Source organism: Toxotes jaculatrix, chromosome 9, assembly GCF_017976425.1.
Source record: "Toxotes jaculatrix isolate fToxJac2 chromosome 9, fToxJac2.pri, whole genome shotgun sequence".
NCBI lineage: Eukaryota > Metazoa > Chordata > Actinopteri > Toxotidae > Toxotes > Toxotes jaculatrix.
The window spans coordinates 12,296,366-12,352,412 of NC_054402.1; the positions used below are offsets into that span (position 1 = coordinate 12,296,366).

The 56,047-nt window shown below is 40.9% G+C and overlaps 3 protein-coding genes across 6 annotated transcripts; all 3 read right to left on the bottom strand.

Annotated features, from left to right (window-relative positions):
• Positions 1-11,550: 11,550 nt before the first annotated feature.
• On the bottom strand, positions 11,551-21,266 carry scn3b (sodium channel, voltage-gated, type III, beta). Of its 4 annotated transcripts, XM_041045511.1 has the most exons (6): positions 21,128-21,266; positions 20,524-20,766; positions 18,872-19,041; positions 18,531-18,759; positions 15,170-15,308; positions 12,691-13,347 (listed from the first exon to the last, which is right to left on the bottom strand). In XM_041045511.1, the coding sequence occupies exons 2-6, from the start codon at positions 20,576-20,578 to the stop codon at positions 13,284-13,286; spliced, it is 657 nt and encodes a 218-aa protein (XP_040901445.1). In that variant the 5' UTR covers positions 20,579-20,766; positions 21,128-21,266; the 3' UTR covers positions 12,691-13,283. The 4 variants fall into 4 exon arrangements, with proteins under 4 accessions (XP_040901446.1, XP_040901445.1, XP_040901447.1 ...); XM_041045512.1 differs by lacking the exon at positions 12,691-13,347 and adding an exon at positions 11,551-12,584 and having other exon boundaries at positions 20,524-21,266; XM_041045513.1 differs by lacking the exon at positions 20,524-20,766.
• A 6,649-nt stretch (positions 21,267-27,915) lies between these two features.
• LOC121187372 lies at positions 27,916-38,981 on the bottom strand. The gene is made up of 22 exons (XM_041046579.1): positions 38,841-38,981; positions 38,456-38,624; positions 37,930-38,038; positions 36,970-37,106; positions 36,641-36,766; positions 36,066-36,245; positions 35,183-35,407; positions 34,989-35,066; positions 34,300-34,512; positions 34,031-34,176; positions 33,330-33,457; positions 33,002-33,146; positions 32,008-32,140; positions 31,750-31,914; positions 31,513-31,639; positions 31,204-31,415; positions 30,951-31,113; positions 30,693-30,781; positions 29,747-29,907; positions 29,515-29,629; positions 28,436-28,582; positions 27,916-28,334 (listed from the first exon to the last, which is right to left on the bottom strand). Exons 1-22 carry the CDS (start codon positions 38,979-38,981, stop codon positions 27,916-27,918), a joined length of 3,528 nt encoding a protein of 1,175 aa, XP_040902513.1.
• Positions 38,982-48,078: 9,097 nt separating this feature from the next.
• On the bottom strand, positions 48,079-53,384 carry LOC121187373 (multiple epidermal growth factor-like domains protein 6). Its single transcript, XM_041046580.1, has 12 exons — positions 53,361-53,384; positions 52,780-52,900; positions 52,288-52,438; positions 51,960-52,099; positions 51,598-51,744; positions 51,103-51,231; positions 50,539-50,694; positions 49,334-49,450; positions 49,073-49,234; positions 48,691-48,909; positions 48,208-48,378; positions 48,079-48,137 (listed from the first exon to the last, which is right to left on the bottom strand). Exons 2-12 carry the CDS (start codon positions 52,889-52,891, stop codon positions 48,079-48,081), a joined length of 1,563 nt encoding a protein of 520 aa, XP_040902514.1. The 5' UTR covers positions 52,892-52,900; positions 53,361-53,384.
• Positions 53,385-56,047: the final 2,663 nt, after the last annotated feature.

The following is a 56,047-nucleotide window of genomic DNA, read 5'->3' on the forward strand; positions in this document are numbered from 1 at the left end:
AGTTTAATGTTGCACAGAAGTCAGCACAGTCCATTGGGAGAACTCAGAGAGGGAGTCCATCAAGAGCTGTTCTACTTGTTATTTGCTTGTGTCAGAAAATTCCTTTTTCACCATGAACCTGTATGTGCATGTGTGGATGCAGCTTGTATGTTAATGAGTCTTTAGTGTCCTTTCTGATTGGAGCGCAAAAGCATTCAACAGCCACAGCTCTGCTGCTGCCATGTGAATGCTGTGAGGCAGGAGAGGATGTGGAAAGGATGCAGAAAGTGGATTCAAAGAGATAGGAGGAGAAGAGAAAGGGCGAGATAAGAAGATGGGGTGGGCATGAGGCCAAGGAAGGAATGAAAAAGAGACACATATGGAGGCTGGGGGGAGGCCATGAATAATATGAAATGACACCACAGAGGAAAGATCTGAAGTACCCTGCTGTCTCAAAAGCTACAGGGAACACAGTTAAAAAAATGCTTTGAATTTGTACATGCATTTTTATTCAAGCATTAATTCAATTGTAATCAAGTACCATGACACTCCACAGGGGTTTCATACCATAAGCATAATGCCTCCAAACACCAGTTCTTTTTTGTGTAAACAAACTTTGTGTTTTGTATTTTTGCAGCAGGTTCAATGAGTGGATCTGGGCAACCAATGCCTTTGAAATATTTAGTGATGCAGTCTTTAAAGGGAGATGTACAGTACAGAGCACTGCAGCCTCACAGGTTTGCAGGGCACAGCAGGATTTGGAGCGTTTGTGGCATTGCCTTCTCTCTCTGTTCCTCTGTGATAGTGCCAGTTGATTGGCATGTGTGCAAGCGTGTGTTTATGTGTGTTTGTAAGTGTGTTCATATATGTTTGTGTGTTGAGCGTGTGCGGTATGTGTGTGTACACTGGTTTGTATCTGGTGGAATGACTGGTGACAGAAGTCCTCACTAGTTAATGTGTTATTGACTGTCACTCAGTGAGACCTTCACAACCATCACAATCAATTAATGTCTTATCATATGGCCAAGAAGTGGGCAGAAGTGTCTCTGTGTGGGTTGATTTCAAGGGCAATGTAGATATGAGTACGGTAATCCACTCACACAGTTTATTATGGTTACTGATAAGCACACTGAGGAAAAAAAAAGACAATCCTCAAGGTGGAACAAAATAAATACCGTTGGAGAAATAACCGTTCACATCTATAATTTTATATACAAAACATGTCTTCAGATAAGGGACAGACTTGGAGAAAAATAAGGACCCATTTCATATTCAGAGAAAAAAAAACAATCATTTAAGGACACTGAAACAGCATTATACTGTAGGTAGTATCTACCTTCCATAATTACTGCCCATTATAGCTCTATCCTTCTCTGTTGATGCCAAATAAAAATACCAAGTACTGCAGAGCACAACTTCTCCAACTAATGAGTTCAGATGTTGTGGGGGTGCCGGCTAAGTTTAAAGTTACATTCAATTAGACTGAAAGTGTCCGTGTTAGTGATATGGCTCTTGCTTTCTAAATCCTGCTCCGAAGTTATTTAAAATATCTGTGCAAGGAGAGATGATTATAAAGTACTTTGAGGTATTTTCAGTATGACGTCTTACTTGTCTGAAAAGTGACCTTTTTGACAAGGGCTGCTTTCATGAAAATAAGATCTAGATAATTGCTGAGTACAAAGAGATTATGCATTTTAAAAGGTCAGTTGCTTTTTTCTCCTATGCCAGCATGAAGTTGATTAATTTACTTTGGTTTAGTTTAGGCCATCAACATAAACAAGGAACAGAAATGCTATATTCCGGGATCAGACTATGTGATATCAAGCGTTGGGCTTTGGAATAAAAATGAGCACAAGGTGCAAAAATTACTCATCTTGTCAAGTGGAATCTGTCATTGTGTAAGAAAACTAACACAGCACCTGGACACCTCTCGAGATCCTGACCCAGACCAGTGTGTGTCTGTATGTTTTTTTGCTACATCACTTGCCAAGTTTGACAGTTTCATGACAGTGAATCAAAGGAGAAAAGAACACTCTTCATGCACAGCAGTAAAGATGGTGAAGAATAAAAGCTCTCTTACACTGTGTGATTTTGGGCTGTCCCAGAGAAAAGTTTGTCAGTCTAGGAGTAAACATGGTAAAATCTTTTGTCATCAGTCACAAATAATGGTCACATATCAAACAGTGTGACAAGTCCACTGAGGGGCAATTCAAAGCCTCTGCGACCAAAGAGGTTGCATCAAAATTCTGACAGTGTCAGAAAATTGGGACCAAAGTTCCACAGCGTGACTGCTGCTCTGACTCAAATCTGTCATATGTCATTCAGTAAGACATAGAAGTATGTGAACTACACAAGCAAGAAACATATTTACCTCAAACTCACATTGCAAAATCAACATTACATATTGTCTTCTTTTCCTTTGCTGAAACCAGTTTGGTCAACACAGACGGATGCAAGTTGATGACGTGATCTCAGTGTTCATTTTTTTTAAATTTACATATTTAATTCATAATGCCAGCTGTTGAATGGCTCCACTTCAGCAGCTTGAATTACGTGTTAGATGCTTTGCTCATAGGCACATGGACATTTGTTGCTTGGCGACCAGAGAATGATAAGCATCACCTTACCCCCCCCTCCCCTCCCCCGATTCCTCTCAAGCATCAGTGATTTTGAACTCATCCACAGCTTCTCTGTTGCTCAAGCTTTTTCTCCAATATTAAGGCTTCCACCGACCCTCACTGTTGATTCTGCAGAGCTGTTAGCAATCAAACTGGTCTATTAAGAGCTCGGCTGACCAGCCTTGTGCTTTCACACGAAGCTTTACCTGCTTTATTCAAGCTGTTCCTCCTTGTATACCTGAAAACCTTAGGGATCTGCTTTTTATATTCATCTTTGTACTGTTTCTGGCATTTATCAATTTCAAGCTTCCCACAGTTTCCAGTGTCATTTTTCAGTTTGGCATTAGTATGTATTTGCACAAAGTAGGGAAAGATAAATATCCCCGGAAGCAGTTAATTTTCCATGCTGATGATGTTTAACCACCATATCTGAAAAATAGATAAGTCAGGGGATGTGAAAATGTTTCAAGTGTGTCATTGAAAATTATTTGTTAGGAGTCACATTGAGAGGTCTGCTGAGGGTGAAAGCTTCGCGTGTGGCTTTAAAAGAGCAGCAGCCAGAGAATTTTTCCCCCCTTCACGGTATAAATTTATAGAGAAATAAAGTGCAAAAAGACCAATAGCTAATTTACTTTGAAATCAAGGATGGTAATAAATGTGCAAACAGACACAGTGTTAGAGGAAAGTGCAGTGTTGTCTATCACATTACTACTGAAGAGCAAGAAATCACTGCTGCACAACTGTAGCGTTCCCACAGAGTGTGTTTTTTTGAAAGGTATGTATTAAGTTCAGTGACATGTGTATGCTTCTTCATTTCTGCTTTGAAATAAATCTTAGTGTATCCTCTGGCTTTCCCAGTGAAGAGAGAAAAGTACACAGAATAATTCATTATATGACTAGAGAGACTAATATATTCAGCTTGCTGGTTACGACAAGATTGGAACAAGAAAAGCTCCCGCATAATTCGCTTTTTTCCCAGGAAATTAATTACTGCAGGACAAATACGTGTCATGCAGTGTGTGTGTGTTTCCATCACCTTCAATTAAGACAGCCTTTTACAAGGAATCCATTTTGTTTGAAGAAAAATTAACCTGAAACCAGAAATACAACTACCATACCTGTCTTGTTTATACTCCTTGTTTATGCTCCTATTCTCTCTCTCCGTATAGATCAGTCACAGTCACTGAACAGAGAAAGACTTATCTGTGCCATTAAGAGACCTTCTTGGAAATGAACTGCTCTTTTAGAATAAAAACAAAACCTAAGACGCAAGCAGTTTTTGCACGGATTTTGCACGGATTTTAGTCAAGGCTGACTGGATGATCAGTTCTATTCCTTTCATATTCACCAAATAGACGTATATAGAAATAATCACTATGGGTCTTATTTTTTTAACTGTCAAAAAAGACCTAAAAATCAAGAGAAGCAACAGACATGAAACTGCTGCAGCCATGTGTCCCATTAGTCCTAATTTGAAGTCCCTGATCTAAGAAACCACAGTTGACTCTGTAATAATATATGCTAATATATAATATATGCTCACAAAAAAAGGATTTTTTTTTACTATTTCTTCTCATCAACCCTTATGAGTAATTAGTTATGCACACAGACTTTGCTTTCATGTCATTCTCCGTTTCCAGTGAAATTGTAAAATTCTTATTTGCGAGTGTCCACGGGTTAATTGGTTTGGGGACAGCTGCTGAGAAGCAATTTGTCCACTCTTGTCAGAAAAGCCTTGTTTCAGTCAAGGTCTGTTGTAGTATTCAATCACACCTTTTCGTGGCTGGTTTCCACAGTTGCACAGCACGTAACTCGATCCAATTCAACCTAGATCAAATTCACTTGGTTAAGTGATTTTTATGGTGCAGTGTAGGTCAAATTCACTCGGGGAAGTAAATCTGATCTACACTGCTGAGAGGTGCAACTGAAAGGTGCTGTTAGGGAAAATATACTGCATTGAGTGGAAATGGTAATGATACTGTTTGTTGCCTTTTTCTTGATCTTTTATACAAAAATGGGCTCATGGGCCTTTTTTTCTTTTCTTTTTTTCCTCTCTTTTTATTGTTTCTAGATAAATTAACAAAGACAAACCAGAGGTATGCAATACACAAGAAATAAAATCAAATCTTGCAACAACTTTTGGATGCGTAGCCAAGAAATGTTTTCCTTTTTTTGTATGCTTCGAAGATAATGAATTCTAATGACTTTTGGTCCTGACTTTTTCTCCAGCACCACCAAGACGTGCACATTTGTGGAGTGATAAGTCTCAACGACTTTTGATTGGATTGCCATAAAACTGGGTACAGGTTTTGTCCCCCACAGACTGAATTGTAATAACGCTGGTGATCCCTCACTTTTCACTTAGTACACATTGGTACAGAATCCAGAGAGGTAGACTCCAGCCCACAGACAAGCCAAAAACACAAAAACAATGCCCTGAGCTCTCTCTGTATAAAGCGTATCTCCAAACTACCCTTACCAACAAATACAAATGTTCAGTGTCTCTGTTAGCGTGTAGACAGACAGATTCAAACTTCATTCATTTCAGTGTATTTAAAAGATGACAATTCACAAAAGCACCTGACTGGCCACAAATTCACCATGTACTCCACCATACTCAGTGGTAACACAGTGATGATTCTGGAGGAAAGCTACAGCACAGTGCAATAAACAGTGAGTTTACCACCTGAATCTGAGAATGAAAAACAGGTGTCTTGCTAACAACTAAATTCCCACGCTATCCATCACCAAAATATCCTATTTCTGTATCCTGCAGCCCCATTTGATTCCAAGTGATTTTTTTATTTATTTATTTTTTTGTTTGTTTGTTTGGTTTGGATGTTGTCTCAATACAACAAGATGGCTCAATACAAAAAGATGATTCACTGTTACCTATTTCTTCACTACTGATGTAACTTCCTACTTCTCAGTAACAGTTCCTCCTGTTTCCAGGCCTTTGACCCGAGTCGAGGCAGATTAGGTCAGCTGTTCCCCCGGTAGTCAGCTGCTGCAGGGATGTGAAAGGCATACTCCAGTAACTGGCTATGCTGTGTGGTTTTGTTATTGATTCGATGTGTTCATTAGTTGCTGCTCCAAATTATTAGTTAAGTCACAGAGGATGCTCGCATTTATCTCTGCCAGATAAGCTTGAAGGCTTAATCAAAGCAGAGGCCAAGCTGCAAATTATGCAAATAATACAACCTCACACAGGAAATAATCTGGCATTTTAAAAAGATTAAAGTTGTGGATAAAACTTCCTATTTCCTGTGCACTATGTGTTAATTGATCCCAGAGGATTTGCAGAGAGAAGTTTTGACTTTACAGACTTGGGATTTATTGTTGAAAGAAGGGTCTACCACCTTCCATGAGATAGAAGTAGAGAAGAGCAGCTGTTATTTCTCACTGTCTATCTATAACTTTATCCTTCACAAATTGAACCTGCTGGTGTGAGAGGGTATTGGAGAATTTAATTAATTAGATTTTGATCCACAGCAGTTTCAATATAAGTCTCCAGGTTGTGAGACATGATTTATCATTTCTAATGATTGCCCATGATGGAGTCATGCATGTGAGCATGCTTAAGTGAAGAGTGTGTGAGCATTTATAACCACAGGGGTAAAATAACATTTATCAGACATCGTGGGGTTCTGTCTAACTACTAGTGTCAAGAAGGGTATCAGCCAACTGCTGCCTTGGCTGCTGCACAAAAGTAATAAAGCAGAAGGCTTGTCAGAGGTCTGGCAATATTTTAAAACCTTCTCTTTTTCCCTTAACTTTTGACTACACAACATAATTAGAAATCTTCAGAAATCCACAGGGCTAATTTCCCTCTCTTCCACTTTTGTATAATCAGGTTTCACCTCGCAGGAAACAGTGTTGCAGTTAATATAGCAACGTGCAATAAATTTCCATCTACTCGACCAACCAGTTGTTGATTGATTAGATGAAAAACCTGCGTTTCAGGGACAGTTACCTTTGAATTCAGCCAGCCTGCAATGTAATGTTCTGCTTTGTGTCACTTTGTGTGGAGAGCCTCAGGTGTGGCTAAACACAGAGCAGTGATTTAGCACTTCTCTGGCAGCCAGGTGTTCATTTCACTAACAATAGAGCGGCGACGTCATCGTGCTATGGGCCAGCTCCTTCCTCTCATCACAAATTAGAAAACATGGGCCCAGTCACAGCCACGCTTCCGAGTCTGACTTGTAAATGGTCTTTTTATTTAAGGCATCCTCTTTGTCTTGCTAATCAAAGATGCCTCTTGTTTGAAATGCGGGTGAATGAAATGGAGAATGGGATGATGGATTGGAGAGATGGATGGGAGAGAGGAAAGGTTAAGGTATACGGTGAAAGGGTTCCTGTTTAATTCATGGATTCAGTTTTGATTAGGAGTTTTAAAAAGCTGGGATTTTTTTAATCTCCTTTTTTTTTCAGTATCATTCCACAGTAGCAACCCCTGCCATGTGATGACTAACAAACAATGTAAAGCCTGGAGTTCAGTCATTTATTTGGGGACACGCATTACAGATAAAGGAGGCATCCAATAACAGCTACATCACGAGACTAAAGCTATTGAGAAAACAAACATACACCTACGTTCTCTAATGCACACAGTGGGTGAGCAGAGGTCTGGCAGTGCTTAATCCACATGTATGAAACAATGATGATGGCAACGTGGCTGACAGCAACACACTTTCATATGGTTTATTGTTGATTCTACATCTACTTACAGGTCTAATGCATCTGTTGCTGTATCTGAGTTTACAATGGATTTAAGGAAAATCAAATAAACCAAAACACCTTTATTGCAATGATTAAAAAAGAGAGAGAGAGTGATATACCAGATTAGAAAAGGCGTGACAGGTTAGAGGAATAATGCTCCACAAATATCACACATCTGTGTGGAATGACAAGAAGACTAAAGATGTATCCATGTTAAAAATCTGTTGCTAGAGACAGGAGGTGTGGAAGCTGAAATAACCAATAGATCGCTTCACTTAAAAAGAGCTTTGATGGATTACAAGACAGTAAATTAATATTCCTGGGATGATATGGCTTCATTCAGTAGTCAGGAGCAGTTCTCTATTTGTTAAACACCTCTACGTCTTGGCTCTCCTTTGTGGCAATGACACCACAGGGGGATGACAACAACTCTATAATGGCAAGGTTAATATGATTATGCACACACTCAGGAATAATTCACAGGGACTGTGTACATTATCCAAAGTCAGATTATGCTAAACTTAAAGGTCCCTTATTTGACACTTTTCCAATGAAGTTTTGATGTCCATAAGAGGACATGTTTGTGGTTTTAAGTATCAAAAACCATCTCAATATAGTTTTCATATTGGATCTTCACTGCCTATATGTGGAGAGGTTCTACAGATGCACTTCAAAGTTGAACAGGTGCAATTTAACAACTGACAAAGAATAAAAACACTCGAGTGATGCGCTGTGCCAGGAGGTTTCTGTTCCCATGATAAGCATTGACTTTGAGGAATATAGGAGTCAGATGGGGACGGTAAATGTCTAATCAAATATTGAGCAAATAACAGTGTGCTAATGTAGCCAATTAGAATCACAGCCAGGCATTAGTATAATTGTGCTGAGTGTTCACAAGCAAAAATTGTGACCAGAATATTCATTCTCAGAGAGCTGTCTAGAGCTGGCTTGTGAAAAAGTGTGATATATAATAATAGGAAAAAAGGCACTGAGGTCTTGTCTGAGCATGAAGTTAAAGCAGTAGTTAGACTTTTGTACTTAAACACAATGACAGTTTGTAAGGTTATGTATAAATTGAAGCAATAGTTCAATATTTTTGTAAATGATAATTTGTTTTTTGACAAGCATTAGATGCAAAGATTGACACCAATCTCATGTCGCTTTGTTTAGTGAATGCAAGGCTAAAGCCAGCAGGTTAATAGACAGGAATCAGGGGAGACAGCTGGCCTGACTCTGCCTTCAAGTAACTAAATTTGCTTACCAGCATCTGTAAAGGTCACTAATTAACATGTCATCTCATGTCATGTGGATTTTGTTACCTTTGGACATAGCCAGGCTAGCTGTTTCCAGACCTGGAAATGAATGGTAAGCTAATAACCTGCTGACTCTAGCCATATATTTGCTAAACAGAGAAGCACGAAAGCGAGGAAATTCATAAAATGTCAGACTGTTGCTTTAAGAGTGATGTTGAGCATTTCATTAATGCTTGAGGTTTTTTTTTTTATAAAAAAAATCCTATTTAGACTTTGAATAGCTGTCAAATTGATTATTAATGTTTAATGTGATGCATCTGCATTAAACATTTGTGCTTAATCAACATGTGACAACCCTGTTCAATGATCTGTTACTTTTCTAAATTGGTCTACCTTTCAAATAAGCCATATTGTTTTCTCTGTCACATCGTTTGTTTTCAAAAGGTGAGTCTAATTACTGCTGATTTATTATCAACACAGCCTGATCAGAAGAAAACAGTCTGGCTTCAACTCTATCTTTGGTCCGAGAATCTGGATTCCAATTTAATTTATGTCTCCTAAAAGAGAGATTGTTTGCAATCCAAAAATATCTCTCATCTCTCCTTGGCTGAAAGTCTTTAATCAAGCTGAAACTTGCACATTCCAGAAATGAATTAATAAGGTGTGGGCTTTTTTTTTTTGCACGACAAAGTCAACAGCCATCCCCTGTCTAAAAGTATACAGCATGAAATGTGTGAAGATTTGTGGGCTGCCCATGGTTATCTGAGATGAGCTTCCTTGGAAGAAATGATTCAATTTCGGTGCCTCCATTTGAAATGTGTGCATTCGTCTTGAGCTGCTAAAAGAAATGGAAATCGGCAGGCAGGAGAATAACAGTGAAAACACCCTCTTAGCTCCGGCTTGGCCTGGTACAATGCTTTGAAAATTCCCTTTAGACACTTTACCACACAGAGAGAGGAAAAAAAAGATTTCATGGTAAACACTTTACATGGTATCCTAGTTAGAATGCAGAAAACCAAAGAATAATAATTACTCACTTTGTAATTTATCAATATGTTCCCATCTATTATAACTCTTTAATGCCAAAACAGATAGAACTCAGCTGCAGCAAAGTGACTATTGATCAACAGTCAATAAACTGTGTTTCTGGGTGACTGCGATGTCTGGCAGCATACAGCACGCCACATCAATGCACAGGCCACAGCCAAACATTCCTGATCAACCCATCTTCCAAACAGATTTAATCAATAAATCACTAACATTGTCTGAATTTATGAGAAAATATTGCAGTCATCAGCAACAGATCAAATCATTAATTGCTCTCCTTGTCAACCAATTGAGCAACAGCATGATTTTGTATTTCTTGGTGTTAGAGGCTTGCTGGAAAGGTTGACATTCATATCTTGTCTCTGATTGCATGTCAACATTTGATGACATAATATGCTTTACACTAGGGGGAGACAAAGACCCTTCATAGATGGACAAGTTATGTATTCTGCAGATTATATGATAAATGATTTAGGGTCACATTTTATGACGAAAAATAGCTGCAACCTTGTGGTCATCCTTAGGCAACCACTTTAGGCAACATCAAATTTACCTGACTGTTGGTCAACACAGGAGAAAAATGAGCAATGTTGCATGTGCAGACTGTTTTGTCAGTGGGATATTGAGCGAGCAAATCCCTTTCTGTCAGTAGTGACACTTAATGTGATTAGCTATTTCCATTTACAAGCAAAGAAAATTAACTCCAAATAAAAAGCGTTCATAGTCACATCTAGCGTGCGTTCTTGGTGAGACGGGACTTAAAATGCTTACCAGAGCACAGAGGCAGTTGGGGCCTGGTGGTTTAATTGAAACGTATTTTAGTAGAATGTGGGCCATATTACTGGGTTGTATCCTCAGGGAGGAACATTGTAACAATAGAGAGGGAAGAGAGAGAGACACACAGAGAGGCAGTGGAGAGAGAGAGAGAGAGAGAGAGAGAGAGAGAGAGAGAGAGAGAAGAGGGGGAGGGTCCATAATTGCACTTTCACAATGCATCTCAAAGCCATAATGCCATATTGTTGCAGAGTTTATGGGATGTGTTGCACAATCAATAACCAATTTATGTGAACTTGATGGATGGATAAAGGGTGCACTTGTTACGTTACCTATTCTCCATTCAGACAATATACCTGACCTTGATAGGCTTGTGGAGGCATTCCTTCTTTTCCAGGACAGTTTATCACGCCTCTTCTATTCCTCTTGGAGCAAAGCATCCTGGGTGACTGGTGGCTCCTCTTTATTTTGTGCATAGTAAGTAATAAAACGCTCCACATTTTTTTATGGTTGAGCATAAATGAATGTGTCTCAACTGTTGTAGGTAATATCTTTGCCGGGTGGTCTGCCTTGCTACAGGCTTGCCTGGGTTGCTATAACAACAGCTGCTGCTATATCTGTCACTGCTGTGGGTCACGGCTAGCTAAAAGAGCAACATACATCACATCTCTCTCTAACTGCCAGTCTTTTTCGCATCCTCTCTTCTGGTTCCTTCACCTTTTCCTGCCTGTCTTTATGTTCCACAGCCTTTCTGGCCCTGCTTATCTGGACCAGCTCTGATCCCACTGAATAAAACTCTCTGTTATACAGCAATGTGTCTCAGCTCTGTGAGGACTGACAATTAAAATACGGAGTCTGCGTCAAGCAGAAACAAATCGAAAGTCTTTTGTGTTAGCTCCCACTCTGCAGTGTTAATGAGAGCTGGAAACACCAGAAGTGCTTATCGCGGTTGATTTAGAGTCTGCTCCTTTCCTTTCACCACCACCACAGTCACAGATAATAAGGAGGACATAAGACAGAAGCTGCTGAGAGTCAATGCTGCATTTTCCTTTCAACGTCCTGGTAAAAGTCAAAGAGTGGTCTCATTTCATTGTGCAATTTCAACGGCATCTGCACAATTACACAAGTTTTGAGGGGAAAAAAAGGGCTTCAACATGGGCTGTGGAATGCATTGTATTTAATAGTTCAAAAGCAGCTCACTCACACAGGAGATGTCATATCTGTAATAGACAAAAAACAGCGTGGTATGACTGAATCACAAAATATATAAATTTCTACAGTGTTGTACTATAGAAATAGGCACACATTTAGTCTCAATAGCACTGCTACGGTGAAACATCAGCAACAGTCAAAGCCCAAGAATACATTTTAGAGTAACTGTATGCAGTGAGACTTAACCTACTGAATGTACTTTGATGTTGGTGCTGAACATGGATTAAAGATTTACACAGAGGAGAGTATAGGAGAGACCTCTAGATGAATTCCGATAAGCTGAAATAGTATGACAATATGTTTTCTGTGTTTTAAATATTTTCTTTACACTGATGCATATAGCAAAAAACAGGGAGAAATGCACATCCACACAGTATAAAAGCTATGCAATCCATTTTCCTTAAAAAGACATCAAAAAGATATTCGCCAGTACAAATAAAACTGTGACCCAAAGTCTCAGCGTGGTCTACAAAATAGTAATAAAACAAAACAAATTCAACAAGTACTACAGAGTCAGTATAACAGCCTTGACAGCAGTAGGGCAGGTTCTTTCACTGGATCATATCTGTTTATACAGGTTATAAATCACATAGGCTCCACAAACCACAAAGAAAATGTTTATTAACTCTACACACTGGCAGATTCAATTGAAGCATGGCTGGTATTTATTTGATAATAAGTGCAAGACACTGACATTTTTGTTCTTTAACCTGCTGTATTTGTGAAAGCACTTGATTTCAAGATGCCTGGCACAAAGGTATAAAAAAAAAAGATGAGATGAAGAGGAGGAGAATAATTGAGCACTTGGACATTTTTGACTGGCTCTTCACAAGACACAGTCGACACACAGGGGAAGTCAGTTGGCAGGATTCCCATGGCTGTTTGGGAGAAACGATACCTCCATAGCGGCACAGATAAGGTTGTGGAATCTATGCCTGTTTCTGTCACAGGACACTGAAGTCCCATTGTGATTGGTCAATACCTGTAAAGAGCAGGGAACATGTACTCTCTTATTCAACATGGAACAATTTATATGCTAAATAACTTGTGTCATATCTGCAATATTAAACAATATACAAATTCCCCATTATCTAATTCAGTGGTTGTGTCCTTAAGGGTTGTAGTAACTCAAGAGTCCTTCTTCATATACATGCAAATTCCATACATTTTAGAGTACCATGACTTAGTATCATCACTATGGAGAGCATTGCCAGAGAAGACTGTGGATTGAATTATATATATTCTATTCTTTCATGCTCATATTGAACTGTTGCTGTAACTTTTTTATTAAACGTTTAAATCATACCAGTTTTCACATGAGACATCAAGCCTTTCTTACATACTGTATAATTAAAAACTTAATTCAACACTATTTACCCTGCTTCAAACATATTCTAACATTTCTCGTGGCAAATTCTTGATGGTGAGAGAAATTGTGTACTGAATGGAGAGTGAGTACAAATGGAGGACCGAAAATGACAGGAATGAAAGCCCCTTTTGAAGGGAACGAGCAAGAGGAGACACACACGGTGCTGAAGCAACAGGACTCCACTACAGAGTTGCACAGTTATGGCTGATAAAGGTACAAACAATGAGTTGAAAGAGCGAGGGGGATGATTTCACTGGTTGGGATCAGGTTGAGAGAGTCACATATAAAATACCGTGTCAATGACAACCACTTTTATTCGGTAACAGGAGCGGCTGGATTGTCTTTCTGCTCAGAGGGAATGGCTAGGTAGTTTGTCCTGCAGGCAGATTGATAGAAAAACAGAGGAGTGTCTAAGACCTGGTGGTAGAGTGGTAGAGTCCCCTCTACCACCAGGTCTTAGACACACCACTACAGTCTAATGTTGGTTAAAGTTCAACCAGCATTCACTACAGTGCAATATAACTTTTTGGGACAGTGAGGCTTTTGTGACTAAACATTTTCCCCTTGGTGCATTGGTTCATGAATTTATACACCCAGAGGGAATTAATCTTAGTGGAATAAAAGCCATCACTGCAATGTGAGCAGTGGGGAGCTACTGTGCAGGCTGCATATCAGGAAGACAAGACACCCTTATACAGTATTTAACAGCAAACTTTCATATTGTTAAAAACCACAACACCTTAACTAAATATGTACTCTGTTCAGTAGAGCTGCACCAGAACTGTGTAGACAAAGCAAAAATCTTTATAGTTAAGAGAGTTTTGTGACTCTGTCAGCAAAATTCAAGCAAAATTCAAGCAAAATTTGTTCCATCTTTTCCCTCAGAAACAAGACTGATATAATCTGAGCCACTAATGCATCACAAAATGTAAACCTCAAAATGTTCTAGCTGTGGTGCCTATCCTTTAAGCCAGGGTAGCTAAGAAGCCAACCACAAAACAGCTTTTTTGAGTGAGTGTAGTTTCTCACTGTGGGATGTGTTGTCATACAGGTCAATAATGGCTGCAAAGTGGCCACAACCCATTAACTCTTTCAGCTGCAGGAACCGATGTAGTTCACAGAGTTATACACATTCGATCAGTCGATGCTTAACTTCATGTGCCCTCCTGAGCTGTGCATGGATGAATACACTTTACCAAAATGCTGGGGGCAAAGTGGGATGTAACAGCAGCCACAGCCTTTTTTAGCATATTATCGGGAATATGTGTACCAGACAGTGCATGTAAAATACACTTAAATACAATTTAAAAGAATAGCTCCTGAATAAATGCTACCATTGTGAAACTCATACTGTTCAGTTGTTGATTCAGGTGTTAATTAATGAACACTTTTCCTAAACACCTTACTATTGTATTGCAGAATATCTTAAGGTTATTCTGTTATGTTGCATTGTGTCCGCCCCCTTTACAATTACTGTTCTGAAAGCATACAGCACTTTGACTATGACTTTGTGTCACTGCAAGAGTCAGCAATTATCATCTGCAAAAGCACAATAACTCGATCAGCACATGTGCTGCGTGTTATCTGTGATTGTTCTGTTTGGGACATAAATTGCCTGTTCAAAAGTTGTCAACCTGGATCGAATGGCCTAGTCGACACCGTGACAATCCGGTGGGAGCTGACTATAGAGGTGCATTCGGGTCTTTGTCAGCACTGACAAGGTGACGCAAAAAGTCAGTTTCTGATGGAGCTGCAAATCCACCACGGATGTAAAAAGGTTGTTTAGAAAAAAGAGCAGTCAGCAGTGCTTAGAATTATTCAGGCCTGTCAGGCAGTCTAAGTGAAAAGACAGATTACTGTTGCAGGAGGGTTACAAACTGATGCAGTGTAGACTCAATTACCTGTCCGTCTGTCTGTCTGTTTGCCTGCCTGACTTTTTTCTCTCCTCTTTGTTCTGTTCTCTTCTTGTTTGCTTCATAAATCTCCTTTGGCAACGTTTCTGAGATTTTTAAAATTATTATTATGTAATAACCAGAAATTCAGGCATACAGAGGTAAAACTTTCAGTTATTTGGCACACACTGTCTTGCTATGTTTGGTAAAGATATGCATCTGGATGTGTTGACAACAGGTTTGTTTTCGGGGACATAGTGTTTCAATTTGCTGTTTTCTGTACATTTATCTCTGTATGAGACTCACGCTGTGTCCTGCGCCTGCTCATCAGACTTGGAGATCTTCCTGTAGCAGTAGACCATTTCTACAAGCAGCCAGAAGGTCAAGAACACCAGCAGCACATACATCATGATTTCAGAGTAGAGCGCTGTGGTGTCATCACTGGCTGTGGAGCACAAACAGCAAGGGACATGTATTATTCAATATGCATCCTTCCTCTCAATGCTTTTTTTTTTTTTTTTTTTTTTTTTTTTTGGTTTTGTTTTGTTTTGTTTTGTTTTGTAGGGTAGGAGAGACTTAATAATTCACAGGTTTAAGAAAGTATGCTAAGTTTTTGTTCATGTATGTGCAACACTGCTTATCCAGTCAACTCAGTCAAAATAGACAAGGCAACTTTTCTACAGCGTACTTTGTTTTAACCGAATGACGTCCAGCTCAGTATGTACAATACTACACAGCCGAACTTTAAGCAAAGTCATGCTTTCTTTTGTGCATCTGGCTCATAGGTACACTTTTAAAGTGATGTGCAAACTATGTTGCATACAGAACATTACGACCATACCTGTGGTACAATGATAGTAGAGCCTAGAGAGTTAAAGGTGCCCTGTGGAGTTTTCTTGTAAACAAGCAAAAGTTATGCTTACATTCAGTGTTTCTCACCAGAATGCATTGTATGTATCCTCAATTCTAATAAAAATGTTGGATGCATTTCCTTCCTCATAAAACATCTGCAGAGACAATTTATAGAAATAGTTTGTTTACATCCCCCTTTGCTTGTGAACAGTGTTGTTCTTCACTACTCCTTTGGTAATTTTGTTGTTGTGCTAACAGCTGTCGACCAGAAGAATAGCATAAAACTGATAGCGGGATGTGAAGTTCACCAACCATATGCTCGCACACATGCACATCCTTGCCCCTGTGCACGATACAAACACAACACTGGTCCGCATGTAAAAACATTGCTCCATAGTGCTACCAGAGGTCAAAAACTCCACAAAGTACCTTTAAATGTGAAATAAGATGGATATGTGAGGTCACAGTGGTTCTCAGGGCATGACATACATTTTAAACATAGAGATGTGACCACTACATATATATGTACACCAGCATAAGATGGATAACATTAAAACCAATTCATTAAGTTATTTCATTGAATTTAACTTAAAGAATAGGTTTACATTATTTTCAAGTCTGACTTAAATCAATACACAGGTGCTGACTGAAGCAGTTTTTGCTTGCTGTAACCCTTCCTCCTGGTCATACTGTTCATTAAAAGATCCTTTTCCAACACTCTTCCAGTAAAAGTGAAAGGGGGGGGGGGGGGGGGGGGGGTGTCTGAGTTATCTGAAGTTAATACAAGGCTTCAGCATTCTGTGTTTGTCAAATCAAATGGCTGTGTTTCAGTGTTACAACCTTTTTAGTATAAAACTCCCTCTTTGTGTTTCCACAGATGTGTTTCCTCTCTGAGTTGCAGTGGAAGAAAACAAATAGGCAGTTTCACACAAAAAAAAATCAATGTACTTCAGCACATACATAGGACTGTGAATCTTCTGCATTAGAAGGGGACCTCTTAATGGCCAGTAAGAAGAAGAAATGATTACAGTGGGCATAAACTGTTTCAGTGTACATATGACCACCTGACTATTGTTTGAAAACAGAAGAAAAAAAACTCAACCCTCCTTCACTATCTTTCATTTCAGGATTATTATGAGCTACTGTGAACCACTGTGCCAGTGAGGGTGTACCAAATTCCAGAGAGCCTGCTGACCAGACAGTTGACAGCTTTCACTGATTGTGCAGCCTCTGCAAATAGAGCCTATTAGTGTAATACAATCCCTTAGATGGGAAAGCACAGATGTGTTTGTCGTGAGCAAATCCATTCTACTGCTATGGACATCGTTACCGTAACATGACTCCCAAGCTATAATGTACAGTACACTGGTTGTAGGCTTTGTGAAATTTGATAACACTGTTGAATGAGATGTAAACTAGAGGCTTTTAAGTATGTATAAAAACAAATAAATAAATAAAACAGTAGCATAGTTTATAAAATTGTACATAGGATAATCAGAATCAAATTGGCACTTCTTTTTTTCCAAATACAAACCAAACTCTGGGATACAAAAGGCCTATGTTTATGCCACTAACTATATGCCACGTGCAAGCACATATATAGAAAGAAATGGGGAGAGTAAAGTTGTTCCAAATATACATGTTGTATATTCGATCAAGGTGGAAAATGATACATTCAGCAAGCCAAGCATTCAGGAAGCAGAATACATTACCCCTTATAATAGACAGAAAAGTAGTTGGTTTGAATTAACCCCTTCACTGACAACAGAAGAAAGCTTTGATGGACAATAAAGGCAGACAAAATAAAACACATAATTATTCCTCTTCATTGCAGTCACAAAAAAAGGGGAGAGAGGAAAGTGGTGTTGTTAGTGGCAGACTGCCTTCACACTGATGCATCACTTAGTGAAAACAGTGAGCTGGAAATATATAATAAAATGCAAAACCCACTTAAAGCATTCTGATAAACACTTTATGCAACATCACAGGAGGGGCATGTACAGCACAAAGAGAACACTAGGTACGCAGAAGTCAACACAAAGCACAGACAGAGTGTTTCTACCAGAGGGGATTGTAAATTAACCTTTCTAGCATATACTGTGTGCAGCTGTATCACCATCATTATAATCATCATCATCATCATATTTAACATAATAGTTGGGCCACTCCATGTTAAAATGTGCCATACTGCAGTGAAATGATCAGTAATGCTGTCATGCGTCTGCAAAGCAAATTCTTTATACTGAATTAAATCAATCTAAATCTACATAAATCAGTTCTGGTGATACAGTAAAGCAGAAAAAAAGATAGTGTACAGACTAATGCTGGGTAAATATTTTGCAGTTCAACCACTCCTGCTGAGACACTGGCTTTATGCGAGTTTATATTTATATTAAGGCCAAATGCGAACTATCTATGTGCTTTGGGGCTGTAAACATTTCTCTCATTTTTAATTTTTAAAACTTTGATATGAAACAATTTATGTCATGTTATGCAATAGATTATGTCAATTGCAAAAACAGCTTTCAAAAAACAGCTTAAGTGTCAGATTTGAGTTGTGGATCTCTCGGGACAGCTGTCTATTTTTGGTAACGTCACGGAGGCATGCCATTGCCTGAGAAGCACTTAGCAGCAAATACAAGTCTGAGGTCGGAATAACCTTGTGCACAGCTCTGGAATGTCCCCACTAAGCTAATTTACATCATCGGAGAGTCACTGAAAACTTAACTGTACTGATATGGAAGCCAAGCATTTTGGCTAAACCACAGCACAGGGCAGAATAACATGGAAGAAAGTGGAAAACAATTAGCCGCACCTTTCTCTTTCACGGTCAGCGTGATGTTCTTCATGATGGACACAGAGGGAGTGAAGAAGCTAAACTCAAACTCGCGACGCACGTGGCACTCATAGATACCACTGTCGTTATAGGTGACGTTAAGGATTTCAATGGAGACATCTTGTAAGTCCTGGCTCCCATTCCAGGTCACACGGCCCTTAAATGGTCCATCGAGTTCTATTGGAGTCATATTCTCATACTTGTATATCTAGGGTAGAGGAAAAGCCAAGAAGGCATGCATTAAATATATACACAGTATATACTGGTATGAACACACACATACATTTTACATCATGTACAATAACGTTGTAGGAACCTACCTGAGTTTTCTGTGTATCATCGCTTTTTGGCCTGTAGTACCAATTGACAAGTGTCTTTGCTTTGACCTCCTCCCTCTTCAAACAGGAAATGCAGGTCAACATCATGGATTTCCCAAGGACTGCTTCTGTCGCCGATGGGACATCGACACATACTGGCTGGCTCAGGTGGACTGGAGGAGCATGGAAGTGTTACACACATTTAGCTCAGAAGCTAGCCTGATGAAAACTCAAGTTCAACAGTAACAACAAGCAAACTTTGGTTTGTGTAACTTCAGTCTGCTGAAGTTTATCTATGCTCACCTTACGTCTCAGTTTAAGATCTGCAAACAGTATGTAACTTACACAAGTGTGATGCGGAAACTTTGAAACCACTGAAATATGAGACATTGTGTAAATTTGAGAATTCTCATAGGTCTTAACATGTGTTTGGAGTGGAGCTTCAAATGTAACATTTGTTTATCAGTAATAACATTCTGAAAATGTTCAAATATAAACCACTTAGAGCCACAGTTTTCCTTTTTGCATTTTTGAGAGAGCTCTTCAAAACCCGTCTTCGTGAGTGTTTCAACGTGAGAGTGCTTAAAGATGCAGCTATAGTTAATGTCCAGATTTTGCACGGCGATTACATCTTTTTTGGTGGATAAGCACAAACCACATGGTCAGTGATGCCATTTTCAGTGTACAGCCACAGACAATATTATGACAGACAGCTTTTATCAGCACTAATAGACTGGCCCATTCTTTCTCATTGAGGTCTCTCATTGGTTTCTCATTGCTCTCTGTGCATTCAATACAACATTGAGCCAGATGCAAAACTCAGTAAGCGTTAAAAAAGACATAAATTCAATTATACAGCTCCGTGAGCACTGGGGAGACTTGAGTCACAACACTTATAGCAAATCCAAGATCATCCAGGCCGGTAAGCACTAATGATGGCCTCTGCCCATTAGTATCAACTGGAAGAGTGAGGACTAAATGGATGGAGCGTTGAACGCAGGAACTGTGGGTAGTGTAGGAGGAAGACAGCAAAGTGTTGTGGGCAAGCAGGAAGAAGGGGAATTGACTGATAGATACTATAAACGTATTACAAAACATATGACAACTAGAAGACAGAGGAGGGGACAGATTTCTTGTAAAGTGAAGTGAGGCAGTTATCTCAGTGAGCTTGCCACATGGATGTCTTTGTGTGACTGTTACAATGTTGGGTCCAGTGCTCTTATATAACCCAAAGTGCCCCTGGGCAGACAGTGACAACATCGATTCCATCTCATCTTCTTTCGTTTTTTTTTTTTTTTAACTGAGGGTTCATACAAACACATGGAAATAGGGCAGAGAAATGGGGAGATAGAGAGGGAGAGTCAGGGAGGAAATCAGAGAAAGGGAAAAGAAAAGGGAAAAGGCTTAACCTTGGTCTCCTCTGCTCAATGAATCGACTTATTTCGCTTAAATGCTGACACCACTGAGCTGGAGTTGCAGTCCGCAGACGTCAGTGGGACTGCTCTGAAACTGGGTTTTGAGTTCACAGCCAGTTGGAGGATCCACAATCCATTAACAAGTCTCATGATTACTCATCTGTGCATCTGCGTAATGGATTAAGGCATGCAGCATTCACAACCACGACCATTTTTAACATCTTGCACAATTATACTTACCGACAAAAGTCAAAAGTATCAAAGTGTGCAGGTGACCCCTGGCCTGAGTTACCATATTAAGCTGTTTCTGCAGCAGCAGCTGGTGGACAGTGTCCCTCTAACTGCTGCTTTTTGGAGGAACCCTTAAGTTGTCTTCGCAGTAGGCCAGGAGTGGGATAAGAGTTGTTGTTGAAATGACTTCAGAACCACGGACAGCGCCTCTCCTCGGCAGATGAGCGCGCAGGTAACTTCCCCTCCTCGCGACTGAAAATCCAAACCCAACTGTCAGCTAAAATGCATGAACTACAAAGGGTATAAAAGGGTTGTAGAGACGATGCTGTGAAATCTTTACGCTCTCATCTATGAATTTAAGTCTTCCACCAGCCCCTGGCTCGCAAGTCCTCATCTATCTAGAGAGACCTAACTTCATTATTTCCTCCACTCGGTGAAATAAACAAGTCCGTGATGTGTGACAGCTACTGGGGTGATGCAACAGTTCCTTCGCCCACAAAGGCTGTCATTCAGTCCAGATCCATCCAGAAACACAGAAGAAAGAGAGGAAGGGGGGAGAGAAAGGCGAAGAGGAGGAACCTGTGGATTCTCAATAGCCGATTTAGTCACTTACTGTTACGAGCTCTGGAGTCTTGTCCGCACACAAAGAGCAAAAACAACGATAACAATTCGACTATTTCAGCCCTCAAAGAATAACACTATTGATTGCCTAAAGTCTGTTTCCTCCATTAAGGATGACTGATGACATTTCCCAGCCGCGGCTCTCTCTGCCTTTGTTTTTCAGCAGTCACTTAGCACTGGCAGAAGCAGAGGCTTTGATACGCATGCGTGAGTCACTCCTTCCAACACTACAGTGTGCATGACCGTGTTATTGTCATTTGGGTGGGCTTAACCAACTCATCATGCAAGCCTGTTTGCATGTTGCTTTTCTTTTGACTGCGGGCTGATGAGCTTAACAAACAAAACACAGCACGTCTTTACATCCCGTGTACATACAGAAACCCGATGCAAATCAGTTTTATTACAGCTTACTCTATTAAAAAGAACAATGAGACAGAGCTGTCTTTGTCATGTGTTACATAACCTTGTTTAGCAGCTGCTAGCAGAGCTCTTTCTCGGGACAGTTCATTTGTTACACATGAGTACTTGCATTATTTCTACTTCCAAAGACATTGCAGTGTCCAAAAACTAAAAAAACAGATTCAGTGGATATAGTGGCTGAGCTGAAGCCTTTCAGTGTGGCTGCAGGAATAGTGGCATGCAGGTTTGCAAAGTGTATAGACTCTAGGCTACATAATACTAATCCACATCTACATGTATGCAGTCATGAAAGCATAAAAGGGTATTACACATGCAAGAACTCTACGCCTGGATCTAGATTTTTACATCATATGAAAGCAAGCACACACAGTTTTGGCTGACTGCAGCAATGAAGCTGATAAAATACTGTGCAGGACACAACCCATTAATCTAATGAACTTCCTTCCTTAAAAAGACCTGACCTTTTCTGTGACATTCTGTCAATATTTGGGTACAGCCTCTTCCATGCCACGTGAGTGTACTCCAGTAACAACCCCCCCCCCCCTCCTTTATTCCTTTTTCTTTACTAATTTAAGGTATAATGCCCAATTCAAAGGGTGAAGAAGAAAAATGTTAATTAATTCAGCTAAAATGATTCAATGATCCAGGTAGGAAAAAAAGTGAATCCTCATTCCTGTCCATCACACCAACACAGCCTGTGAAAAGAGGACTGAAGTGCCTGCTAAACAGTGTCACAATATCAGATTTTTTTTTTTTCACACTGAAAATGGCAGTGATTTGACTCTCTTGTGAAGGGCGAAAGATGTGATGAGGATGCAGTAAAATGGGCAACAGACTGAATCCACAGGGTACATTTTTCTGTTCTATAGACCTGCAGCACATCCAGTATGAATATCAATAGACATTGTCAAGTATGCTTTCTTGTGGGAAATCTATTACTTGTTCCAATCTGTGTTCCCTTCTGTATGAAAAGGGTTGTGAAAGCACTGTGCTTCTTCATGAACAAATATATTAATGATTATATGTATTATATAATCATTAATATATTTGTTCATGAAGAACAAATATATTAATCATAATTATATACAGAGATACTAACCAAGAGAGATACTGTTTCTATGTTTTGGTCTGCATGTCACAATCTAAATTCTTTTCTCCACATCTCAATTGTTTTTCTCCATCCCAAGTGTTTCTGAGACAACCACCAAGAAATCAGGATTACTCTGATGTTTGATGTTCTGTCAGCTCCGTGAAAAAACAGAGGAAAAAAAAGAGATTAAGATGAACCAGTGATTTGGCATCCTCCAGCCTGGAAGAGCCACATTAATCTCACCGCGACGTCACAGCATTTAATCTTACAGCTACTGGATCTGGGGTAATAAGAGGATTACTCCAGAGGAGAACAGGAATCAAGGCTTTGATAATTTCATAATTATTTTCTTTAAAATTAAAAGACAAATAACTGTTCCTTTCTTATTGGAGTTTTTTTTTATATTTATCTGTAAACATCAAATGAGTTTGGAGGTTAGAGCTGTAAAATGCTGAAAACTGTTGAGAGAGAGAGAATCAACAGGTGCTTAGGGTAATGTTTAGAATTGCTGGTGAGGATTTTAATGTAGAAAGAACAGCAAAGAGACAGCTGAGTGCACTCTTGTGTTGCTGTCAGCATCAGCAGTAGGCTGGCACTGTGAGGAGAAGACTAAATATGGCAGGCCTGGTTGAACCACATCCTGGAGATAAGGAAACCATAGCAACAGTAATGCAGTGCCATGGTGACTACAGGAGGTCTGCTTAGCGACAGCCTGCAGACGCAGGAAGACAACAGGAAGCCTCAAGCACAGCTCTCTATTTTCACAGGTATCCATTGTGTTTGACTTACTTTTTACAAAAAGTAAAGAGTGTCATCGAAAGATAATATGTTTCCACACTTCAAGCACTGCCTGCGTTCAGGTCTAAGGGCTTTCAACACAGGGTGCACACATGTAAGGGATACAGCAAATTTTGAATACATGAGGGTAAACTTCTCCGAAAGACAGTTCCAACTCTTAAAACAGGAGAGCATGAGGTCAGTATGCTGAGTCAGAATGCAGCTTTAAATTAAGCGAGTACATGCTTGTTCATGTGAGTATATGTGTGTGTCCAGGGGCCCTCGGCGGTGTACTGCAAAGAGCAGATTTCTAGGGATTTGGAAGGATTTCAAGATTATAACATGATTACAACAGACAGCCATGGATGAAACATGCAGGAAATTGATGTAAATCCCATGTGTTGCTTGCTAGAAAAAACCCTCAGTGCTACAGCTTAGACAGTGTAAGCAGGACTAAACTCATCTCTCTAAACATCTAGCATCTATGTTCATTCTTGTTCCAACTCAACTGTATGTGTATGTCCTGCATCTGTCCTGATTCACTGTTAAATTACTTTGGATTGTGCAATTATAAAATATATAAATTATGTAGACACAAAATATTACAAGTCTGTTCAGAGATATTTAATTAAAAAAACAAAAGGGTGAGATGTTCAGAGGAATCAGTGTAGGATGTGCTTGCATGCATCTGACTGTTTATTGCGGAAAGATGGAACAAGGGGAAAAAAAGGGACATGTGACAAAACAAAATCAAATGCAACATCACACACACACGCACGCACACACACACAAGCCTACGCATGTGTGTATATATATATATATATATATATATATATATATATATATATATATATATATATATATATATATATATATATATATATATATATATACTCAGACATATACTCACACAAACATCACACAAAGACAGTCTTCCTAAAAATAACCCATGTTTTCATCTAAACAACTAGAGCAAGCATAATGTTGTACCACTGCAGATCACCACATAAACACTTGCACACACATGACTCCAGAGTGGCTCAGCGTGAAGTTATATGATGCTATGCCCCCACTCTGAGGCACACACACAACACACACAGGCCAGATCAGTAGCACATCACAGCTAATCTAATTGATAAGGCATATAATCTCAGGGAGCCACTGAGCCTCTCTGCTCATATGCACACACACACACAAACACACACAGAGCTACAGGGCAATGCCAGATTCAACCCGGGGGACTTGGCACAGACCTCTAAGCTAACACTGATAGTAAGTGAAGACTTGTTCCATCTGACCTTCTGATTTGGCTCACAGCCCCCTGTAGGAATACTCACTTTCTATTATAAGACCCAGAACCCTGTGCGTCAGATAAACCATCAAACCAGAAGAAGGCAGCAGTCGTGGAGCATAGACTTCTCTTCTGGCGCAGATCCAACAGGCTTTAAAGTTTTGTAGCTACTTTTAGTTTTGTTTGGTTGTAGAGAAATCTCACTAAATGAAAAGGGCTTAGGAAAGAAAGGTTAGAGGGCTTACATGTGTGCCAGACAGAGAAAAGGGAGAGAGAACTATTGTAGTTTAACATTAAATATTCATGAAGACATGAGGGTCGTCACCTCTACATAAGGAACAGGTTGTTTGTGAGCAGGAAGCAACACAGAAGCACAAGTGTCACCTTGTGTTCATTCAGCTGAGATTTATTGTCTTAATTAGAATATGGTAATGAACAAAGCCTGTCTTTGAGGCCCATATTAACTCCTGACTACGAAACTATTTGGACAAGATGACAGATTGTGTCACGCCGCAGTTTGTTGCCAGAAATTGTTCCTGTCTGGGATCACAGATAATTAAAAAGAATACAGCTGAATTGCTTTGAAGCTGGTGCAAATTAAGACAGAGGCCAGCCGGATCACTCCCCAACAAACAAGACAGAATATTACAGTGAACACAGATAAGATAGCTATTTTAGGCAAAACCTGAAAGGGCACAAAAAGGCAGGAGACTGAGAAATATTGGAGGGAGAACCACAAACATAACATTTTTTTAAGCATTTATCCATCTTCAGATCCCGCTTCTGATCAGTTGATCAGTGGACATGTCATCAACATCTGCATGTCCATTTGTATTTTCCATTGTGATCTGACTTTTTACCTCCTGTTTTCCTGGGACGTTAAGATGCAGCCGATTTTGGGCTCTAGCATCTGGCAGTCCAGTAATGTTTCAGGGTTGTTGCTCTGGACAGAGTCACTTCTCTGCTGGTCAGAAATATGACTCTCCAGTTTATAGCTACCGAGACCTCTGCTCCCTACGGTTTGTTGGCCGTGATTTTGGCTAGCTGGGATACTGTCCTGCTGCTGGCCGTCAGCGGGACTGCAGCCATCTATGCCAGGATAATGTTCCCTCTGCCCCTGCTGAGTGGTGTGACTGTCTGTTTGCGTACGGCCTCTTGTCCCGTCTTTTGACTTGCTGTCATGCTGCTGGCACAGTCTGATCTGGCCTAATGTGATTTGGAGCTCATTGAGGCGCTGTGATACATAGCGTCTCTTCAGTTCCAGCAGGGTTGTTCCATTACGACTTAGGCTTGGCATGCTTGTTGGTGTTGCCCTCTGAAAAAGGATAGAGTATGTATTCTAGATGATGTGTGGTAAAAGATATAAATAAATTCATGTGCATCGTCTCAAGAAATGATGTAAATATGCAAATGCAGGCACATATCATATTCATGCATACTGATTCACACATTTCTCTCTTAAGTCAAGGCTGAATAGTAGCAAATGAACATCAGCTTGAAGAACAGACATTTGAATGATTTATCACAAATCAACTAAATGTACCAACATAATGTCATTTTTATGTAGAAAATGCTATACTAATGATGATATGCCAGCATGTTGAAATTTGTCATACATAAAAAAAAGACAAAGATCATGTCAAAGCCCTTCGCAGCAGTTACTTCTTTGGATTATACAGATATACATGTAATGTGTAATATGTGTAATATTCCAGTTAATTACCACAGAATGGTTTCCAGCACTCCTCTCTCTCTCTTTTTGCCATGTGCTCATTTGAGCTCTCTTCTGTAGCTGCACACTAATCTGCAAGAATGACTCATTCAAGCGGTCAATTTCTTCCTCTATACAAGACATCTGGAACAGAGGAAATGTTGAAGTAATGTGTGGTGCTCAGCCAGCGACTATTAAATTAGGTTTATGATTTGTAACAGGGAGATACCTGCATCGGTGTCCCTTTTGGTGGTGAACCTGCTTAAATTGAAAAAAAGACTTAATTCATCAGATTTAAAACAAAAACAAAAAAAAAATAAGGTAAAGGTGCAAATGGAATTTACATTGATGGAAAAGACAACAGTTGAAACACCTAATAACATATGATTGTGTATCTACCAGAAACACAACCATCTATTAGCTTCAGTGATCATTGACATGCTGTCAATTAAAGTCATGAACTGTATGTACTAGGATATTGGACCATTCTTTTGGAACAAAAAGCTCTTTAGGCGACAAAGCACTTGGAAAAAAATGCCTTTTTTCTCTCCAGGACTTCCTTTAACGGTCTAATGATGTTTAGATCTTATGGCCGAGGAGAAACAGAAAAACAGCTTCAATCGGAAATCACAATTGGATTTGTTCATTAGGTTATATGGGTTCATTATTGTTGTGAAATAATGGAACTTTGTGAGCTTGGATCGGTGGCTTCACAGAATATTGTTTGAAAGCATTAAACCCATCCTCATGTAGAGAAAAAAAAAAAAAAAAAAAAAAGTGTACAAGACTCCTAGTAAGACCTTCACAAGTTAAATGTGCTGCTTACACCGCATACTCTGTCCAGTATGTGGTCCATACTCTGAACAGTTTTGGTCAGAGCAGTTGTTATTGGTTTAGCATATTGTATAACATAAATGCTTCTTGGAAGAAAGTAACTTACCTGATTCTGTGTCTTCAGTTGAACTCTGTTTGAAGTTAGAGATGAGCTGCTCTAACTTGAAATATTTGTATTTCTCAAGTCTAAAAATGGAGGACAGACAGAAAAGTTATTTTATTGCATGATTTTGCTTAAAGGGAATATTATACTCTGCTGTAGGGTTCATGCTTCTCACCAACCTGCTAGCTAATAGGTGCTCAGTGAAATGCACCTCAGTTGGAACTCTAATGTTGAGAAATTCTTTAACTAATGTTCCATGCTGGCCCTCTGAGGCATTGAATTTTGACTGTAAAAAAAAAAAAAAAAAAAAAAAAAAAAGGGAATAAAAAGTTATCAGGGCACTATGTGGATGATGTGTGAGGTTTATATAGCACTTACTCACCTCTGCTGTGCTCCATTTGAAAGAGCAGTTGAACAGCTGAAGGCTTAGCGCTGAAATAGCCTCATGGAGAGCTTGCATAAAGCTCTGGGGTTTGGATCCTGGATAAAAAAAAACATATTGTTTCCAAAGAAGATTGCATACTTTGTGCTTTCAAAGATGATTGCCAGGGCTATTACACTGTACTACACATGACTGTTCTAAAACCAGGACACAAGATTGGATTTCCAGGACTCACTCCTATGACCACTTTCTCATTACCTGCCGCTATGTGGGCCATGGACTGCAGGATGATGGCAATAAAATGTCCCGCGTGTTGAAGCTTTGCCTCTGACAGATAAAGGATTTGATTGGTCGCATCAAAATAAAAGTCCCCTGAGCAATGTGCCAGTATAGCCTCATTAGAAGAGGATGAAGAACCGGGCATTGACTTGGCCAGTAGCAGAAGCACAGAGGGGAACAGGGGGCAGTTTTCAAGCAACTGCATCACCCGGCAACCAAACAGGAAAACAGCAGAGTGTTGAGGTGAGAGGTTGTCCAATGGAGTCAGGATAAGCTGTCCATCATGGTTCTCCTGGACAGAATTCTCTGTAGCTGCATAAAAGGAAAAAAAAGACGTGTGTTTTAAGCTTTATATTTACCATTTATTGTTACATTTGGTTTCTCTTTCTGACGATTAAGACATACGCCTGTACCATTGTGGAGATGCTGACCACACTCAGCTGTGGTGAGGTTCTGTAAAGACTGCTGGATCTCCTGCAGGGTCTTGAATAAAGGAGATATGCTGACCAGTTTGGATAGGTCATGGTCACTTAGACAGGGGGCTGTAATCTGAAGATGGACTAAATAAGACAAAGGAATCAGTTCATTGTTGCAACATGGCATCCAGGTGTTTTGGGATACGCAGCAAACCTTTGTTTAGATTTATTCCATACCTGGCTCATGCGGAAGAGCTTCTGCTTTGGTCATGTTCATCGATGAAAACTGTGGATATAAGTTGTAAGAAATAATAATTCTCCCCTTAATTATTCCAAGATACGCTACAAGCAGAACAAATGCCACTACAGTACCTGTGTATAACACATGTTGGTGTCACCGTGTTGTGTGTATCCAGCTTGTGGCTCACACTCTCTGGCATCATGAGGACCAGTATGACAGTATGGGAGAGCAGACAAATCCTGGTTCTGCCAAGCTTCTCCTGTCAGCCTGCATAAGAGAGCTTCCACAGACCTGAGAACGGTTCCCAGTAATGCTATAGAGGCCTCATCTGGGGTGATGGGAAATGTTCAGTCCCGTATGTGTAACATTTTAGAGAAAAAAAAAACAAAAAACATTTAATAAAGAATGTGACATAAGTTTCAGCCACTCAAAGGGCAACAACAGGTGATTTTAAGAGTAAAACAGTGGTATAGATATGAGTTTTTGGGGCCATTAAATACAAAGGAAGTACCATTTGGTGGACAATTTGTGGCTTTACAAAGGGCTATGTGCAGATTATACAAATAAGACAAAGAGTTAATTTGTGATCTTCAGAGGTTACCTTCGGGCCAGGCTAACTATTTCCAGTCTTTATGCTAAAGCCAAGCTAAAAGGCTGCGGGCTGTAGCTTCATATATATGATGCAAATATGGAACTGGTATGGATCCTCTCTTCCAGCTGTCACCAAGAAAGCAATCATGCATACTTCCTAAAGAGACAAACTACTCCTTTAATTACCTTTATTTTATGGTCAGACATCAGTTTCTCTAATCGAATCATCATCATCCAGTTTTACCTTGCGTATCTCTGTTTCCCACACTGCTCTTAGACGGTTTATCCCTCACTGCGTTATGGACCAGCAGCTCTTTAAGAAGACTCAGTTTTTTATGATCCATATTCTCAAAGACATTCTTTAAAAAAAAAAAAAAAAAAAAAAAAGATATTTTAAATATTACATATTAAATTGCCATTTTTTATTGACCGAATTGTTCTTTGCATTCATATTTTGTCACTGCAGAAAAAGTCACCTTGAGTGTTTCAGTCTGTTGACAAATGTTTCGGTAGAACTCCTGTGTGTCTTTGCGGTGTCGAGCCAGTTGTGAGGCTATGTGGAGGTTCTGATCCTCTAGTTTGTCGTATAGAGTCTTCACGTTGAACTCCTCCAAATCGCAGCGCCCTGACACACTTCCTAAATGGGAGCAGGAAATGTCAATAATTTCAAAGTAAGAAATGGGATGAAATAAAAAGGGGAAAAGTCTCATCACTTTTTCATCATTCTAAAGAGTTGAGATAGATACTCTCATGATGAATGACTGCGCCTTGAAATCAAAAGCTTCCTTAAATGGGATCTATAATCATTCAGCAGAGTCTCTAACTTTCTAGACTGTCTGGGATGGAGCATGCAATGGATGATAAGTACTTGAATTAAAATTGCAGAGGCTAACTAGAGAGCTAGAGATAACAGCACAAATCATTAGAGTGTGATATTGGCCATTATTTTCTTTATCATCAATCAAACGGGGAATAGGCTGTTAACTGCTACCTGGTCATGCGTAATGGTTTCATAATGACAAGACCAACGGACACTTAAACACTCTATCAAGCTGCATGAATAATGCAATAAGCACTAAGTGAGAAACATGAAAGCCAACTCTACCTTATAGTCACTTCAAACATTATCACACACCCGACAGAAACAAAAGCAAATATATTGAAAACCAGCCAAATGGAAAAGTGCTGCCAAAGTGTTTTTTTTAGTGAAACTTTTTTTGGCACATTTTCAATGATTGGTTCATGAGTAGGATATTGAAGTGGTGCAGAAAGACTTGTTTATTGAATTTAACCAAAACAGTTCTTTGACAGTTAACAACCCATATACCATATAGGCATGTTTTGTTTTGTTGGCTCTGCGGATGGCAATGCTGGTCTGCTGGCTGTTCAGCTACATCACAGTGTGATAAATGGTGACCTTACCTCCCTTTGAAACAGTAGGCTCCTCAGCCTCTGCGCCTTCTCCTACACCCCTACTGCCTAGGACACCGCCTATGCTTGGGACAGCTATGCTGAAATACAAAACACAAACCAGTACATGGTTTTATTTTGTTTTTTGTTGTCTCACATTTATCTGATTTTTTAGAATGAGACTGAGAGGGGGGTGTAATGCTACTATGAGCTTTAAGCATATTATATAAAAGGACAGTAGTGCATGTGCGACCATGACATGCAACAGACCTGTCTCCATTGCAAACGCACTCCACTGGACAGAAGGGCTCCCCAAGGCTGCGCCACTTTGGCTTCATCCTCCACTGAGAGACGAGCTTCGCTTTGCTGGGTTGCAGAACTAGCACTGTGGTGGTCAGAACTACCACTGCAACCAGCAGCAGACTCAGGACCCCTGTTCACAGTTAGCATCAAAGTCATTCTACACATGACTTTGACCAAATGACATGAGCAGACATTAGTAGAGAACAGTAAGGACACACACCTGCTATCACTCCCCAGTCAGGCAGAAGGTTGAGTCTGTGCTTCTTGACTATCCCGTATCTGACCAGCTGGGCCGGAGTCATGGGCTGGAACACAGATGCCCGAGAATCACACTCCGTCCCCTCCTCACTGACAACCACCACCATACTCCAATCTGGGACAGCACTGTCCACAAACACATACTTCCCTGTTTCTGAGAAAATGTGGGCAAACCTAAAAATGAAGAAAAACTTGTTGTAAAGAGGGGGAATGATCACAAAAGGCGATTTCAACACTTGAGGTCCTACATACAGTATGGACTGAATACTACCTTGTGGAGCTGAAGTGTGTTTGCTTCATGAGTATCTGCAGATGTCTGAAGGCACCAAAGTCCCAGCTGGGGTTACTATTGAACAGGTGGTCTTTCTGATACACTGGGAAGTGACTAAAACGGCGGTCTAAGGGATGCAAATGAATTTAGAGCAAGATTACAATATCAAAAACAAGAACTAAATCATGATTTCATGATTAAACCAATAATCATGTGTGAAGTGAAAGAAAGCAATACCAGTGTGGTTGATGGTGAGATGGAAAATGAGCATGTCACCAGAGGAGAGACAAGCAATCGGGTTGGGGATTCGAGGAGGAACAGCCAGGTCACCAGCATTATCATCACCACCCTGATCTGCATCTCTCCTCTCTCTAGGTCTTTTATTTAGGAGTTCTATTGGTTCTGAACAGAGGTAAGTCAGTGTCAAGTTAGACTAAATCAGTTACATTTTATTTTTTATTCCTGTGAAATTATACTTTATACAGCTCTATTCACCTGATAAAAACTGATTGATGAGCTCTTTCCGTGTTGGAATCAAACCAAACACTCCTTCCGAGTCAAAATGGACCAAATGGACTTTCCCAAAATTCTTTGCATGGATATCTGGTCCTAAAACATCCATAACAGTCTGGAAGTAAACAGGAACAAGCTTGATGAGAACTGCTGCTTCACCATTACAACTCAGCATATTAAATAAATTCAAGACATAAAATTGTAATTCTGAATTGTTCTAATAATTAGCTATCAACGATGACTAAGATGCAAACTGATGTCTTTATTGATCATGTTTTCCATGGCTAAAATGTAGATTATGGTAAAACACTGGTTGAATTGCAAAGAATCATTTAAAGTAAAGATAAATGTCTTATACTTGCGGAAAAAGGCAGTAACATAACTGGGAACCCTAGTCTTGATGGCAAAATGATATTCCGTGGAAAAGCAGGTGTTTAAAAATTATATAGTTAGGTCTGCAAAAAAAAAATCTCTCAGCAGAACTAAGCCCACTCAAATGCGCACACAGAAAACATGTATATTCACAGATGATGAAACTAGTGCAAAATTATGACACCATGTAGCTGTCCTGTTGAACTACTAAATACATTTTCCTTGCATAGAGAGAGGAGTGCATTATGACTTTTTCTTCACTGCAATGCAAATATATCAAAAATCTGTGGCTGCAACAATTTTCCAGGTGTCCTGCTGAGACTAAGACTGGCCAAGACTCTGATAACCGCTACACCCAGCTTTCCACCATCCAATCAACTCAGCTTAACCTCACAGTTCGGTAAGTCTCTGGGTTGCATTGGTACAATACTGTATTTAAGCTTATTCTTATCTGGAGGCAGCAGCTTCTGAAAATCCTTCCTCTCATTCATACACAGACATATTGTCATTGATCCATAAGTATAGGGTAAATAAAAATTTCATGTGCTTGCAAGGCGTAGCTGATCATCAGTTTGTCGAAGCCCTGGTGAGGCCTCTTTCTCACCCTTGTCCAAATCATGTCGTTTCTTTCTTTCAGGCTGAGCAGCAGGTGTCCATCTGCCGAGAGCTGGGCAGAGAGCTGAGGCAGTCGGGAAAGGCAGGAAGTATTGCAAAGCTCCTCAGCAGACACATATCGCTCACACTGGCAGCTGGGGGCATCAGGATCAGGCAGGTAAGACAAGAAGAAAGAAAGGGAGCCTATTAGACCATCATTCATTCCTTCACTACATCTAGCTTTTAGAGTTTGAAGAGGATAACTTTTTAAAACGTCATTGATTTTACAGTCCATAGTGAAGGACTACGGTGAAGTGAAAAATGGAAGAGAGATTCACATTCCCATCTCCACATCCAGAGTTCCTCCATGTGGTCCGCAGGTGATATTGCAGGAGTGGAGGGAAGGTGACACACATACTCTGGATGCTGCCAGGCGCACCTGTCCTGTGGCACACCGTCTGTTCACCTGAAACACACAGACACACAGGCATCTAACAGAACATCAAACACACAGACTTTGCTAGTCTTTACATCATTCATGACTGAACTAAAATACAAAAATATTTCCCCATCACACAGTCTTGTATTGATTTCCAAATCTTCTGAGGGAAAGAAAAAAAACAAATCACAAAGTAAAATTATAGCAAACTTGTCAGATCAATGCAGCATTCTTCACAGTGTGAGAATGAATTTACAGTGGCTGGATATCGGGGGTTGTTCCTATGCTTCTGGAAACCTTCAACAACGGACACTTGAGAGCTGGCTGTAAAAAATCTTACTATTCACAGTTTGACATTGAAGGTAAGTCATTTTTCCAGTCTATACAGTTGCACAAGAACATATCTCTCTGGCAGACTTTCAATCAGTCTACACCTCTGGCTGCATTTTTACAAAAACTTGACATGTGGAATAGGAGCGAATCTCTTTGGGAGAACTGCCCAAATATGGGAGAGAGAGAGGAAATTTGATGATTTAAAAAAAAAAAAAAAAAGGAAACCGAAAGGAAAATAAAAATGCTGATTTCGGATCTGTTACTGACCTCAGGCTGGCAGTCCAATTCACTGTCAGAGGTAGAGCTTTTGAAATCCAGCTCATTGTAGAAGATAAAACCAGTTCTACACAAACATGAACCATCCGAGTGCTGGAATGCACGATTCTTACCAATACAGGTACAGGAAGAAGAACCTAAGGAAACAGGTGTGACACAGAAGGCCAATATTTTAACTGATTGAAGCTAGTATATTCTCCGTTGAGGTATTAGCATTTTACATGATCTGAGTCATCTACGAACATCTGATAAAGTCTAACCTGCTTGTGAGGTAGAGGAGCTGCCGCAGGGAAAGCAGGCCTTCTGGGCAGGCAGGTGGTTGAAGGTGCCAGCTGGACATGGGTGACAGTCACCCATTGTCTCAGCACGAGTGAGGTTACCAAAGGATCCAGGGGGGCAGGGTTTTGGTTGAATGGATCCCATGCGGCAGACATACCCAAGAGGGCAAGGGTTACTCTTGTAGTGGTCAGCACCTGTTGAATTAAAATAAATTCACGCTTTGGTTCACACCACAATTATTTGTGCTGGCGAGTAAAGTACCTGGGGGGCACAAGTATCCTGGTGGACATGGAAGGCATTCTGGGATGGGGGAGAGATACGGACGATAGGTGCCCCCCTCACACACACTACAGCAGCTTTTTTTGGATCCTCTGAGCCCGCTAGTGTTGACAGGCATGGAACCCCCATCACAGGACTTCATGGCAGAGCTGTTCGCTGGGCAGTAGTAGGGAAACCGACATCTGTGGAGCATGGTAACAGGGTTATTTATAAAGCTTCGCCCCACACTCTGCAGAATACATCCAAACCCATTAACAGTTAAAGCCCCTCATTTCCATGTCACGCTTACAAACATCTGTTTGCATGCCAGGTTTTAGGATATTAGATCTTTCATGCGCTCACAGTTGTTTGGGAGTATTGTAGGAATGGGATCCCTCAGGACAAAAATAACCTTCAGGACAGACTTGGGGCTCAGCGGTCTCATGTCCACAGTATGAGCCAGCTCTGCACAGCTTCTCTGAGACTGCACCTGGATTATGAGCAAAAACTCATTACTGCAGAACCTCATTACTGTCATTAGGGAAAGAGGTATTTATTAAAATAAAAAATCGATGATAACATTATAAACTATGTTGATAAACCTACCAATGGAACACTGATAAGAGGCCCTGCAAGGAATCCCATCCACATTGGGCTTCCCTGTAGCCCATGGGTCTGGGCAGAAGGTTCCCCCTGCACAGGGTTCACACTGTCCAGGTGTAGCAGCTCCAGGAAGGGGCCTCTTGGTGCCTGCAGGGCAGAAGATGGGGGGTCCAGACCCACTGCACCAGTAACCAGGTGGGCAGGGACTGCTGGCAAAGTCGGTAAGCCCTGGAACAAAACAGTTTCCTGAAAAACCTATTCATCACTAAACACATTATAAGCAATGCAGAAATAAATTTGCTGCATCACTGTCTACAGACATTGAGCAGTACTAGCTAAAAATAAATAAATAATAGCTTATCAAAATAACTCCAACACAAAAAGCCTTCAATTATGCATTCAGAGAACCGGAGGGAGATGAGGGAGGGGGGTGGGGACCATCTGCTGGGATTAATAACAATATGGTGATTTTTGAACACTGTTTGTGAGGGAGATTAGAAAAAAGTTTTTTCTTTGTAAACCTACCACTCAATCATAACTGTAGCCTGTGGTATGACAAGTTTTAAATTCAGTGTCTTCAATCATATTATACCTCTTTCACTCACAGGAACAGATATTATAGTGTGAATACATACTGAAATTAATACAACCTAGGAAGGAAATTTGCTTTGAACTGTAAATTCAAACCCACCAGAGAGGTATATTAAGGTATTTTACACTTCATTATACAGTTGGAACAGGATATAACAGAATGAAAAAGCAAAAATAAAAAAAAGACAACCTTTGTTGGAAAATAAAGGAATCTTTTACATTTTTATGTTTAGTATTAGTTATTTTTTGTAATTAGTGTGTTAAGGTGTGCTGAGTGAGATGCAGTGTGTCAGACCTGTGCTGTTACAGTGTGACCCAGGGGGGCAGGGCAGGCAGTCACCCTTGCTGCCTGCTCCAGGGGAAGCTCGATAGGTGTACAGAGGACATGGCCTGGGTCCTGTCGCTCCACTGAAGTCACTGCCAGGCAGACCATCACAGTAATGACCAGCAGGACACGGATGTAGAACTGGATCTCCTGCAAACAAAAAGGTCCCGGCTCTTTCAGATTTTCCACCTGTGTTTTTAGAAGTAGTCCCAGTCCTAGGAACCTGCTAGTATCTCCTTATGCTCAGTTTACACGAGACACACAGTAGCTATACTTAACTACATGGTAGGATAGCAAGCAAACAATATGCTGTATGCCAAGCATCAGGACTGAAAAGTACTCATCTAGGCCAAAGAAAATATTTTAACACTGTGAGAGCTCTCAAAATACAGTATACTTTTCAACATCTGATCATCCAAAAAAACAAATCTTCATAATTTAAACTATATCCAGCAGGTTTACCCTGAAAACCTAATAACAGTAGCGATAAAAACACTTCTAATCATCATCAACATATACACAAACAAGCCATTGTTAGCTCATACCGACTTTACACCAGTACTGAGGTGGGCAGGGTAAGCAGTCTTGTAGGCTGGTGCCTCCTGGGGAGCTTCTTACAGTATTTGCAGGACAAAACTGAGCTTCCTCTGTGCCCTCAGGACAATAGTAACCTACAAGAAAGAACATGTTCGGTCTTAAAAAATTATTTTAAACTGCTAGTCTATAAACTGACTAACCATCCAGATAAGATAGTGAGTACTAATCTCATAAATCAAAGTATTAGAGAATAAAGTATGAAAATCAGTGTAAATAGAATATCAGTTGATGGCTGCATTTTGTTTTGTTTTGTTTTTTTTTTTTCCATGTATTGTACCTGGTGGGCATGGTCCAGCACACTGCATGCCCCACTGACACTGGGTCAGGTTAGACATTGGTCCCTGAGGGGTGAAATCTGCACTCCCAGAAACACAAAGATACCCAGCAGCACACACACCCTGGATCCTTCCAGCCCTGAAGAAAATATACACAGCATTAGTTTAGACACAACACTACAAGATCCACTGCACACACACATATTTATAAGATATGTAAGTGTACATAAGTATAAAAGTATGTGCTTCATCAAATAAATAGAATAGAAAACATAATTTCTAACATTTTCACCTTTCATACTCATATCTACATACTTTTAATGCATATTAAGGTGTTAATTTGGCTGCTCGGTGAACCGTGACTCCTGAACATGATATACTCCTGCATTCTGCTAATTGTGAGTATAATTAAAACAGAGATGAGTGTTTGCCTTTGAGCATGTGTCTGTAAGTGTATGCATGAGTGCATGTGCCTTATTGTGTGTCTGTCAGCATACATATACAGAAGGGAGGGGGTGGTTCAAGGAAAAACCAACAAAGTGTCTTAAGGTGCTGGGCCACCACATGCTACCAGAAAAGCTTCAAAACACTTTAGCATTGATTCTATAACTCTAAGGCTCTAGTGAGGGGATGAACACAATTCTTACAGCAAATTAAAAAAAAGATATTCCCTCATTTGGTGTTTTGATGGTGGAGAGCACTGTCTAACACGTTGGTCCAGAATCTCACATATGTGTTGAAATGGGTTGAGATCTGGTTACTGCAAAGGCCACAGCATACAATTCACGTCATTTTCATACTCATAAAAATCATTGAGTGACCCCTTATGCCCAATGGCTGGGTGTATTGACAACCTGTTTCCTAATTTGTCACCTGTGTGTACATGTCACTTGAGTATGAGACAAGGGCACATTTGAGCACTTCTGCATGCATGCACCAGGGGTTTGATGCAGCCAATGTACCTGCAGAACTTCCCCGGAGGGCAGGGTAAACACTCTCTCTCTTCCTGTAGTCCTCCCTGGTTTGGCTGAGTGTATGTCCCATTGGGGCAGGGCTGAGGCACCATGGTGCCTGGAAAAGAGATGCAGTAGAACGAAGACAAGCGTGGGATGGTTTATTACATAGTAATTACCACAAAGACAATAACTAACACACGGTAATATGTTGCAGTAAAACAAAAACATTTCTTTGTCATTTTTGCTCTCTCCAGGATGGTTCACAATGATAAAGTATATAATACAGTATGCAATAGTATTAACTTGCTTGCTGAAAGTCAGATGAGAAGTTTGATACAACTCAAGCCAGTACAGTCAGTATTGAATTTCAGCCAGCAATCTGGCACATAACTCCACAGTGGACTGCATAACATTTTGTATGAATTTAACAAATCGCATGTAGTGAGTTAATTAGTGATCTGTAGAGATGCTGGTAGGCTGATTTAAATGAAAGTTGCCATCCCTTACAGTCAAAATTGACCTTTAAGTGTACCTGCAGGGCAGAATGAGTGTGGTGGGCAGGGCCACGGATCCCCCACTATGGCCTCCTCACAGTAGAATCCAGGTCGGCAGGGGATACAGCTATCTGAGCCCGGGTTCGGCTGGTACTCTCCTGTGGGACAAGGCAAGGCTTGGGCAGAACCTTCTGGACAGTAGTGGCCCTAGAACAGAATGAAAATGACAATGGTGCATCTGAGGGGTGCCATTCAATGCAGCAGGATATTAATATTAAGCAATGTGGCACAAGCTTTTCTCTGAGAGATACTGTTAGGAAAACAATAAGAACAATGGATAAGGAAAGGACAGGGAAGGGAATTCAGTGGAAGAGAGGGAATACAGAGAGAAAAAGAATAAATGAGTGTATGAATAACCTTTACCTTGGGACAGAGGAATGCATATGGAGTGGTTGAAGAGAAGTCAAAAGGGCAGAAGAAACCAGCAGCACAGGGGCCACTGGGGTTAGCCAGACCCTCAGTGGAGCAGTAGTGACCTGCAGGACAGGCAGAGCAGCTCTCCATGGACACGCCTCCTACAACAGCAGTACAACAGATACTGTTGAGGCAGATTAGGCAAACGGAGATCTCATTAGGACCCCTTTCAAGTGCAAAAGCAAGCTCCTAACTAAAGATATGAAGTGGACAACAAAGTATTCCATTCAGCACACAATGGTGCGAATAACACTGGAAAATGCCATTTTAGGATGAGGTTGGTGTACCGGTGGTCTTGCGAATACTGCCAAGAGGGCATGGGATTGGGGAGAGGCACCCTGCTGGACAGTAGTGGCCCACAGGACAAGGGCCATTTCCAGGGAAGTTGTCAGAGCTCTGCGGTGTTGGTTCTGTGGCCCCACCTTGGCAGAAATACCCCTGCAGACAAGAACCTAGACAAAAATACAAAAACACAATCAGTTTGGTTACCTATTACTACACTAGCATCCGGGTGCATACATTTTGCCAATAGGCTAAAATTATGTCAGCACATATCTTTGTGTCTGATCACCTTGTGGCACTGAGGCTCCATATGAGCTACAGTACACTCCAGAGGGGCAGGGGGTGCAGACGGAGAGAGAGTCAGCTGCTGTCTGGTTGTTGAAAGTCCCTAAAGGGCAGGGATGAGGCAGGGCTGTCCCAGCAGGACAAAAATGACCTAGAAAAAGAACACATTAACGTTATTGTAGACAATTCCATCAATGGACTGTGTCACTGTTGTACATCAAAAGGACTAATGATCTGATTCAACACCGAAGGCTTGTTTTTTTTTTCCCACCAATCCTCACCAGCTGGGCAGATAGAGGGCTCTTGAGTTGCTGTGGAGGAACACATTGTCCCTTTGGGGCATATTATACAGTGGGCTGCTCCAGGGGCAGGACTGTAAGTGCCAGGCTCACAGGGCACCTCACTTGCTGAGCCAACAGGACAGCTATGGCCAGCGGGGCAGAGGTAGCCATGGGAACCATTTGATGGGGAGGGACTGGAGCTGCCACCCAGGCACACATACCTGTAGGCATAAACAGGGAAAACAAACTTCATATCACAAAAATTGCCACAAGCTGTAGTTAGTGAGTTTCAACAATCTGCCAGCGAGGGTTTTTAATTTCAAAAGTTTTGGAGAAATTTTCAATTTAAAAAGACAAATATTGCTGCAAAACTTGAAAGTAGTTGTCAGTAAAGACAATAGTAAGCCACTGTTCTTCAGTAGAACACACCTCTTAGGATGAGCCCCATAAAATACTTAAATGTAGATTTTCAATGGGCAACATTCCAGTTTACAGTCAATGCACTTGGCTGCATTTAGACAACCTGATTTGATACACTGACACTGAAAGTAGTACATTTATATTCATGAGAGTCTAACAAGTCAACACCACACAGTAATTAATGTAATGCAGTTACCATTACACTTAGGGTTATAAATCACACATATTCAGTTCTGCTTAATCAGTAGTAAGCACCATCAGCTGCTAAATATAATGTGTTTCCAGAAAAAAAAGCTTTAATAACTGGCAGTAATTAATGTCAGACAGAATAAAACTACTCTTTTATGGCTAAGTGTTTTTGAATTGCACTGAATTTTAACTTCACTTCTCAGATCTTACTTACAGCTTAGAAATGGAATAGAAAAAAAACCCAATCAGCTTATGAACCCTTTGGCAGACACACTGAAGTGCTACAGGTGCTTTAAAGTGGGTTTTTATCTCTGAGTATTTATTGCAGAGCACATTTGTGACCAAATCCGACGCTTAGCAAAAGTGATCTAAGTGTTAATCTTGTCCTGCTGAAGACACCTGCTCCCTCTCCTGCTGAAACTCAACAGACTCATGTAAAAGGCATCTGCTGTCCTCACTTATCTGTCTGATTTTGAGCAAACAGGCTTGCGTTTGATTTTTGAACACACCACATCTTGCTGACAAATTGTACTGGTGACTTTAATCCAAGTATAAATCCCAAACATAAATCAAATCATACTTTCAAGAACAGAGATGAAAACACTTCAGATTAGACAAAAAACAAACAACTGTGTGCACATCCATGCTCAGAGAGGGGAGATTCGAAACAGAAATAGCAGAGGAGCAGAAGTGTTTACCCGGCATGACATGGAAGAGCATCTGAGAACTCTGCTATCGCAGGCTTATCACAAAACAGACCAGGGGGGCAGAGTGGGCATTCGCCAACTTCTTTCAGTCCTCGAGAGATGGAAAGAGAGCCTATGGGGCAGGGGAGTGGATAGCCAGTGCCAGAGGGGCAGTGGTGGCCAGAAGGGCAGAGTTGGCTTCCAGTAAAATTCCCCTGAAAAATTAAAGAGAGATAGACATGATAAAAATAAGGTATTCAAGATCATGAAACATAAAAGGACATTTGTACTCAACCTAATTTGGTAGGATTCATATTACTGTAAAATATGCACTGCTTGCATGTAGTAACCAATCTTAAAGTCTAATAAAGCCCTGAGATCTCTAGAGGCTGGAATGTTTATATACACACGACAATGCAAAACTGCCTGAATGAATGCAAAACAGTGATATTACTATTCTTAGAGCCTTACTAACAGTGGGACTAAAAGGTGATATGAAAGGGCCATGAAGTTATTATATCAAAACATTATATTCCCATTAGAATATGAATGTGGTCAGCAATATGGCAATGTTCCTATTTGATTATGCAATGTCATGTGTGAAGGTGACATCGTGCTCTAGGTAGAATATTGAGGAAGTCTTATGGAGCTAAGCGAGATCACAGTTAGATTCTACTATTTCTTGTGTAACAATGGAAATTTTGTCCTAGCTCCAGAGCCTACAGAGGCAACAGAGAAGAAGTACCTGATACTCCGTAGAGTTTGGGCTGGTTGATCCTGCAGGGCAGTAGTACCCTGCTTCGCAGAGTCCTGTGGGCTGGGACAGACCAGACTGAGAGCAGAACATTCCTGCAGGAAATGCAGAGAGAATATGTAGCAGGCAGGACAACCAGAGGACATATTTAGAATATTTGAAACACGTTGACCTTTTTTAGGGTTTAGGTTATGACAACGTAGAACAAAACACTAATCCTTTCCATACCTGCAGGGCAGAGCAGGCAGGCATCAGGAACAGAGGCTCCAAGCTGGCTCTGCACAGTGCCAGGTGGGCATGGAAACTCCAGTCCTAGGGTCAATCCTGGAGGACAGTAGTATCCAAGGGGACACAGTGCAGGCTGTACAGTACCTTCAACTGAGCCCCACCAAGCAGGATTAATAAGCACAAGTGATCTGATGAGGCTTTTTCACAACTTTCGAGAGTCTAATGTCTTTGACTTTGAAAAGATACAGTGGCATAGATAAAGAAATTAACTCTGACATTGTAAAATCAGTTGTCAGTTAGATGAGAAGACATAAAGAGAGGTGTGACTTCCATTAGCTGTCCCCGTTTTCCATCAAGGTGTATCAGCTCTGCTTCAATTAGTAAAACCTTCCTAGATTGACTTTGGGAGATCCCCACAGACTGAGTGATAATTTGTCGCTTTCATTAAACAGAGAGGGGCTGTTGGTGGCTACCTAGCAACATGTCTGTGATCATAGCTGTACCCCTCATTAAAAATAACTTATTAAAAACATGTCTTGTGGCTGTCTTGCACGCTAATCTATTCTGACTGCTGCTGAAGAGTAAATTCTAATATCTAGCCCCCCGTGAATGAATTCCCAGATCATTGTTGAATCTTGAATGTAGAAAAAAAAAAACAAAAAAAACAAAAGCAGCTCTTGCTGAAGATAGCTCTTGGACAATCTATGCTTCCTACCTTGACAGTAGAATCCAGGGGTACAAATAGTGCAGTTATCCTGATGTGTGTTCCCTGCTTCAGAGCTAAATGTTCCTACAGGACAGGGAATGGGAACTGGTGTTCCATTGGGGCAGAAGAAACCAGCTGGACACAGAGTCTGATTTGCTCTGATAGAGCCCCAGTCGCAATAAAACCCTGCCCAGCAATTACCTAGAAAACAACAGGGAAAACAAAGCACATTATCTCTAAAATTCATCAGTTCAGCAGAAATTGCATTCAAAAATGGGAAAGTATTGAGAACTGTAAATATTAATCTCATCACTCAAGGACTTTTCCTGTGTTGTATCCCACCTACCAGTTCTTTGCCCCTGTTGGCAGAAAATCCCAGGTGGACAAAGAGATCCAGTCCTGTTGTCAGTTGGGTTCGGCATCGTGGCACCCATCAGACAAAGAAACCCAGACGCACATGATCCAGATGGCTCAACCAAACCTTCGGACCCACAGAATTGACCGGCTGGACACACTAGGCACTCAGCTGTAATCACAGATCGGCAGCTTTGACTTCAGTCCTAAAAGCAAAACAAGCTTCCTGCCAGGTGCCATCACTCAACACATCTCTGAGACAGCTGCACACTGCTGTGTGTCAGTGCAAGCTAAATTAAGGAAAACTTTTTCAAGAAAAATAAACTTTTATTTTGCAAGACTTGAAACGGTTTTATTCTTTTGTAGACAAATCAGATTATGTCACCTGTTCTTTCCCTTTTGTATGAGGGAAAATCAAATTTGAATAACCAATAGTTGATTGAAGTGCTCACCACAAAGCATCTGTCTTACTCGCTTAAAAGGTGTTCAGATTATAGTTTTTTAACCTGCCAATAGTGCAATTTAATTCAATTTGTTCCCTTTTTTTCCCCACAGAGGTTCTCGGTTTTTACCTGTTGTGGTGAGACCCTGGCTAGGGCTGTAGGTGCCTCTGGGGCAGGGGAGAGGCTGGCTATTTGGACGGCCCTTGGGGCAGATGTAGCCAGCCGGGCAGAGCAGAGGGCTGGCGAATCCAGTGGAGCTCCCCCTGGTGGGGCTGGGACTCAGTGACTGGCAGAAGTACCCAGGAGGACAGGGATTACACTCTTTCTGGCCTGATAAATCCTGAAACCAGCCTGGCAAAGACATTCAAACTGTGAGGACATCTTCAGAGAGGGCAGAAGAATTCGTACAGTACAAAGACAAGTCAATTTTGCAGTTAATTTAATATAACGTCTTGTTTACCAAGAGGGCAAGGCTTGCAGTCATCTTTGCCTTTCCCTCCGGTCTCATTTTGATAAGAGCCAGCTGGGCAGGGTGAGGGTACACTGCTGCCCTCTGCACAGTAGTGGCCTGCAGGACAAACACTTCCTGATGCACTTGACATAGGAATAGCAGTCTGGGATCCTTCTAGACAGTAGAAACCTGGGGAGAAACACTTCAGTAAAATGCTTGCAAAGCGACTCATTCATTTCAAGTAGGACAATGCATCACACTAACATAACTAAAATTCTTCTTCTTTTCTTTCTTACCTGGCAGGCAGGGTCCAGAGACGGCAGAGAGGCCGGTCTCTGAGCAGTAGAAGCCAGGACTGCAGCTGCGGCACTGAGACTCATCTACAAGCCCACTCTGCTCGCTGTCAGAATATGTGAGGATTTTAATAACTGCAAACCACAGTAGCAGTTAAGTGATTTCACATAATTTGGATAACAATTGCTCAGTATTGCATCACAGAGAGCACACTCTGCCACTACCTAAAATTATTTCAGAGGATAACTCTCTCTCCAGAGTCATCACACTGTTGTTTTTTTACACTAATAAAGCAATAAATTAAACAAGGGTTATGTCTTTTAGTTTCTGTGGAGATGATTACATTTTTTACAGTTTCAAATATTACTACATAAAGAACAATGTTTAGACAGGACGTATGATAGTACTGTAATTTTTGGTTTTGGAGTTCAAATCTTCTCTCCTACAAATATTTTGCTTCATGGCAATGAGAAGAAACAAGGGAGCTGTAAGTCAAAAAAATACAGTATATACACTCACTGAGCACTTTATTAGAAACACCCATATACCTGCTTATTCACATCATCTGCAGAAATGATATGATTCAGTCATGACAGCATGAACCAGAAAAGAATATTTCCAACATCTTGTAGAATCAGTGCCACAGAACTGAGGCTGTTTTGAGAGCAAAGAGATGAACTACCCAGTATCAGTATGGTGCTCAGTGAGTATATATAGTAGAGTATTTAGAAATAAAGTAGGATATGCACCTGAATGTTCCCTTTGGGCATGGTTTTGGTACAGAGGTCCCCACAGAGCAGTAAAAGCCAGAAGGGCATGGGAATCCAGTCAGAGCATCTAATGGCGAAGGTTCAGAGGCTCTCCCAACACATACAAACCCTGCTGCACACGGCCCACTGGGGAAAGTCCTCCCTTAAAACAAATGTGATTCAAGTAAGGATTTTATCACCCTAATAACAGAGCAGCTATTTACTTCTGATTGTTTCTTCAATATGCCACTACATTTAAACAGCAGCTGTCAGCAAGATAGATGTTTGTGAGACATACAAAACAAGCAAACTGATAGGGGTCAGGGGAGTGGATGCATTGTACCTGTTCCTTTACAATACATCCCAGGGTCACATGGCGCGCACTGCCATTCCTCATCCAATCCTGACATGTTTCCATAGGTCCCTGCTGGACAGGGATGCTGATTTGCTGATCCACTGGGACAATAAAATCCTCTCTCACAGAGAAGAGGGAGGGCCACCCCTAATGTGCAAACACAGAGTTAAAAATAAAAAAAAAACAAAAAGCATTTCCATTACTTATAAAAGTGACCATGGTTTAATGGTTGATGACATTTATGTTCCAAGCTGTTAAATGCTTAGTCACCCAGTAATTTGTCCACCCATCAGCTTTACCTTGATCTTGACAATAGAAACCAGCAGGGCATGTCTCGCAGCTGCCCTGGCCTTGTCTGAGCTGGTAGCTGCCTGGAAGGCAGGCTGTCTGACTGACACTGCCCTGAAGCAACCATTTAATTGATTTTATTAGACTTTATATCTAGGGAATGACATCCATCATCAGTAAAATTCATGGTGTAACAATAACAGTGGCGACAGACATAGCACAGGAAGAAGACTGAGACAGCTGAGAAAAATAGGAAGAAAACATCAATTAATGTAGTAAGTGTAGTATGGAGCAATACACTTGTCATGGCAGAATAACAACCACAGCTGAGGAGGAAGACTCATGCCGAGACATGACATACAATATTCAGCAATGATGACTGACAATAGCTTGAAGACTAATGCTGCATGGCTGACCTTCTCACAATAATGTCCCACTGAGCAGACATGTTGTTGTGGTCTCTCAGAGCTCTGTCCCTCAGGACAGTAGTAGCCTTCTGCACACTGGCCACTCGGCTCAGCTCTGCCTCTCTGGTGGCAGTAGTGACCTGGAGGACACAGCTGGCAAGTCTCGACCGTAGAGCCACCAAGGGAACCTGGCAGATAAAGAACACAGTACACATATGAACTGGAAATTAATTCATGAAAAGTTTTGAATTGTTTGTGGTTTTATCTATACACCCCTGTGGACAAAAAGTTTGATGACTTGCAAAGGAAAAAAAAAAACAAATCACACTGTAAGTTGAGGTAATAAAGCATTAAAATAGATAATGTTAATTCAAAGAAAAGTACATACCTATTCCCTCATCAGTTTCTAATTCATAACCATGCAAAAGGAGCTACAGCCTATTTTAATAGGATTCTAGTTGTCAGCCGCGAGACAAGAATACAATTACACGATTAAACCACTTTGTGACTGAAATTATTCATAAGCGCCCAAGGGAGAGAACAAGGCTTCAGTATAAGTTCATGTTTCTCTGCATCACTGAACTGCAAAGATAGACACCAGTTCATGTAAGGACATTAGTGGGGAAAAACTGACAATGTGTGTAACAAAGAGGATTACGTGTTGTATTTCTCAGTTTAGAATTGTGTCTGATTACTCATTCATCATTAATTCAGGAACAAAAAAAAGGCAGGGGATTACTGACTTGACTCTTTTTTTCAAAGGATATAACACAAAGTGTCTTTGGATTATTTAACAGTTCACAAAAATCAAACAATAATGAGATGAAGCTATGATCAAAGAGCAATATATCTCACTTTTTATGGTTCCAAGAGGGCAGGGCAGCGGAAAAGGAGTTCCAAGGGGGCAGTAGTGTCCTGTGGGGCAGGTGGTGGCATGGGGGTCTAAAGAGCCTTTTGGGCAGTAATAGCCTGCAGCACAGGGCCCTGCCGGGGCATCTAGACCTGTCTGGTTACAGTAAGAGCCAGCATCACAGGGTTGGGGGTAGGCAGAGCCCAAGGGACAATAGAAACCTGAAAAAAAATCCACAAAAAATATCACAAATAAACTTCAGCAAGACCAAAAGTCCAACCAGAAGGATTACCTCTAGAGATAGAGGATTTTCTCAAACCACAAACTTTTTATTCCCACCGTCTTATTTTCTGCTTCTATTTACAGTTAACGGCAGTAATTGCTTTGAGAGAATTTTATGCCCTGCTGGACCGACATCAGCTTTTATTTCAGTGCTGCTGTTTTATGCACACGCACCACACAACTATCTCCAAGAACTTCAGCATACAATTTCATGACAGAGTAACTGACAAAGTCTTTACTGTGAGTCTTTTTTTTTATAAAACTAACGGTAAAAGGAAAGAAATTGGGCATTCATTCTCCAAACCACCTTGGCCTAACTTGATACAAATTGACTAAAAATATTATAAGTGTCCACATAAAACCAAGATGGAGTGGTATCAAAGCTGGAATATGCAACACACATCAGACAAAATCAGTCAAATGTCACAGTAATTATAGTAAGGAAGATAACATATATGCCTGAGGGTACGAACAAAGTATCACATCCAGTACACGACTTCACTGTAAGGATTTACCCACCCCTAGGGCATATATCTCCTCTGTAGGTGGAACATACATAATGTGGACTCTTGAGACGTGGCGGTGAGTCAGTCACAGTATGGTCTGAGTCTCCCTGTGGCACCGTTACCACTTCGATCCCCCCAGCATCTCTCCCTATAAGAACATGGCAGATAAAACATGAAGGATATCTCAGTTAATATCTTTGTCTCACAGACAGGAAAGCAAAGAGGAGCCTCTCTTCTCTTTTTACATGCTGATTTAACAGTTTTGACTGTCGAGGGAACAACATCTTTGTACAGTGTAACACTGTAAGGCAATGATTAATTGCAGTATACTTTGGAGGAAGGTCAAACTCAAAAGCTGTCGCTTTGAGGGACATTTATCACGACACATAAGGCTCTGTACTGTGCTTGAGCAGTTTGAAGAAACTGATGTCCTGGCCTTTCATTGGAGCATTAATTTTGTTAATAGAAAATGAAGAAAAACTTTTTTTTTTTTTTTTTTTTTTTACCAGAATTACTGGAGTTATTGAAGCAGGACAGATTGTGCATCCAGAAGGCAGTGTCTGTCTTCATGGTATAAACTTCCAGTATTTCCTGAAGACAGCTGAACAAAGAGAAGTTGGCTCGAGGTGTGGGACTATCTGCACCTCCAGAACAGAAGAAACCTGGAAAACACAGACCTAAAACAAGGAGGTGTTAATAAAGCGTTGCAAGCAATGATTGATTATATATCATGTGTGATCTTAGCCTGATAACCTGACTAAATTTCCATTTAGTTTCACTATATTGTTGAATATTTGAATCCCGGAAAAAAAAAAGAAAAAAAAAAAAAGATACACATTTGAGCAGCAATTCAGAGTCTAGAACTTGACCTGACCCTGTGCTTAGTTGCAATTTACAGCTAAAACATCAAATGTTGTGGAATATACACTCATTGATGAATGATAAGCGAGACAGTCCTTAACTAATGGAAACCTGGTGAAATCTCCCACCTGTGGGCTGCGAGGCTCCAGGTCTGAGGCAGTATTTCCCTAGGGGGCAAGGGTGGCAGTGAGAGGGGGAGGAAGCTCCAGGCTCTGGGAGAAAGCTGCCAACTGGACAGGGTTTTGGTGACCCACTGCCCTGAGGACAGTAGTGTCCTTTGGGACAAACATCTCCATAAGGCTGGGAGACAGGAGAAGACTCGGTGGACCCCAGAGAACAAAAATGTCCTGTTGTAGACAATGCAGTTAGACATCTCACTGAGGACATTGGAATATTGTAAGTAGTATGAGTATGAGGAAAGACAGAGAAATACAGTAGAGGGAAATATACTCTTTTACTGTAGCTCAGTTCTCTGACATTATTTCCCAGGGTGATACTGAACTGTCAAACCTTGGCTGCAGGGTCCAGATGGCTCTGTCAGAGCGCTGCTGTTACAGAAGGAGCCAGGAGGGCAGGAGGAACAGTCACTGAGGGACGTCCTGCCAGCTGATGGACTGACACTGCCCATCGGACACGGAAACGGCACAGATGAACCCTCCATACAGTAGAAACCTGGGCAAGGTGGTGTGTCTCATTTTATATTAACTTTCGGGTCACCTTTGTTCCTTTGTGTACAGTTTACTGTCTACAAATGTGTTTTTTTTTAATTACCTGGTGGGCAGCTGTCACAAGTTGACTGTCCAGATGAAGACTGAAAAGTGCCAGGGCTACAGATGGCTGGTTCAGCACTACCATGTGGGCACGCATGTCCAGGTGGGCACTGACATCCTGTGACGGTCAGATAAAGAAAAGTTCAGACTCTCATGTGGTGTCTCCTTGTTTACAATGAAAACAAGAGTAATGTACACAGAAAATACAGTGCTAATATAATTTTTCCATTATTTATGAAAGAAAGCATAGCTGGTTTATTTCCCTATGCACACAGTGGTACCATGGAAACAAAGCAATGAAGAAGACAGTGACTCTGAGCAGCGATCTGCCTGTACGAAAATCCTGTGGGAGGCAAGGAGAAGAGAAAGCAGGCTCAGTAGCAGGTGCCCCAACTCTGACAGCAGCAAGCTGAAGACTATTTATAGGTTCTGGGCCATTTCATGCTCAAATTAGCAAAATGTCTTCTCAATAAAAGGCGAAAAGGGAACGAGGATGCCTTTCAAAGAATCTCTAGGTGTGCGTGTAATATTAGAGGAGAAGGAAAGCTCATCTGAGGCATAAAATGACCTCAATGGTTCATACAGAGTTAGATTGGTCAGGTAACGGATGAGTTCTGCTTCACACTCACCCCACAAGTTATAGGATCAGTTACTACACCAATTACAGCACAACTGTATTTAGAGGGCAAATAAAAACAACAACAGAATCAAACACCTAATTTAAAAAAAAAAAAAAAAAAGTCTCTAAAGTAACATGACAGTTAAAAACAAAGCTACAAGGGAGGGTTTGAAATGCCTGCAACCTACAAAATGATCAAGGAAAACTTTGTTAGTTATGGTGACAAGACAACATATTTTATAACTAGTGGTATGCTGAAACTGACCAAAGATACAGCTGTCCAATGAAAATATCTCCAATGCTAGTCATTTTTAGTTTTTCAAATAAACTTAAGTATTACAAGTTCTTTTTTTTTTTTTAACTGTATTTTGGCCATTCCTATATATATATGTCACACTACTAGACAATAGTAAGTAAAGTTTGGTCTTCTGAACCAGCTTCATCACGTGAACATTTTGGCCAACTATTTGAAAACCAGACTCACTATATGTGATCAGACACCGGGAGAGAAAAAAAGAGCAAAAGAAAATAATGAAGTGCAAAGATTACCGTGAGCCTGAGCTGACCCCTGATGATGGGTAATGTACCTGGCTGATGTCCAGAACTTGATCCTGGTGGACAGAACCACCCCGGGGGGCAGAGGAGGTCAGCAGAGATCTGAGCCCATGAGGGGCAGTAAGAACCCGGGTAACAAGATTCACAGTCAGCCTCAGACTCAGCTGCAGACTTCCCCAGGAAAGTGCCTATACGGAGGAGACAAATTATCATGCGAGTAAAAATAACTTCTCCTACACACAACCACACACACCCACAGAGAGGGAGAGAAATAAAATAACATGGCATAAGAGTGTCATGTGTGCACACCAAAGATGGCTCTGTTTAATTCACTGGGTTAAGTAGCTAGTGGACCATGTTGGCAGTTTTATTGGTCTCCCATTAGGTTTTACAACGCCCTCTAAAGTTCTGGATACATTAAGCACTTCATGGCACTGTACTCAGAAAGCAGCGTAAGAAAAAGCAAGAGCGCCAGACACAGAGCTCTTTCAGGGAAATTACAAGGGACAAATATACTTCTGTTCTCCAATACATTCATAATACATCCTAATTTTTACTTCTTTCAAAGCTCTGTCTGGATATTTTTTTTTTTTCACCTGGAGGACAGGGGCTTGGCTTTGCACTCCCTCTAGGACAATAGTGACCTGCAGGACACACATCACCATGGAACTGACCCAGGTTTGAACTGCCAGGAAGTGGGGATGGAGACGTGGTATCTCCTGTAACTGAGACAATAGACCTTTATTGGATGTCATTATTCATTAGGTTAGCAAGTGAACTAAAAGGCCAGAGCCATTTTCTGCAACCGGAGGAAGAAAAGTACTACTAAGAGAAAGCAGTGGAGACTGGTAAATGTTCTGCAGAGACCTCTCCAGCACTGTGGAGTCAAAGGCCATAAAAATATTAAATAAGGACAAAAGTGCAGTGACAGGAAAATGGTGCACAGCACAGTATTTTTCAAACTTGTGTCAGATTATCCAATTATCCAATTTTTTTTAATACTACAAATACCATTTCTAACATAAGCAGTTTTGCATGTTGCCATGCATTATTAACACTACATGAAGGGCAAGAAGAAGCATAACATTTACCTGTCATATTACCCCAAGGTGTGGCTGTTCTGGATCCTTCTCTGCAGTAGTAGCCAGGGTTGCAGGGCCCAGATGGGGAAGAGAGACCCACCTCCGCGCAGTAATGGCCAGGCAAACAGGGCCGACAGGCTTCTATAGAAACTGCCCCTGATAAACCAAGAACACAGCTCATATCTAATGTGAAAGGATAAACCGGAAATGAAATACAGTTACCGTAAAATGAAATATTTCCACTTCACTTGTTTTAAGTAACAAATTCTATCATTACAAAAAGGCACACTTAACACCATCAATTACCTCAGTTAAGTTAGTATATTATGTTAAAATGTCACAAACAGTGTATCTGTAGAATTATATGTCACCATCTATCGAGCTGAAGGTGCCTGCAGGGCAGGGAGCCATATAGGTGATACCCTGGGGGCAGTAGGACCCTGCAGAGCAGCGGCCTCCTGTTGGGCCCTCCTCTGGCTGGGCAGAAACAGAACCATGGATACAGAGGTAACTAGGGACAGAGGCGATTGGGAGGGGGATGTAGGAAGTGATAGATGAGAAAGACAGAGGGAGAGACAGAGCATAAGAGAGGTTTAATTATAGACATGGGAGACAGAATTAAACACAAACAGGATGTCATATCTTTCATAGTCTGTCTGTGAACATGATGAAGTATGTGTTCATTTTTCCTGTGTTTACCCAGGAGAGCAGACCCCAGTGGGAGCAGCCAGTCCAGAGGAACTGCAGTATCTCCCCGGAGGACAGAGCTCACAGCCCGACTTATTGGACAACCCCATCTGCCTGCTGAAGGCACCAGCTGGGCATGGGAATGCAACACCAGACTGTGTTCCTGTAGATTAATAGCATATAATATCTACAGATGGTCCTGGACTAAACATCACAGAGCAGTTTGTGAGGAGCATCCTTATCTTGATTATGCTCTGTAATGGCCATTTGCATAATTAGAAAGCCATTTAGTTTTACAGCCACTTCTTTGGGAGTACACACAAAACAAGAGCACAATTCAACAATATTTTGGATGCAGTACAACACATTATTAGTAAATTAATCAAACTCACTGAGCCTGCATCATTCATTGTGTCCCACACATATTCATATCTGATAACATGATTTGATAACATTGTATATTTGTCATGAGTGTGTTAGAATAGCTGCACTACTGCATCCTACCTGGTGGGCAGTAGTGTCCTTTAGGACACAGCATGGGAGTGTGAGTCCCAGACACATGCCCAGTGTCAGCATCCACTGAGCCAGCGCAGTAAAATCCTGCTGGACATTTCATACACTCTGCCTGTGGAGGGGTAAATTACGCACATAAATGTTTCTACACAGTACAAATACAAAACTATGGCAACAGATGTTCATTGATATTGCCAGATATGATCATTTTAGATACTTGTGTTGGAGGTGATAAAATCTAAATTACAAACTGTTTACAGAACACACAGATGTTGAAAAAGACAGGCCAGGTTGAATATTATCTCTTTGCTTCCAGGAAGAGCCATAACAATAGATTAAGAACTCATCTTTTATAGGATCGTGTACAGTTAGTCAATAGTGTTATTTTAGATCCAGTTTTAGAGCAAATGGTTTATAGGCATTCATAAATAATTTTTCATTCCAGTTTATCAAGCCAAATGCTGTCTAAGACAGTTCCTGAAGGTTATTTAAAATGCATTAGGTGCACCATGCATTTGGGGACTGCAGAACTTATCACAATATTAGTAGATTATTCTGCTTATCTTCCTCACCTGTCCTGATAAATCCTGGTAGGTCCCTGGTAAGCAGGGTACCTGCCTATCAGATCCTGGTGGGCACATGTTTCCAGGTGAGCAGGGTATAGGGGCCTTCTGGCTGGGGTTTCCTCTGCCTGGGCAGTAAGAGCCAGCTGGACAGATATGAGAAGGGAAAGAGAGCCCTCTGGTGACACACAGGAAACCTACAAAAAAAAAAATATATATATATACTGTTAAAGAAGTAATTGTGCAAGGGGATTGAACCAAGTTATGTATTTATCTTTTGACTAATGACACATTTAATGTGTATAAAGTGGTAAATTAGTGCCAACCTGGGAGACAGGGCAGGCAGTCGGAAAGATGACTGTTCCTGGTTTTGTTGCTATAATGTCCTATGGGACAAGGCAGTGGTGCTGAGGAGCCCTGGGGACAGTAATGACCTTCAGGACATCTGTCACCTGTCGTCCCTCCATCCTCTGGTGTGGGTGACCAGGCCCCAGAGACACAGTAGTACCCAGCACTACACTGGCCTGATGCAACACCTTTCCCAGGGGACGCACAGAAGGAGCCTGGTTTGAGAGGAAACAACCAGAGTGAAATTGGGTAAAATGGAACAAATAATCTGCAAAACTGTATATCGAACAAGCACTGTGCACTGTATGAATTCCAGTTCAGATACAGTATATATCTGTTTATTTTGCCACTTTAGATCAATTTTATTTTTACAAACTGATGCTTTCTGAGGTATGCTGCATTTTTGGTAATATAGCATTTAATTACCATTTACTGTCAAGTTTACTCTAAACCCTGGTTCAACTTCTTAATCTTAGGGAAAAACTCATAGTCATTAGCAGTAAATGGTGTGTGACCTGGTGGGCAGGGCAAGCAGTCCTGGGGTGATGCCATCCGAGTCTGGGGGTTGATGGATCCAGCTGAACACGGGTACTGGTATTTGGACCAGGTCCCAGGTGGACAGTAATGACCCACTGGACACTCATTACTCACCGAAAGAGAGCCATCAATACTGCCAGGACAATAAAAACTATCCAGACAAAACAAGAAAGGATTAATTTACTTGGCTGCTGGTGGTAGCAATGAAGCTTGAACGTACTTGTGTCTGTGTATATAGTTCTGCAGAGAAGAAAAATAAATAATGTGTGTAAACACTGGAAATGTACTTTATGTTTACTGTTCTTGTATAATAGTTCATGTTCGTTTGTGAGAATGTGCATGTTTACTGTGCAGAGTGACTGTGTGTGGCTGATAAGCGAGTTTACCCCTGGGGACAGGAGCTGCAGCTGGCTCGGCCATCTTCTGTGCTGATGGTTCCCAGGGGGCACTGCTGAGGAGCCGCAGAGCCCTCAGAACAGTAATAACCTGGTTGTGTGAAGACAAGAGTCATGAAAGAGATGCACACTCAAGCACGCACACACAAACACACACGCGCAAACCACAGGGGACAACGTTCGATTTCCAGTGTCAACAGAACTGCTGTTTATGTTTAGCCCTATTAACTTGAAAGACTGTTTTGTTTACCTGTTCACTAAGTTACTTGTGTTTCACAGAACTTTCCCATTTTCTTACAGCTTGTTGTTGCTAATGGTTGTCTGAACAACAGACATCCAATTATATTATACCCATATTCTTTCTATTGACTGTTTCATATATTTTCTTCTGACAGTTTTGTCATGGGTTACAGATTCCAAGAGATCTGATCACCTTTTGGGCACGGTCCACCACGGCTGTCTCTCAAATGAGGGTCAGGACGATCTGCCCCCCCCAGACAGAAGAAACCTTCCCAGCATTGCCCTGAAGGTGCTGACAGCCCCATGGTATCACAATAGTAACCAGGGAGACATGGCTGGCAATCCTCCTGAGAGGTGAAATGAGAGAGACAGAGAGAGTAGAAGAAAAAGAGGAAAAGAAAAAAAGAGTGCACCTCATTGCAACATTGATTTGGGATTAGATATGGATTGGCTGACACAATGAAAGAAAAAACATTGTAAGTTACTGTATAAGGCTGGTGTAGCAGTGCTGTTGACCATAAACTAGTTTCCAAAGCAGAACATGATATACATGTCTATGTGTGTCCATACACAAATTTCACAATTCACAAAAAAAAAAAAAAAAGGAAATCACTAAACAACATTTGACAATTCCATTCAAATTCCATCCTGGTATAATTCTGAAGGGAAGACTTCTCTCTCATTCACTGTCAAGGAGATATGTGTGTGATATTGAGTCAAAGTGACCTGGGAGACTAATTTGGTGAGGTTAGAGAATGTTCCACGTGGACAGGGCAGAGGATGGACGGTGGCCTGGGGGCAGTAATGACCGACAGGACATGGCCCTCCCTCTCCTGGTGAGAGACACAGGGAACACAGATGCCATTTGTCAACCATCTCAAAATAGGAGTCCTGATGGAGAGCCACTTCGTCAGATAATGCTGACATAACAGTAAGAAAAAAATGTATTTATATCAGACTATACTGTCCCACATTTCCTGAATTTCTGAACATTCATTTCATGTCTAGTAAATATGTCTGTTTACCTGCAGCCTGTGAGAGAGGTTGTGGAGAGGTGTTTCCATGTAAGCAGTAATATCCTTCCTGACATGGTCCAGTGACAGCTGTGCCATTTCTGGAAGAGCAGTAATGGCCACCGTCACACTGCCTGCACTGAGAGACAGACCAGTAGCCTGG

Coding starts and splice junctions, on each gene's coding strand:
- scn3b (XM_041045511.1), bottom strand. CDS start 20,578: ATGGTAACTCAGGCCAGGGGTCACCTGCACACTTTGATACTTTTGACT. Junction 19,042..20,523: donor GATACTTTTGACTTTTGTCG/GTAAGTATAATT, acceptor ATGCTCCTCCAG/TCCACCTGAGCCAGCCAGTA. Junction 15,309..18,530: donor GCTGACCGTGAAAGAGAAAG/GTGCGGCTAATT, acceptor TGTGCTCCACAG/CCAGTGATGACACCACAGCG.
- LOC121187372 (XM_041046579.1), bottom strand. CDS start 38,981: ATGGAGAGCTGCTCTGCCTGTCCTGCAGGTCACTACTGCTCCACTGAG. Junction 38,039..38,455: donor ACACTCATTCTGCCCTGCAG/GTACACTTAAAG, acceptor TCTCTTTTCCAG/GCACCATGGTGCCTCAGCCC. Junction 29,630..29,746: donor AACAGACTGAAACACTCAAG/GTGACTTTTTCT, acceptor TTTTTTTTAAAG/AATGTCTTTGAGAATATGGA.
- LOC121187373 (XM_041046580.1), bottom strand. CDS start 52,891: ATGAAATGTCCAGCAGGATTTTACTGCGCTGGCTCAGTGGATGCTGAC. Junction 52,100..52,287: donor ACTGGGGTCTGCTCTCCTGG/GTAAACACAGGA, acceptor CTCTGTCCCTAG/TTACCTCTGTATCCATGGTT. Junction 48,379..48,690: donor TGGAGCCTCGCAGCCCACAG/GTGGGAGATTTC, acceptor TCCTTGTTTTAG/GTCTGTGTTTTCCAGGTTTC.